The sequence below is a fragment of the Stegastes partitus genome, unplaced genomic scaffold (genome assembly GCF_000690725.1).
Source record: "Stegastes partitus isolate 25-593 unplaced genomic scaffold, Stegastes_partitus-1.0.2 Scaffold557, whole genome shotgun sequence".
In the NCBI taxonomy this organism is placed as follows: Eukaryota; Metazoa; Chordata; class Actinopteri; family Pomacentridae; genus Stegastes; species Stegastes partitus.
In genome coordinates this window covers 1660-73151 of record NW_007578288.1, presented here as the reverse complement: position 1 = coordinate 73151, position 71492 = coordinate 1660, and the positions used below count along the sequence as shown (strand labels likewise).

At 42.5% G+C, this 71492-nt stretch overlaps 2 protein-coding genes and 1 pseudogene across 2 annotated transcripts; 2 read left to right on the top strand and 1 right to left on the bottom strand.

Annotated features, from left to right (window-relative positions):
* Nucleotides 1–15852: 15852 nt before the first annotated feature.
* LOC103362122 (bromodomain adjacent to zinc finger domain protein 2B-like) lies at nucleotides 15853–39249 on the top strand. The gene is made up of 37 exons (XM_008288391.1): nucleotides 15853–16012; nucleotides 18600–18785; nucleotides 19194–19319; nucleotides 19612–19805; nucleotides 19915–20121; nucleotides 20421–21089; nucleotides 21817–21878; nucleotides 21981–22441; nucleotides 22637–22927; nucleotides 23794–23854; nucleotides 24748–24856; nucleotides 24998–25099; nucleotides 25350–25560; nucleotides 26354–26446; nucleotides 26529–26590; nucleotides 26903–26968; nucleotides 27751–27816; nucleotides 28182–28226; nucleotides 28388–28420; nucleotides 29078–29143; nucleotides 29916–30056; nucleotides 30662–30916; nucleotides 32454–32677; nucleotides 33205–33279; nucleotides 33392–33626; nucleotides 33739–33801; nucleotides 33891–34035; nucleotides 34166–34833; nucleotides 35031–35319; nucleotides 35437–35592; nucleotides 35754–35908; nucleotides 36094–36302; nucleotides 36494–36629; nucleotides 36905–37051; nucleotides 37203–37489; nucleotides 37751–37894; nucleotides 38019–39249. Exons 1-37 carry the CDS (start codon nucleotides 15853–15855, stop codon nucleotides 38164–38166), a joined length of 6747 nt encoding a protein of 2248 aa, XP_008286613.1. The 3' UTR covers nucleotides 38167–39249.
* Nucleotides 39250–40391: 1142 nt separating this feature from the next.
* LOC103362120 (WD repeat, SAM and U-box domain-containing protein 1-like) lies at nucleotides 40392–61343 on the top strand (annotated as a pseudogene).
* Nucleotides 61344–62514: 1171 nt separating this feature from the next.
* On the bottom strand, nucleotides 62515–71019 carry tanc1b (tetratricopeptide repeat, ankyrin repeat and coiled-coil containing 1b). The gene is made up of 8 exons (XM_008288389.1): nucleotides 70666–71019; nucleotides 68829–68952; nucleotides 68529–68704; nucleotides 68244–68376; nucleotides 67289–67380; nucleotides 66403–66549; nucleotides 65368–65468; nucleotides 62515–65290 (listed from the first exon to the last, which is right to left on the bottom strand). Exons 1-8 carry the CDS (start codon nucleotides 70831–70833, stop codon nucleotides 63697–63699), a joined length of 2535 nt encoding a protein of 844 aa, XP_008286611.1. The 5' UTR covers nucleotides 70834–71019; the 3' UTR covers nucleotides 62515–63696.
* Nucleotides 71020–71492: the final 473 nt, after the last annotated feature.

Sequence of the window (71492 nt, the reverse complement as noted above, 5' to 3'; positions counted from 1 at the left end):
AAGTGTCATTGCATTCGGTATTTATCAGATTTGATAAAACAGTAGTTCAGTATACGGACAAAAGTATTTGTGGTGGCTTTACAAAAGGTTGCGGTTCCAGTATTTTAGTATTTAGTTTGCCGTCTCCTTTATCCTACAGCTCATCAAATAAGAGTTTTGGTGAAGTTTCATGTAAAGGAGATTTGTTTCTAAACACCACATGTCAGAAAAGGAGAACCTGTGATTTTCTTTTTCTTTTTTTTTTATGTTCAGGATTTTTTGGGTAAGGAAAGACCAACACTTTGCACGAACTGTTTTCTGAACTTTCTAGCTTTTTGGAGCTAACTGGAGCACATAAGCATCAGTGGTTCTACCACTCAGTCGCTAGTCACTACACCTACTCCCACCTATAGTTTGCTAACTAGGTATGTGTTCATCCAGCAAACCTTCTGTAGAAGCCAAATTTTGTACAACAATTTGGCGTCTTTTGTTAAGTTTTATCAAAATTATAAGATGAAGAGGAGGTGGATTGAGTTTGTGAAATTGGTAGAGATGAGATGAGATGCCTCCTGTAGAGAACGTTTCACATCAAGTAGTTCTGCAAACTTTCATTAGAGACAACTGGGATTATAATGCGCTGCTAGTGAATGGGGTCGAACAGACCGTCTGCCTCCCCCAGACCTCCATCCTCCTGTCCTGTTGACATCTGGTGCCGTCATCAGCGGTACACGTCCACCAATTAGTGTAAGCTTAGCTGTCACGTGGGTTTGATTCATTACAATGGGAAACTTAGTCCACGGCCTCAGAAAACATTCTACACGTTTTTGATTTCACGTCTAACCGGTGTGGTTCGACTAAAATGAACGCAGGTTTATTTTATCCTGAGTCTGGTTGGAATTCTCTCCCTGCTTTCCTAGTTGTCTCGATCTGGTAATTGCCGTTGATTTCTGCTGATCCATGTTGCCGTTTCTTACTTGATTTTCTCCTTCAAACTCAGTTATGGAGTCCAATCTGCTTTTAAGAAAGAGAGATGAAGTTTCAAGGCTGACCAACAAGTGATCTTCTTTGTGCAAACAAACTATGCTTGAGCTGTTTTTGCAGTTGGTTTTAGCCAACCAGTTCCAAGGTCATTCATAGTTGATGTATAAAGTCAGTCACCGTGTCATTACTCAGGTGCTTCGGGCAGAGTAACCTCAGTAACACAACAACAACGTGTTCCTCTGCCAGTGAGAAGCTGTGTAGTTCAGTTTGTTGCTGTTTAGCGGGGTATACTTTTCTAAATGACATCCAGATTATTTGTGTTTAGTAGGAATTATTTATTTTGTGTTTCATGTAATCACCCCATGAACCTCATGAAAGTTTGCTGATGGTTTAAAACTTTTTTCCGGTGCCTGATTTCTGGGACGGCACTGTAACGGTCTACTAAGGAGCTTGCTGGGAAACTACAGGCCTGTCAGAACATCTCCAAAGTGTGCAGATGGGATTGTGGAAAATTGAATCTTCTTGTTGCCTGCTGTTTCCTCATTGTTGACATTAGGGCTTCATTAGAGCCCAGGGATTTCCAATCTTTTGTGATGCGCAATAAGAAAAAATGCAGCAGATCTATGCCATCCCTATTTTTTGATACGCTCGATTTGGCCGTTGACTTTACACATCAGTTATATTTCAGAGGGAAATTCTGAAACCCTGCAGAGACGGATCTCAAAACACTCAAATATTATCAGCGCTAATAAAATGCTCACCGTTCTTGAGCGGCATAAATGCCACTTAGCCGGATGAGAGTTTTGTTGGCACCCTCCGGGGCCTGCACAGAGAGGATGTGTGGTGTCAGCGCTCAGACAGGTTTAGAGGTGACGCCAAGGTGAATGCTGAGTTGTAGAATGGTAGGAAATCATTGATATTCTAACTCAGAGGCTGCAAATGGCTTGGTGGCAGATGGAGTCTTTGTCAGGGAAGAAAAATGGCAGCTAGGGAGCATCAACGCCATTTTCCTCTATCAGCTCTGCTGGCGGGCGGTGACCTTCTGCCGCTCACAGAGATCCCCGAGCACATGATCGGTTATCTCACTTCCATTGTTTACTAGGCTAGCGGAAAAAAGGATTTAAATGTCAATTTTTTAGAGAGAAATTGCACGTGTAATCGTGAAGCAGGTTTGTTGTTTGCGCATAATGAGGAAGCAAATTAGGTAGGGAGCAAGCAGTTGTACCCTTGAAGGAAAAATAAACCGGAATAGGTTTGAGTTATACGAAACCAAAAGAAACCAGTGTTGTCACAGAATTACTGCAATTGATTTGACTGAGACCCATCGGTTCATTAATCTTCTTCAATCTTGGCCACTGTTTTAATTTAGTGGTGCCTTACGATAAACAAATAAGATCAGATACAAGCAAATATCTGATTTATTTATTTATTTTTTAGCACAACCAGTAGTATTTGAAAATGTAGATATGTTGGATCTCTTCAAACTCTTAACCCAAGACCTCAGCAAACAAACAAACATATCAGCTGAGACCCTGGAGAGTTGAACAACGCTGCTAATGGAAGCGATTCCTCAGGAGTATGGATAGATTGCATGGCATCAATTTGGCAAGCGGGTTTCATTAACATTGTTTGACTCAAAATAAATAATTTGCTAAGATGGAAATGTTTATAATGATTATAATGTTTATGCAAATGATATTAATTTGTTAATGGCTCTTCTCATTACACAGCCGCACCGAGTAAAACTGTGATACGCGCTCATTGTTCTTGACTGTAAACAAATCAGAATAAAATATTGGGTGAACCTGGGGAGAGATGAGGAAAATGAACAAACGATGCAAAAAGCAAATGACATTGAGACACCAGTTTAATATGTATGTATTTCAGCTTGATGGTTGATTTCATTAGCAGATCTCATTGTTATGCATTGAGTGTCCTCCTGCAGTAAAATGAATATTGTATAGCCTGAATATTCAGGAGGAAATATTTGAATTTGAGTGGCATACTTAAGAAAAAAAGCATCGTCTCTCTACTGGAGATTCAGATTATTTACTAAAATGACATTTATACATCACATTGATCTTCATTCATTCCAAAGATTGTGTTTTTTTTCCGTAATAGTTTTTTTGTTGTTGTTGCTGTTTTTACATTTAACATGTTTAGCTGTTGTGTCTGTGATTTTCTGACTTTGCCAGCATTTGATCAGAAGGTCCCTGTACCAGAACCAGCTCGTACCTGTTATTAAAACGCAACCATTTTTTCAAAGGTTGCAGATTGCGGCTCGTTCAACGAAGAGGCTGCACTGGTACGACTGTGATTAGAATGGATGTAGCATTGTTGCGCTTCACTTCTGTTGCATCCAATTTAATGGAGTTGTGAAACAGTTTCAGTATCACAGACTCGGTGTTAAATGGGTGTTTTTACACTCTTTAATTTACAGTTTATGTAGTAAAAATATCAGCGTCAAATCTCACCCTGGCTTGATGTAGAAGGTAAAGAGACTTAATGTATTTGAAGATTCTTCAAGTTGTCTTATATCTGTAGAGCATGCATTGTTCACTTTAGCCTGTGAAGCTGTTAGCGACTGGATTTGGAGCCGTTTCTTCAGGTGTAAAAAATAACCGAGGACTCACAGAGTTAAACAACAGCCCGAACAACCCAAATGTATGCATTCAGTAGTGGATAAATTACACATTTTGTTGTTTTGTTTTTTTTTTGATAGTGTAAAGGAGTAAATGCAACAACTGCAGAAAAGGCACATTAAAAAGACGCCTGTTTCACAAGCTGTGTTTGGTTTGGATCACTGTCCTGTTGGAGAAACTAGTTGGGTGACTGCATCACATCTTCATCCAGAATTTGCTGATCTTTGGTAGAATCTATTCTTCCCTCAGTCTGTGTCCACTTTTCATCTGCTCATGTAGTTTGCTTTCAAAGCTATTTATCCAGCTGTTGTCTAGAGAACTTAGATGTTGACTCAGGTCACAACTAAAGTTTCCTTCTGATTTAGACCCTGTTTGTCAAACGGTGCACCACCACTCCTCTGTCAGCAAACCTTCTTGCATCTCCTTTGCAATCATATGTTTTTTTTTTTTGCTTTCTGCCCAGTGGATGTGCACTTTTATCACAATTTTTTTCTTCTAGATCTTCTCTTGTCTCCTGCAGTTCCTCCAAACTAACTTGCAAATTGCACACTAAAAGCACTTTGATATGTTTTTAAATCCTTAACCTGCTACATATCAATTAGCTTCATTTCAGATCTTTAGAACCACATGGATGTTCTCTACTTTGTAATTATCATCAGCTAAATTAACTAATGACATTTAGTAAACCAAGAGCCAATGCAGGTCTAATAATTTAATGAAGTGCCACGATTGTACTTAGCAATAGTAATAGATAGGAAGTAATTGTAGTTCGTTAACATGTGAAAAAATAAGAAGCTTATTATGTGTTGCTGCAGGGTTGTATTTACCTCTTCTCGCTTTGATAATAACTTTTGCATCAGAAATGAATGCAAGTCTGCTGTTTCTTCAGAAGCTCTATGAACCACATTTGGCATATTGATTACCATCAACACGGCTTCATTGACCAAATAGCCTCAGGGACCCTTTCTCCTTTTCATGTTTGCTTCTTTGTTGAAAACTATAAAGACCCCCAAAAATTTGATGGATAACGGCGTTATTTAGGCACAGAATTTTTTTTATATACAACAAAATGTATTATTGTGTAGCAGTGGTTGTATATTTTGGGACATGCAAAGGTGCAAATTGAGATTAAAAAACAGAACGGCAAGTCTCAGGTTAGCTCTGGTCTGAGTGTTGTTCTGCTTTCGTATGAATACACATCGATTTCATTTCTTTTCCTCTATTGTGCATTTCTCTCTTTTTTGTATATATTTCAAGAGTTTCGCAGAATCAAAGAAATCCCCATGCCATGTCCTAATAGTCAGAGTAGTGGCAGCCACTTTTGTTGTGTAAAATTTGTCATTTTACATTTGGCCTGTTGGTTTTAGAACTACATATTCTGTCACAGTTCCATGTTAGGGTGGGAACTGTTGAAATCAAAGTGAAACAAGACTTTGTGGTCAAAATGTAGGACCAGTTCCTTCCTCTTTTAAAGTCCAGTATCAATCAGGCATGTGGGTGTAAGTTTAGTCCACATGGTTAGAGTTTTGAAAGCGATGGATGCCCAACAAAAAGCTAAAGATGTAGTAAAGTAGTGTTGTGTTTCTGCAGGCGTTTGTCACCACATTTGACAAAGACACTGCTACCTGTATCTATGTATTGTGTGTGTATGTATTATGTGTGTGTGTGTTTGTGTGTGTGTGCGCGCTATTCCCCCCGCCCTCCTATTCTCGCAGCAGCTTTGGAGTTTTGTTTGGAGTGAAGTGCTTTTGCATGTTATCACTATTGACTCCAAGCCAACTCTCTCAACCACTTGTATGTCTGCTGCTCTGTGTCACACACGTGGCTGTTCTGAATACGACTGCTATGAAGTGAAGGTGACGGCACTCCGTAACCAAAAGTACCATCAGTATGTGTGCCAAACAACACGGACTGCCGGCACACTGACCTCAGGCATGATGATATTTTAAGGCTATGAAATGTTCAGCTATGGACACACTAGTGTTCACTCACTGTTAGCGCGATAAACATACGGGCTGGAGGAGTGCAAGCAGGTGATGGAAATATTCATTTAGCAGCACAGCAGAAGCTCTTTTTGTGAAGATGGCAGACAGGAAATTATTTTCCCTGCACATTCATCAAAATAAAAATAGTCTGAGCATCCCAAGTGACTCTCGCACATCTATTGAAGCCACAGCTGCATGTACTGTGCGCTTAGTATTAACTCTCCAATGAATTTCAGGTGTTTTTGAGCACTATTAAAATAAGCCCTCCTTTTTTTTTTTCTCTCTCTCTCTCTCTCTCTCTCTCTCCCTTCCTCATCTCGAAGCCATTGTCCTGTTTCATCCCACCAGAATTAGCATATTTAAAATAATGAAATGTCCTATTTAATTTTAAAACCTCTCCCTGTTACTTTTCTCTCAAATTACGCGGCGAAACAACCGTCGCATCCCGGTTGCCAAGAATAAAGAGCTCCGGATGGCAAAACAGTTACTCGGAAAGATATTTTCCTTCAACACACTTCAGTCTGTGATAACCTTTGATTTAATGGCTAACAGGAGCAGAATGTCAACAGGGACTGTCTGTATTCCAGAGTGCTCCGTCTGTGGCGCTGCAGCCTCCGCTCAGATAACGCTGTTTCATTTTGACAGCCACATAAAGAATTTCCCGAGCACTATGGAATGAAGTGCATGTGTGTTTATCTCTGAATTTGTCATGTGTGGCTTTAAATATGCAGCGAAATATCATTCAACCAATCAAATCGATCTCTGGGATCAACAAGTTAAATTGTGTTGCAGATTTCTGGATTGATGGGTTTCATGTCTGCTTTTAAGGACCTCCTGTAATAAAGAGAAGTTAACAGAAGTAGTTTAGGTTTTGTATGATAGTGTACTGTTTTGTTTTTAGTGTGTGCACTGATTTAAGTTTCACAGTTAGATATGAATTGTGCAGCAGTGTCGTTTGTCAAAATATCGTTTCAGAAAAGATGAAAATGACCTCATCATTCAGTGTTTTTGCACCAGATAGCAGTTTTTAATCAGGTTGTTCCACTCAGGCCTGTGTTATTTATGGGAACTCCACCCATGCAGAAATGATTAATCCTCTACCTCTCTATGTTCTTTTTTCAGTCAGTGCTGGTGAAGGGACTGTTCTGTTGTTTTGTTCTCCTAAATGTAAATGCTCGTCATGTTTGGGATTTTTCTTAAAACTTAATGTTTTACTTGTTCGGTTAGTGTGCCAAACATTACCCTCAATCCTAAAACAACTCCCCTGCTTGTATTTGACGCTCAGAAACCGATTTGCAAACAGTGAAGTAAACTTGAAAAAAACTTGAAAAAACATTATTTCTAGGATCTGCACAACGATCTCTCATTTGGCCAGCCGGAGTGAGTTCTTTTCGTATTAATTATCTTTTTGATTTTGCTGAATTTGCTTTCCAAACAAATTAAGTGTTGAAAAGAGAACTTTAATGAATTGTGCACCTTGTGGAGTTCATCTTTTTCCCAGCGAATCCCTTCCAAAGGAAACCCTATCAGCACGTGACTTATAAAGTACAAAAAACATTCAGTTCACTCTCCTCTGTTTTTGCAGGTTATGTTTTTGGACTTTTTGTGAAGCCAGACAACTGACTGTTCAGCATATGGAACTCTCCATTGACAGGAATACATGTTGTATTGTTTTATCTTGCTGCAGAGTGACGCATGTGTGAAAGCTGAAAAATCTCCTGCCTCGATTAGCGATCTGCTAATGTTGAGGGCCCCTTTTTGTTTCTTACCCTTTCAAGAGCGAGTTCTGGGAGTGTAATCAGAGTAACTGTAGAGATGTCCTCAGGCGTTTCCTTTAGCCGTTAGAGTGATGCACATGTTTTGCTGTTTAAAATGGTGTTTCCATTGTAACACTGTCAGAGGAGAATTCTTGGGTTAAAATTCCTGATCATCTCACTCTCTGTGTATTTGTGTGACCTTCATTTAGGATATTCAGTGTGTGCTCAGTGCACAGATGTTTGTTTGAATGTAACCAGCATCATCTGCTTCAATAAAGCAGCGGACATATGGACACGGTGTCACTAATGCCTTGAAAGGGACACTCCGGGTCTGTTTTATTGCTTCATTTGGCGCACTGCTGTCCTACTTCCCATTACGGTTGCCATGTGATTTATGTTGTGCTCTTTGGAGAGAGAAAGAAAGAGAGAGAGGGAGAGAGAGGTGGGGTGGGGGGAGCTGGAAATGAAGATGCTATGATAGCGATGCTCACCTTGATCCTGGCTGCCTTTTATTTCATATTGGACGTTGACGGCGGGGGAGTTATGGGTTAAAAGCACTGCCGAGCCCCATGTTCTCCCATACAAAAATGCTGTTTGTTTGATCATCTAAACAATGAGGTTATTGTAGTGTGAAGCCTTGAAGACTGACAGAACCTTGGACTTTTTTATCCTCACTGTCTTCGGCGTGATAGCTAGAATCACATTATGACACTGAACCGCACAACCCTCCACCTAGACAACAGATACTTGATTGATTGTGTCTCTTAACAGAACCATAGAACAGTTCTGTAGCATAATCCACCACATGCATTCCTCACAGTTGTCTGTCTAACAAGTAAATAAGCAATAATCCTAATGCCATGGGGTTGTCTTCTGTTTCAGTAGCATCTGAAATAATTGGTGTCCTTTTGCTCTGCTGTGCTTAATCTAGCGGTGCAGAATGATAAATAACCTTTGCACCTGCATTGTACTCTCATGTTTAATTTGTAGCTTTGTTTCCTGTCAGTTGATTGCACCTGATTTATATTCAAGGTGCTTTTTTTTTTTTTTCTTCTTCTTCCTGGGTTACATGCAGATGCATACATTTCCCAATCCTGAATTATTAACCTGAGGCATTCATCTGATGAATTTCTGTAGTATTTTAAATCAGTCCACTGGCATCTTGCTTTTTTTTTTTTGTTTGTTTAATGCATGTGAACGAGGAGAAAGTGTTTTAGTTCAAGTATAAGAATGAGTGGCAAACCGATGTTACCAGGACGTATTTATCTGTTTTCTGAAAAGTGCACAAAAGAATCATTGCCAAGTATCTTTTAATGTTTGAACAGTAGAAGCTCTTTTTGCCTTTTGGGGCACAACAATCTCACATCGTCACAAATTTTTGCCCCCAGTGAGCAAATTTATTTCCTCAATTCATCATAAACAAATACCCATTATAATTACGCTGTTAGCAAATCGTTGTGAAAATTGATTGAGTAAACAAGGAGGATGTAGCGGGGAATTTTTAATGGCAAAATCATGTGATTATTTGTAATCTTTAGGTGCTTTTTCTTCAACTCTTATTTTTACAGTTGTTTACCATTCAAAGAATATATATGTTGCTCTATCCAGGGGATGCCATCTCCCTCGTACCAGCTGCATTTCCTAAGCCAACAACAACAGATTAATAGCATCTGATTGGGGGGGGGGCTGCATGAAATTACTTGTCCTTTTCTCTCTCTTTCTGTCGACCCCCCTCTCCTCCTTCTTCTTCCCTGTATGTGTCTAATTAAAAACTGCAGGCACAGCTATACACTTTATTGCCAGTGCTTGCTGTTGATGGGGCAGCTGTAGGCAGGAACTGGGGAAACGTGTTGGTGATGGATGTCAGACTGCGTAGAACATGTGGGGCTCCTGTTTCCAGGCTCCACGTCCCACCCCCAGATCACTCCTCATGAAAATGATCCCCGTGCAGACTGCGCGCTGCTGTGAAGGACAAATGCATTTCTTGAAACATTTGTCATACTGAGGCCTCGCATCATTCATCAGAGTTAATTTGCCACCGTAATGTTTCCAATGTATTCACGGTAGCATTCTATACTTATTTAAAGCTGTCGATCTGAGCAGCGCCCTGAAGATTAATGATAACAGAATGCCTACGCTTTGTGTTTTGCAGGTATTCCTCAAGAGTAAAAATGGATTATTATCCTGTCTGTATTAGCACAGGTGGATCTTTTTGCGGCGAGACAGGAAAATTAGGAACTACATGGTGGTTGAAGGTGTTTAGTAACACTATAGGACAGCGCGTGGATCACATTTACTGTAACAGTGGCACAATGCGTGTCGCAGAGCATCCCAGAGTCTGTCCAGAGTAACCGACACTGTTCTGCCATCTGCTACCGGCGTCACCCAGGCAGGGTCGTCGATCAGTTGCTCCATAGGCTCCTTATTTACAAGCATGTGCTTCCACAACGTCTGGAGAGCACATGGTTTCTTTTGAGCGTGGTCATAAAAAAAACAGAAAAAAAAAGGGGCCCCGCTGAAAAGAGCAAACCTGAGATGAATGATAAAGCAGCTCCTAATGCAGAGTATTGATTGTGTACCAATGCCATGTTTTTCGTTTTAATCACTCTGCACCGCTCCTCTCATGACAGCACACTTAATATACTTCAGCACCGTCAACTGAAAGGACGACGCGTTCCCATGTGTAGAGATTCCAGAAAAGGATAAATTGCTTTGTTTAGGTTGTGCAGTTGCTGAGGAGAACAGCATCACACTTAGATGAGTTTGTCAGAATCATAGTCGGATTTTGATGATGTGTTGCTGAAGAAGAAGAAGCTTTATTGTGATTGTACAAAAAAATACAACGACATTTCATTTGGCATCATCTTTGTAGCGGCTAATATGGTCACAGACTAAGAAAAGAAAAAGTTAAAAGGGGATATAAATAATAAAATAGCAAGAAAATAAATATTAAAAGTGCAAAAGTTCATTTGTTAGAGTGAGTCCGTGAACTGAGAGTGTCATGGTTCCTGCAGCAAAGAAAGACTGCAAAGATGTCACACAAACAGATGTGTTGTTGTTGCTTTGCACTTATTTTTGTGTAGCCGAAATGTTCTTTGAGCCTCATTTCGTACATACACCGCTTAATCCTCACTAGGGTCGTGGGGGGCTGGAGTCTATCCCAGCTGACACCCTGGACAGGTCACCAGTCTATCACAGGGCTACACTTAGAGACAGACAACCAAGCACACTCACATTCACACCTACGGACAATCAATTAACCTCAAAATGTTTTTGGACTGTGTGGGAGGAAGCCGGAGAACCTGGAGAGAACCCACGCTGCATGGGAAGAACATGCAAACTCCATGCAGAAAGATCTCGGATGTCTTCACCAGGACGCGAACCGGCGGCCTTCTAGCTGTGAGGCAACAGTACCACGTTGCAGCCCATCATTTCGTACATGTAGATTAAAATCCTAAAATTGTTATACAGGTGCTGCCTCATGCAAAAGTGAACTATGTGTCACCTGATGAAGTCATCAGCGCTGATCTAATTGCATAAGTGTGTTAGTTTCCATTTTAAAAATACCTCCATGAAAGACAGGAAATGTTGTCAGACGGGACATAAAGTCCCCCCCCACTGTATCATCATCAAACCTAGTCGGCAATAGTTGGCCTTGAAAACATCCCTCTGCCTGACTGTATGAGTAATGTTATGCCACGCTGTAGTTTTTCCCCGACGCGGGTCAGTCTGAAGTTTCCTTCTGTGACTGGTCGTATCAGTCAGACACAACACTTCATCACTTTCCAGGTGGAGTGGGAGTCAAGGCCAGGAACCATAACTTGTCTTCAGAAGACACGGGCAGAATGAAGAACTGATTGAAACTAATAGGAGCAATGAATTTCAGCTGAACTGTGGGTGTACCACTGAACTTGTTATGTACCGAGCTCCTGCCGCCCCACACACTCCGCTTTCTGTCATCCTCTGACCGTAAAAGCTCGCCGAGATCTCATCCTGCACATCTTGTGTGTAGTCAGAAGTAGAGGGAGGGAGGGGGAAAGAAAAGCGACACATATAACTGACTTCATCTCAGCTGGGCTGTCGGGTAACCTCAAAGAGAGTGACAAGTGGGGGAGTGAATGACTTTTTAAATTTGCTTTGCTGCAGTCAACTGCCGGGAAGTCTCTCAGCTTTTTACACCCCTTATGTCCTCCCATCCAGAACATCACTGAGGTCAGAAAAAAATGAATGCCGTCGGTATTTTTCTGTGATAGCAGAAGGAATTAATTGTGCTAAGTGGGATGATGAGCGCCGGTAGGGCTCTGTGAGGTTTGGGATCCAGCAGACTGTCAGCACTGTCAGACAGTCAAGCAGCCATGTACAGAATCAATCAAGGAGCCGTTAATGTCTGAGGAGGTGGCTTTAACGTGGTGATGTAATGCTAATTAGCGGGGCACCAGCAATGCATGGCAATTATAGTCAGAGCTTGACACATTTTTTTAAATATATAATTATTCACATGCTCTTTATTTTCATCACTTCACTTTCATCACATTAGCGGTGCACACATAGAGGACCTTTGAGTAATTCAGCTCTTTATCTGTGAGTAAACAGTGTTAAGATACTTCCATGTACTGCCTCTTCCTTTATCTCGCGCGTACCTTCCAGTCGCTTCAGAGACTGTGTTTGCAGCTCGAATACCGCTGATCCATGCTAATGACTCTGTTGCTGGATTATCGCTGTTAGCATCAGCAGTCTGTTTTTGTGCTGAGAGACAACGTGAACAAGGAGGAACGCACAAAGTTGATGTCTTCTTATGATCCGAGGATGAAATATGCACAGCTCATCACACACAAAGAGAGGAGATATAGTAAATAGTTGTTGGCATTGTTTGTGCTGTTTTCTATTGTTTATTTCTGCTTTCAATTTGAAAGACTGAGTTTATGTTTTGGGAAATAGGCTGGCTTCTTGCCAAGACTTAGGTCAGTGGTTCTCAAACTGGGGGTCGGGACCCCCATGGGGGTCCCAAGATAATTTCAGGGGGTCGTCAGGTCATTGTAACAGAAATAAAAATAAAATAAAACCTACATTTATCAAATAAATTTGTATTAAGGCTGTCAAAATTAAAAGTGTAAACTTCTTCCCACTCCTTTTTCGGACTTGTTAATATTATGATTTGCCATATTATTATTATTCTTTTTTGCTCTTTTTAAAATGATTTTCTTTTGTTTTTGTGTATTTTTTCCCTTTCATGTGTTCGAAATAAATTCAATTCATTCATTCAGTCAAGAAAATTAACATGTTAATGTAAAGAGATGAATCTGTGGAACTAACACGTTAATTTTTAACGCATAAATGCATAAACAACAACGTTATTACTCATGAGATTTTAAAAATTCAAACTGGGGGGTCACGAACACAAGCTTATGTTATCTTGGGGGTCGTGGCTCAAAAAGTTTGAGAACCACTGACTTGGGTGACAGTTATGCCACTCATTGGTTTGATGAATACCGTGGGCCAGCTGCTAGTTAGCCTTACTTTAGACTGTGAATGGGGCGACTACGTTAGCATGAATGTAAGAAAATCCACTGACCATATGTACGTCTGCTCTATTCAATCTGTTTACAAGCGATACGTTACGGTTGCGTGTATGTGTGTGTGGGGGGTTTATGTACCAGACTGTTTCTCTGGCTGCCCACATTATGTGTAAAGACATGCAATTAGTTGATTAATCAACTGAACAATTAGCAGAAATTATAGTTGCCTTCATTTTAGCCCTTAGATACAGTCACTCACACAGAAAACAGAAAATCTGCAGATTGTGTGGAAAGAACAAAACAAACCCAGAAAGAAGACGTTGGCCTTTCTTTTTTTAGAGCCAAATACGAAGCAGATAACGGCACAAGTAGAAAATATAAATGCACAAAGAAAACTAAGTGCACACTTAATTTAAATTCAGACATTTGATAAGCTTACTGTAGCTTTGAAGCCAACTGTATGTTTCTTGTGTAAATGTTTTTGTATCCATGGCAACATGTCAGCTTAGTTGGTTAGCTTTGCCTCCTCGCAGCGGGGAGTTGCTGTGTTTGTTCCTGGGGCTTATTCTGTTTGGAGTTAGATTGGCCTCGCTGTAGCTGGAGACTCTAAGATAGTCTGTTGGTGTGAGTGTGCCCTGTGATGGACTGGCACTAGTGTAGCAGGATTTCCCTGCCATCTGTCCAGTGCATGCTGGGATAGGCTGTAGTAACTGTATTTTCCCATCCACTCACTGCAAACAGTTAGATTTTTTTATATTATTGACCACCTAGTGTCCATTGCCAATGCGTTGCGAGAACTTTTAGACCACCACAGAATTCTTATAATGACAGAAATGTGAGAATACTTTCAGGAGCACTAAGCTGTTGTTATGAGAACCGTTTAATGTAAGGGTTTACTGCATCGTGATGACACTTGTGGCGCGGTTAGATTGTCTATTTGTAGTAATGTACATTGCAGTGATTCATAGGCTTTTACTCTTTGTCTCATTAGAATCTCATTCTCTTGATAAGCTCATTGTTTTCCTGTTAACAGATATTTTTACTCGGAGACGACACGCTGCTCGTGGAGTCGTGTGTGAACACGGCGATAATTCAGTCCGAGAAATTTGCGCTGTACGTGCCTTCATATGACTGATGTCCCGCTGCGTAGATCAAGATTGTGTGCATAAATTCAGCTATAAGAAACTCACAATAATATGTTTCTGCTCCTGTGCGTTTTATTGTTTATGACCTATGAATTTTAAGCTTATTTGCTTGTTAAACACATTTTTATTTCTGGTAATGAAGTCAAGACGGCCTTTGTAAATACCGTGACACGGGCTTTATTTCTCGAGCAGTTTGGCTTGTTTGCTCATATTTTTTGTTTACGATACTAGATTTGGTAAATTAAGCAAATCAGTTTTTAAAAAAATTTCTATCAATTCACAGCCATGACATCGACACAAATGCTGGTTTAATTATTATCCCCAGTAAACATCATGTTTACAGCAAATACATTCACCTTTAATTCCTGTCCATCTTTACGGTATTACAAACCAGAGATTTAAATCGGATAAACAGATGCTTTTTCATCACCATGCTGGACATCTTCAAACAAAAAGGGAAAGTGTGATGAATCAAGGTCAAAACGATGCTCTTTTTTAATTCAATGATGCTTTCTAGTATGAATATGAAAGCATCCATGTTGTGCATAAACTCCCACTCGCGCTACTGCAGGGAGCAGGGTCCTTTGCAGTGAAGCATGGCTGCAGCTTTTGTGTCATTTGTGTCTCATCAGTGCTGTTGCTGATGAGGGATGATACTTGATATTCAGAGGGTAGCTTTGTCTCCTCAAATTAATCAGATGTGCCTGTTTTCTTGCGCAGGCGAGAATCACCGGGGAGATCTAGAAATGGTTGGTGTAATGTAAAAAAAAAGAAAAAAAAAACACACACACAACAAAGGCTGGGTGTAAAACACAATATGGAAGCATGCGTTAAAGAGGTTTTCAGGCAGAATCCAGGAAACGCTGATGAAAGAGAGCAGTAGTAGTAGTAGTAGTAGTAGTAGAATCCTTCTGAAGCGGTTTGGATGATGGGCAGAATAGCGGCGGTCGGAGAGTCATCAGAGACAACGCTGGAGAATATTACACCTCCCATTTATGCATCAGCGTGGACTTAATGTAAAGGTTGTGGAGAGGGAAATGAAAATGCATATCTAAGAGGCTGGAGATACCAGTTCCTCTTTAGGCTTACTTCCTCATTAAGTGATCACAGCTTGTGTGGCAGCAGCTTCACATTAAAGAGCCGCGAAGACCTTTTGATATGAATGAGTTGTCACCGGCACCGAGTGTCTTGATGTGTGCGCGGTGTCGTTCCAGCTTTGTTTTATGGCGCGCATGTGTCACTGTGTCTCTCTCTATAATGTACTGTATATTTGTAAATAATGATTCAACTGAATGCATGAATACATTAAATCGAATGGATGCAATAAAGCACGTTGCATTCGAATGTGTTTGGCAGACAGAAGTCCTCGAACACGTCTAACCTTGAAAGTCTTTAAGTAGTGAGTATTTTCTGAGGTGGTTTTAATAATAATGTACTCTGAATCAAACAATGTGGACCGCAATTGCTCTATAAAGCTTGAGGAAAAATGTCCATCACAGCAAATACAAACATTTAAGAAGCTAAAACCACCAAATATTTTGCTTTTTTCTTCATGATAAATGACTTTAACAGTAATTTCATTTATCAGCAGACTTGTAAAAAACATAAAATAGCACTGATTGTACCTTGACAGTCTGTAAACATTTCAGCGAATGAATTACCAGCCAGCGTTATTTCTATTAATAGTGGACAATGTGTTGCCTTCATAAAGGAAATCAGACTCTGTGCAGCGTTGTTCATGCCATTTGTTTGTTCAGAAGGAGTCTTGAGGGCCACCAGCAGCTTTTCCTCCAATCTTTCTCTTTTCTTGCATCCTGTAGGTGTCGACTGGGTTGCGTTTGACAGACATGGAGTCCGGAGAGCGGCTGGCCTCGCCGTCACCGCCAACGTCCTCCCTTCACATGGCCTCGTCCTCAACCAGCTCCTCCCCTGCTCCGCCCCAGACGCTCCCCGCCAAGTACAGTCCAGCCCCGAGTCCTGAGGGCAGCTCCCCTCTCACCACCTGCGGTACGTATGCACAGAGAAAACTTCAGACTCGCTTAAATGTGAGCAAAGTCGCGGCACCAGATCAAATGTGACTCGAGGCTAAGTCGTTTGATTGTTCTGCACATATGTTGGACAAGGTTGAAAAATGATTTGAGAGGGCTGCGGCTAAAGCTCAGCTGGTTGAGTTGGCGACTCATGTACAGGGGCTATAGTCCCCAACGCAATGGCCATGGGTTCGAATCCCGTTCACGGCCCTCTGCTGCAATTCCTTCCCCCCATTCTTCTCCCCTACTTTGCTGTCTATCTGTCCTATACAATAAAGGCAAATAGGCCAAGAAAAAACTTTTTAAAAAAATGATGTGAGGCAGGTTAAAGCTCATCAACAGTCATTCCAAATCCACAAAACAACCTTCACTTCAGTAGCTGCTAATATATGTAAATTTATCCTTAATTCTGACTGACTTTTAAAAATTACTCTGCAGTTCTACATAAACCTCTAAAGAGGCAAATGTGTTTAGAGGAACTATCCACCTACATTCTGTGGAAACACCAAATTAAAATTTTACACTACAATAAGGCACCTCCTTCCAGTCTTAATATGTTGCAGACAATTTTGATAGGAATGAAAAGGCTGTTGAATTAATGAGTGCCAACAATTAAGAAGCTGTGTATGCCCTTGTGGATTTCTTTTGACAACCTCTTGCTCCAGTTTATCTTCTGTGATTTGACATGTCTGTCAGCCTCACACTGAGCATGCAGCCACCAACATCTCTTGTTTTCTCTGAATACCAATTGTGGCCAAAGCCATTATCCACCGAGCAGAGGTGATGCATAAGCTGTCAGATTACCCCTGACCACAAAATAATGTGCAAATTTACATACCATGGTTTGTAATTATTTTCTTTTCCTTCATGATAAGATGCACCAAAAAGTAGTGTTTTCTTTTTTTTTTTCTTTTTTTCTCTCTCGCTATCACAATGAAGAGCAGAGAGACATTCTTATAAATTATTCATTTTTCACATCCCCATACTAAACGTGCACAGAAATTTCCCAGATAATTTATTTGGGGCTGAACACTAAATGCTGAAAGCACGCTGGCACCTCTCTAGTCACATCGCTTTTATGAGTATCAAGTAAATTGAGTTTTTTTTCAAAGATTTCTTATCGTCTGCTTGAATCAGAAAAGATATCACACGCCCATTGAAGGCAGCACTTCTTTGAACAGAATTCCACTCAAGCTTTCATACTTTTATAGGCCTTCTAACTGCTCCCACTGTGTGAGCTTATTTTGAAATGTTTTTAAGCAGCAACTCCTATTATTTTTACAAAAAAAAGAGCAAGTGTCTGATTCCATATTTACGTTTAAGAAAAGTCGTTATTTTAAAAAAATTCTGTGAAACATTTTTCATGTCATCTTTGCTTCTAGAGGAGGTACAGTGGATTTGTTTATAAATGTGTCTGCTGCATTGTCAACCAGGCCTCATGTAAATCCACTTATGAACTCTTTACGCTGGTTTCCTATCAAATTCAGTTGAAGATTTTTGCCGTCGCTTGTAAGAGCCCTGCGTGGTGTCAGCATTAGAGATGCATTCCAACCTTAGGTCACCAATAGTCTATGACGTCTTTACATCAGGATTTCTCAATTCTGGCTCAGAAATAAAGCTATGAAGTGGTTTAGCCTGTGGGTAGCTTTTAAAAACGTAACTTAAACCAACCTTTTTAGATTTTTGGATTTTTTAAAAAGGTAAAAAACATATTACATACATAGATATTGCTGCATGTGATGCAAATGTATATCAAATATGCATTACACAGTGTGGTAATAAGGATAAACAAACAGGATGGATGGATGGATGGATGGATGGATGGATAGATGGATAGATGGATAGATAGATAGATGATAAGATAATAAAAAGAAAAGAAGACAAATTCACATTGTGTCAGGGTCCATTTCTGGGTCCATTTCCATTACTTGCATAACAGCCTCAACAACCTAAATAGTTCACATTAATAGGTATTTTCCGACCGTGCTCCACCTCCAATCAAAAAGGTCCATTTTCAGCTGTGATGATGCGGTTTCATTCTTTCCATGAGATATATCTGTCTCAGCCTCTGCTTCCATTCAGCCACAGTTGGTGATTTAACATTCTTCCAGTTTGCTGCTACATTTTTCTTGGCAACCAATAATAAAATATGCAGAATATATCTTTGGTCAGCAGTGAAAAGGTCGACCGGTATAACACCAAGCAAAGGAATTTATTTTTTTAAATATCCATTTTAATTTTATTTTTGTTATACGAAGAGTTAATTTGCAACGACAGATAACTCCATCTTTAGAAGCGTTCAGAAAACCCACTTTTCCATCGTCCACCTGAGACCATATCAATCAAACTTAAGTTATCTCTATTGTTGTCATGTGTGTCATAATTAGTAATTCATAAATGAGTTAGCAATCAGTTACTAATCCCTGAAACGTTAAATAGATTGTTGTTACTGTACTGTCCTTCTGTATCAACAGGTAGACGAGTAACCTCTTTAGATAGCAGGATTTAAAGAGTGATGATTTATTGTTTGCAGCGTTCTTAAAACCGTACGTTTTGTTCTTCAGGTCAGTCACTGCGGATGACGGGGGATGAACGTTTAAACATGTCTGGCAGCTCCAACGGACTCAACTTAGTCAGCCGTCCTGCTTTTGGCCTCTACACATCAAACTCAGGCCGCTCTGAGTTTGGAGGCCTCGGAAGTCTGGGTTTGTCTGCCTTGGCTGCTCACTCTCAGTTTGGTGCTTTTCCAGGTAAAGAAGCTCAAAGTGCATTTCTTTGTTATTTTGTTAATGGAAGTAAAACCTTTATTTTGATGGGTAGATAAAAGAGCACAGACCTGGGTCCCTTCTTTTCCAATTTTCTCTCAAAAATGTTTTGGTCCTAATGTTATAAATTTAATCTAACAAATGATTGTGTGCATTTTGAATAACACACCGTTTAAATCAAAGTTTTAGACTGAAGGTGCTGTTTTCGGAGGATATTTACAGAAACTCTGCCACGATTTAGTTTAATTGCAAAAATATATGTTGAATTAAGTGAATAATGCTTTTAAGTTCCATGTTTTGAGTTAGATAATGTGCTGCTCCTACTTTGCTGAAAGATTCGATTGTTGGGAGCTATTTATACCAAACTGTACGGCGTCTTGTTCCTCCTCTCAGACTGGTGGCGACCATCTGAGGCACATACCAGAGGAGCGACAGCCTTCTTTCCTCCTCTTCTAGGTCTGCATCCTGTATTTGTATCAAGCTTCAAAAGCCACGATCCTGTTGATTCACGTTCCACAGGTAAACGAGAACTCGCTCGCTGAACAATGATGCCATAACCGTAATTTGTGCCCTATGAGACGATAATAAAGGCATCTAAATGAAGAATAAACTAACAAGCAGCATGAGTCCTCGCAGTGTACGGACACCAATATATCTTTGAAACACTGCCGTTACCATTAGACAACTCATCTTGTTAAGTGCAATTGTTATTGTTGTTCTCGGTTACTATCTTTTTTTTATAGCCGTCCTAATGCGTTTGACTCGTTGCTTGTTCTCATGAGTATCTGTCTAAAGAAATGTCCAATGCCAGTTCCTGTAGGTGTGAATGGAGCAGCGAATGGTACCAGTGCTTCCTCCCCTACTGGGAACTCTGCTGTGAACACCGCTTCATTTCCAGCAAAGGGAAATAAGGAGAAAGCTCAAGCCAACAGTAGTCGAAGTCAAAAACGCAGCCACGAGCCGGACCAGCTCCATCAGAAGACCGTCCAGAAAACAAAGGAAAAGGTTAGAAACAGTTTCTTAACAATCTGCTTCATGGAAACTCGCTTCGCTGTTGTCTGCTCCGTTCTGCGTCTGCTCTACTGTATTAACTAACCGTTTCATTTTTGTTAAGAAGCCCAACAAAAGACCGCCAGAGACATCCAGCATGAGCGGCAGCCAATCAGGGTCCTTATCAGAAACCTCCAGCGATGGTGAAGAAAGCAGCAGTGATCCTGATGACATGGAGGAGGACGACGACGACGAAGATGAGGATGAACAGAGCAGTGACAGCGAGGACTCTGATTCTGAGAAGGAGAGTCCGGTTAAGAAGAAAGTCAAAGTATGTGCATCTATCTTGAATTACTGATGTTTAAATGTTCAGATAATTTTAGTTTCTTTTCAGAAAAATGCACAAAGGCATTTTGAAAGGATTAAGACAAAAACTTGTGGTGGAAAAAAATGTGTGACGAGTTCAGAACTGCCCTATTAAGTAAATGTTAGTTGGTTTGTCAAACGCTCGGTGGTGGGTGGCAAACTGGATGTATGTGCGAGCTGACAGAGCTGCCACTGCGAGGTTCTCTCAGTAGGAGCTGACATGACATTCTGTCTTCTCCCCGTTTCCCTCATCCTCCTACTCAGCGGCTGACACAGAACACTTCCGAGAGTAAAAAGAAGAGACCTCGCGCCGATGATGGAAATACGACTCGAGACAGTCATTGTGGCGGCGTTCCTTTGACTTCCTCCTATCAGCTGCAGTACTCTCATCCTGCTGGCCTGCCGCAGTCCACAGCAAAGTTTCTCCAGAGCCCCCGCACGTCGGAGGAGGAACGCCAGAAGCACATCAGTGTCATACAGGCCACGGGACTGACAGTCAGCAACAATCTCTTAGTGAAGTCCCACAGGGAGGCTTGTCCTCTGCCCTCCAGGCCTTCACCCAACCCCACCTCCTTCTCCAACTCATCCAAACACCTGCCCACCGTAACTTCACCAAAGCGCTTCAGTCCGTTGTCCTCGCCGACTCGTAGCTCCGCCTGCTCCTCTCCTAAACCTCTTGCTCTCTGTTCCCCTAAGAAGCCCCTCTCTCTGTGCTCCTCACCCAAACCCTCACCTCTGTGTTCACTCAAACCTCTCTCCCTCGCTTCTCCGCCCAAACCGCTGACACTGTTGGCCTCGAAAAAGCCCTCGAATAAACCCAGATTTCTGATGCCCTGTAGCAAGCGTCCACAGCCCGTAGACTGCACGAAGGAAGGCAGTGGACACCTTCCCGATGAAAGCTCATTACACTTGAGCACTTTTACGCTGAAGCAGGTGAGTCTTTGTCTTATTCGCTCTGCTGCACTGGAGTGGGTTTTGAAAAACTAAATTACTGCAATGAAGCTTAAGAGTATGTTTTATCTTCTTAAACAGGAGCAGCCCTGTTTTGTTTAATGGCCATCATTGTTTCTGTCATGAAATAAATACAAATCATTGTGTTCCTTCACAATAGAAAATTAATGCTTATACGCTATTATCAGGGCTTTTATTATGCTTCTTGAGCGTCTGACCAGTACATGATGTGTGAAGTGACAGTGTGTTTAGCTCTACTGGGAATACTTCACAAAACTGACAAGCAATTAGCTCTGTTATGCTTTGGGATGTTTGTTATCAAGAGAGAGAAACTGGCCTCTTTAACAGGACTCAGTTATTGTCACTATTCTGAGAGGAGGGAAAATGCAGCAATCTGTAACAAGAGGGTTTTAATTCGTATGATGGTTGTACCTTAAATGCAGGCTTTTGATTGCCAGAGTATGACAATAGCAACAAATACAAGATGACAGCTAACGTCTCATAATGGCACTAAAATATTTTTCCATAGCTGCCTGTTTTTCTTCATTGTTGTTGACAGGCTTGAGCCTGCTCTTCATTGTCTCTGTCACTTATTACACCTTAAATTCCTTCATTTACGGCCCACAGTAATGTTATGTGACTGACAGTTTGTGTAATTACTTCCTTTTTGTCTTTGTTTTCCTTTCTTTTTTCATTTTTATCTATGAAGCCCCTCAATTCCAAGGATTCTGTGAAGCAGACTTTCTCTCTGCGACCTACGAGCCAAAGCTGGTATGAAAGTCACAACTAAGCTTCCTGTTCATTGTTGCTGACACCACCTAGCTGTTTGTCAGATACACTCAGCAGTCGTTTGTTGTCTCTCCCAATCCACAGTGACACCAACCTGTTCCTGAACCTCCAGCCTAACGGAGCCATCCACAGCGCGGTTCAGGATGCCCCTTTGGCCCTCATCACTAAGCCCCGCAGCCAGAGCAGCACCCCCAACAGCAAGCCTCTCCTGGCAGCTACCAGCCCTCCCTACCCAATGCCCATCAACTTGAGCACTGGCACCAAGGAGAAGTCGGGCAGCTCTGCTTCCCCACCTAAACCATCTGCCTCATCGGGACCTGCTCCCAAACCAAGAAAGACTACCAAGATACTGCATGCAGGAAAGAATTCTACCAAAAGCAGCTCATCCTGTCCACCCGTGGACATGGCCAGAGGCAGTGAGTCTGACATCCACAGCAGCAAAGACTCAGACGACTCCTTAGGAGACGATTACGATGATGACGACGATGACGACGACAACTATGAAGACGATATTGAGGATGAAGATTCTGGCAGTAGCCTTTCAGGTTAGCTTAACTAGACCTTCCTTTAATTTAATAAAGATGCAACTGATAGCAAGTTATTGCTCATACAAGGTGTGAAAGCTGAGGTTTCATTTGGAAATTTGCAGGGCTCTGTATGGTTTGGATGTGTGAGGAATATTAATTAGGATATAATTCAGGTCTTTCTGTCTCTCTGTGGCACACTGGAATCCCCCGCAGAGTCGGAGAGCAATCTGGAGAGCGACTCCGATGGCTCGGAGGATGATATCAAGGAGTGCATTGAGACAGAAGCAGATAGCGACGCAGAGAGGAGTCCTCTGAAACCACCTAAAGCATCGTTGTCTGCTCACAAGCCCTCTCCGGCCCTCTCAGCCAACTGCTCCCTACTTAACCTGCAGATTACCAAGCCTCCGAGTCAACCCAGTGGCTTACTCACCCCCACCACTAGCACCATGGCGCCGAGTAAACACAGCACCCCGTCCCCATGCTTCTCATTTGCAACAATGCCAGGTAGGAAATCTCTGTTTTCTGAGACACTAAACACACCCGTAGCCCAGCTGCAATAACAGTTAATACTTGGATCTGTGGTTCAGGTTTCAGGAAAGTGTCTTCACTCAGATAGTAAAGCAGGATCATTCCCAAAGCCGGAATCGTGTTTCTTTTTCCCCCCACTCGTCTCCGTATAGAGGTTGTTTATTTTTCCAGACTGAAAGCTTGGATGTATCACTCATTTCTCAATAGTTTTTAGTTAACACAAGCTCACTGCAGGAAATTGGTTGCATCATTGTTTTGATGACACCCTGCAGCTTTCGCTTCAGCAGCCCAGGCAGATGCTTTATATATCTGATACCCGATGACTCATAGTGTATTGTATTACTAATAGGGGTGGATACCGACGTGTCATAATGGTAAAACAGTCGTGTCTTGTTCCATTAAGTCGTCCTATGGAATAATAAAAGAATCACGCCCTGGCTGTGTGTCATAAATTACTGCCGGCGGTCTTGAAGAAACATTTAACAGCTACAAATTTTTATACAGTCGGAAAATAAATCGTGTTTTATATTACTAATACTACAACCACTAAACTGTTGCAGGAGCTGCAGACCTGTCTCTGTTTTTTTGTGTGTATATTTTGTACAATTCTTCAGAACACCAGAATAATGTTTGTCTAATATTTATATACGTGTTGCATATAGTAAACAATTTTCCTGACAAGGGCCAAGCATGTGTGCTTTTGCAGGATGTTGCACAAGGAGAAAATGGATGCCTCCCTCGCTTTGTCTAGCGGATACTTCTGTAAACATGGCAGGTTTGTGGATTTGTGCAGGTCCCACTAGAGAGGAGAAAAGCGCTGAGTCATTTCTCCTGTTTTCTAGGATCAGGGAAGAGGAGGAGGGTCACGGATGAGAGAGTCCTGCGATTGCCTCTCGAGTTTGGGTGAGATATTGTGCTCGTACTTTATATTAAAAGAAACAGATAAAGGTTTGATAGTCTGACCATGTCCCATTTGTTCTCTCTGTCATATTTGCTCCGTTGTTGGGTGTTTATGCAGTCGGTGTTAAAGTAAAATGTCAGCTCACTGATGGCTGAAAAGTGACCTTTCCTAAAACGTCACCTGCAGCTTTGTGGAGCAGCCTGAGAGTCACAGTATATATGGTCACGTGTGTGTTGTTTGCTACATACAACAGACAGTTTGCTTAAAGTTCAGGTTCTATCAAGTACCTGAAAGAAAAGGGAAAAAAATAAATAAGAAACCGTCATTCTAGTTTCTTTTCAGCTGTCATGTTTTTCTCCAGTTTCTGCTGCTGCTGCTGTTTGAATACGAAACTTGACACCAAAGTGGCAATCATGCTTAGACAATTTAGAGTTCCTGATTTGAGTGCAATGACATCTCTGTCACTGACTGATTAGAATTAGACTACACAAAAAAATCATCTTCCTTTTGGGGGACTCCTTGAGTAGGAGGTTACAGCGGGCAGGAAATTAAATGAGGCCCGGCAGTTCAGCACAAGGGGTTAATTGCATCCAGTCTCAACACAGACATGCAACATTAGCAGCTCCCTGCCCACAAATTCTGCAGCCTTAAATGAGGACAGCCTTTCATCTTTTAGGGATGTTTTTCATCACCAGGTTCACAGGAAGTAGAGGCCACGGGACTATATTTCAGCCCTTGTTCTGTCTGGAACAACCTGCGGGTCTTTAGTATAAGCCACAGGGGGAACCGAGTGGTTGCCCCATTTGACCTGTGACCATTTGGGAGTGCGGTTTCACTGATTGCAGTCGGTTTCATAATACGCATGTTGTACTTCGTTTTCAATTTCTTTGTTCAGGTGGCAGAGAGAGACCCGTATCAGGACTGTGGCGGGCCGTCTACAAGGGGAGGTGGCTTACTTTGCCCCGTGTGGGAAAAAGCTGCGTCAGTACCCTGATGTGATGAAGGTAAGTCAGCCATTTGTAGATGTAAGGAATTTAATGATTTTAATTGCACAACTGAAGCATTATGTAATTGCCTTTTGGTAGTTGATCACTGAATATGGCTTCTGGTTCCCATCTATGCTTTAATTATTCTTTTATCTGCAGTACCTTGTCAGGAATGGGATAACTGAAATCACTCGGGACAACTTCAGCTTTAGTACAAAAATTAAAGTTGGCGACTTCTATGAAGCCAGAGAAGGACCAAAGGTAAATGTTGCGACATATTTATTTGTGTTTTTAAGAGGCAGGATCTCCCACGACCTCCAAAACACAACTGTTGTCATATGAACCTTTAAATAAAATAGTACAAACAAGAGATATGTGGTTGTTTTTAAGACTGTTTACTTAGAGAAATGAAGCTGTTACACCTACGCTCTAATGGAGCCCAAAGCTAAACTAGTAATTTGTATTTATTTGCTTATTTTAACCCCTCTTCCGTGTACTTTAAATTACCCAGGGGTTACAGTGGTTCTCGCTGGCTGAGGATGAGATCGCCCCCACTATCATAGCGATGGACGGGAGGCGAAGCCGCCGCACAAAGTCCGAGCACCAGCTGACCGGTGACGGCGCCGTATCCAGACAGTGGAAGTCTTACCCTCTAAATGTTGGTGAAAATAACTTCCAGGACGTCAGCGATGCCAAGTTGCAGCGTAAACTGGAGGCTCAAGGTCAGTTTATAGCTCAGAATCAGCGGCACCTGTTTAAAGTCCAACTTAAAACGCCGGCAGCTTTTGGCTTCATATTGTACCTGTCATTTGCACATTGTGGTTTGTTGCATTTATTTTTTTAAATGAGGGTAATTGGCCACCTGGATATATGTGATATCACACACAACGTATTTTCAGCTCAGCTACAGCAGAGTTTAATTGTAAAAAAAACACGCTCAGCTATCTTTAATATCAGACCTGCTGTCTTGTGCAGCTGCCAAATGTCCGACAAACCCCTGACTCTCAGTCTGTGCCCTTGCTTGTCTGCTGTGTAATTTCTTTGCTCTGCTGTACTTCTCGTCAGAAGAGATTGTCTTTACCTCGGTTAATCTTTGTTATCACCTCCTAGTGTTCTGTATGTTTCCATAAAATGTGGATCTTTTCATTTTTACATTAGCCTAACCAGGGAAAGCCAGGAACTCCAGCATGATATTGTTAAGACAAATGAGAAATCTAAAATATTAGTGGTGAATATTTTGTGTCAGCACCTCCAAATCAACCTGTGAGGATTATTTCTGCAACCGTGAGGCCCGAGAGGCGCTTTTCTCAACTTGATTTTTCGCTCTTAGGGGCTGCAATAGCATTTTGCACTCTTCACATAGATATTAAAACATTAACTTGTCACAACAAATCCAGGCAGCTTCTCTGGAGGGATTTGGAGGGATTTGGGGAGTATCTGTTGGTCAGTTTTTTAATAAAGTTTCTAACTCAGTAGGGTCTGTGATTTCACGTTTTCTATCTCATCATGTTGCAGAAATAGCTCGACAGGCAGCTCAGATCAAAATGATGAGAAAGCTGGAGAAGCAGGCCATGGCACAAGCAGCCAAGGAGGCGAGGAAGCAACAAGGTAAACAGCCGCTCTCTAGACGGACTCCTCTCTCACACTACACGATGTGCTGTGTGCGAGCCTAATTTGTTTGTGTTTCCAGCAATAATGGCTGCCGAGGAGCGGCGGAAAAAGAGGGAGCAGATGAAGTTTCTTAAACAGCAAGTACGGATTTTCCATTCCACGCATTGTTTAGTTTTCCGCGCAGAGCTTTTTTTTTAACCGTCTGCAGCTGCTCGGTTCACGCCGAGGGTTTTAAGGTGAAAAGGTTTTAAGCACAGTTGAATTGCTTTGAAAACTTTACAAGAAAGTTGCTGTTCCTCAAAATGCTGCACCTTCCTCATCTGCATAGACCCGCTTTACTTCTTCACCCCACATCCTGCTCCCTCCCACGCCCCCCTCCACCTCCACCACCACTCTATAACATGCATGACTTAACAGTTAATTCATTTGATCTTGCCCTCATCCTTTTACCAGGAGAAGATCAAGCGCATTCAGCAAATTCGTATGGAGAAAGAACTCCGTGCACAGCAAATTCTCGAGGTTCGTCCTGAAAGTTATTGCAGAAACATTTTAAAACACTTCCTTTCTGCTGTTGATAGGATTTAAAAAAACAACCAAAGGCTATTCCTAAATTATGTGGCCCCACTTTTAGTCAGTACATGTGACTAATGCCTAATTGGTTTTTTGCAGAAGTGCCATTGAATATGAAAATCTCCTCAGACCGTGTTGGAGCTTAATACAAAATACAGTATTTCATTATGTAAGAGGTGGCCCAGAGTTTACCACGGCTAGGTGAAATACCTATTTTGCATTCCCTCACTAATATAAGCTGTGAAGTATTTTAGCCTTTATAAATCAAATTTCAGCTGACACGCTTGGCAAGTGGCTCTTAACAGGATTTCGTTGGGGCTATAATTACTGATAGAAATTTTGCTTAATTTATTCTCACTGCCTGCTGGTGTTTCATAATAACTGCAGCCATTTTGTCTTTTGGTGTTAATGGGAGGAAATAATTATATCATTGCTCAAGATTTCAGAATGTTAGATTCAAAATAGTGAGAGAGCCACAGATTTAAAAATAGCCGTCCAGCAAACATACACTGAATACGTATTTATTTTATTACAGCTCAAATGTATGTATATTTTATACTTTTAATATTTTTTTCCAACAATATATTATTGTCACGTAATGTTTTTTTTAATTATAAAAAAAGAATCTGTCAATATCGTATGTTTATATATAGTATTAGTAAAAAAGTCCTTCACCAATTCTCTGAGAGCTTCACTGCGGCGTGACCTCAAGACCTGTTTTTCACACACAGGCAAAAAGAAAGAAAAAAGAAGCAGCAGCCAATGCCAAAATACTGGAGGCTGAGAAACGAAACAAGGTGAGTGTCATGAGATTTATGCGCAGATGTTTTGTATTGTTTTGGCCACTGTTGCTTCCATTCTCGGTCTCTATCGGTTGTTCAGGATGTCCCACATCTTTGTAGAGCAGCGTTTCCGCTCTATTGTAAAGCTTGTCAGCGTTAAAGAGATTTATCTCGGGTTAGTTGGTCCCTGTAATTAAAAAAATGCAGGATCACCCATGAGGATGTTTACATTTTCACTTCAGGTTGACTAATAAAGCTCATAGGGCTTGAAGTTTAGCATGATGTGGTTTGATAAGATAAGAAAGCCTGCCTTTGCCAATTCTAAATATTGTAAATGTGCATATGTTTTTGTTTCTAACTCAATAATTGTCTTTGTGAAGGAGAAGGAGATGCGACGACTGCAAGCTGTCATACTAAAGCACCAAGTAGGTATCTCGCCCACGACCGCGATCTGAATTCTTTAAGATGGTCTCTAAATAATCGTCATTAGCACAATTTATCCTTTCAAGTTCCAATGTTTCTTGCATTGAATTTTTATATGTGATTTTTTTCTATTTCTTAATACTTTGCCAACTCTTTTTACCAGGAGTTGGAGAGGCATAGACTAGATATGGTACGAGTATGTTTGTTTCTGTACGTTTAACAGCATATTGTGACTGTGTTGTGCTGAGTGGTTGCCGCCATCATAGCGATGAGTGAAAACGTAGACACCGGCTACAGTCATTCAACGCCCCTCTGCATGTCTTCTTCAGAACAGCGCACTGCATATGTCTGCATCCATTATCTGCTCAATAGGTTAAAAACATACCTTGATTCCAGAGAACTCCTTTTGTGCATTTGTGTGTAAATACATTAAAAGTGTTTTATATTAGTACATAATCTCCAGGATGTTTTATGTCCTATGATGTTCAGTATTTTACTTGTCGCTGTAACACAATATCTGCTGCTTATCGTAGTAAACCTCTCAGCCAATACTAGCTTTCAGTCTGCCTCTTGCCAGCACGTTCAGATTAATACTGTAATGGCCGTCTCTAACTTTGAGCTTATGCTTCGTGTATGCATCACTACCCTCATTTGCTTCTTGTTCATCATCGTGTTGTTGTTTTTTTTTTTTTTGTTGTTGAACACCGTCAACATACTGACTGTGACGAGCAGTGACCTACACTTATTCTTGCACTGTGCATGTCATGTGGTTCACATTGTAAGTTGCATTTAATTTTTCTTAAAAGAAAAAATAGTGTGAATAGAATTAAACTTTGTGTCTGTGCTCTGCCAGGAGAGAGAAAGACGCAGGCAGCACATGATACTCATGAAGGCCGTGGAGGCCCGCAAGAAGGCAGAGGTGGGTCATTAAAGCTCATCCTGTCCTCTCTTATTCTGTTTTACTGCTCATGTTCTCAGCAAAGTCATGTAAAAGTGCAGCTGTGAGAAGACAAAGCACAATGTGTACAGTATATGACATTGAAGTATTAGATTTATCACAAGAGAGTGGATTACTGTTCAGTTTAGAATGATTACATGTGAATATATATGAGAGATCCCCCTGTGCACAGATGAGATGTGGTTTATTTCCGCTAAATGTTGAAGCTGGAAGACACACAGGTGTGACTGAAGATGAGAGAATGTGTGAATGCTGTGAGCCAAATGAAGCAGAGATTGAAATAAAGTGAAATTTGCATTTTTAAAAGTTCAAGTTGACGTCATCTGGGGAATAAAGCATTAATTAAATACATTTTTGATACAGTTTCGAAGTATATTTTTAAAGAGTTAGGAGGGGTAAAATATCAGATATGACGTAAAGTCCTCTTAATTTAAAATGCAGACAAGCTGTCTATGAAATGGATGTGCAATGTTTGATAATATTAGATGCACATCTTGATTTTGTTTTATTGGGCTGCTGTTTATTGGACAGTATACTATGAAACAGTACAGCAACCTTTTTAAATTGGTTTGTAGATGCAGCTTTTGATTATGCAACACAACTGAGGTTTGATTGTGTTTTTTTTTTTGTGCCAATCCTCCGTAAAAATAATGTATTATACCTGACTGGGACCGTTCTGATGACCGTCCACAGCAGTGTCATTATTAATGTATGCTGTTAAACTTTTCTGTAGGAGAGAGAGCGCCTGAAGAAAGAAAAGAAGGATGAGAAACGGTTGAACAAGGAGAGGAAACTGGAGCTCAGAAGACTGGAGCTGGAAAAAGCAAAGGAGCTGAAGAAACCAAATGAAGACATGTGCTTAGCAGATCACAAGGTATTCACACCCTCTAGCTGTTGGAAATGAGACTTCATGTTTGTCACCATGGATAGCGTCCATCTGTGGAGTAAATGTAAGTGGAAAGATTGGATTTACCACCAGTCTGGGTGTTTAAAAAAAAAAAAAAGAAAGAAAACACACAAATCAACCAGCATAATCACTGTAAAAGCTGCATACGTGATGATTAGAATGGCTTTTGGTAAATTCGTGGTTTCATTGTTTCACTATCGATACCAAAATAGATGCTTAATACCACTGAAAGCATCTGGAACTGATTAAAAAGGATGCAGGTGTAGGTCAAAACACTGCCACCAAGTGGATATTAATGACATGGCACCAAGCAGAGATCAGATACTGGTAAAAAGAAGGGGTTTGTATTCCTACAATTTCATTATCAGTACTATCTAATCTGGAAAAATAACTCCTGCGCTGTAGAAAATGCGGGCCTGTGTACGTTATACTTTATTAAAAGCTATAATAAAGTGTAGTAATGTTGTAAGAAGGGCTCATATCATCAGTGCAACATCTGTTTCTTAGGGATTTGGAGGGCACTAGTTATAAAAAAGATTACAAAAATATAACACATTTGTATTTCTCTCCAGCCACTTCCAGATTTGTCCCGTATTCCTGGTCTGGTCTTGTCAGGAAACACCTTCTCTGACTGCCTGATGGTGTTGCAGTTCCTGCACAGCTTTGGAAAGGTCCTGGGATTGGAGTTCAATTCCAACATGCTCACGGTAGGCGACCTTCAGGAGGGGCTGCTCAACACCGGGCGCAGTGTGGGCAAAGTGCAGGACCTGCTGGTGAGCATGCTGTCTGCAGCTGTGTGTGATCCTGGTATACCTGCAGGGCACAAGGTGAGAGACTGTCAATGTGTGTGTTGTATTTGTACAGTTGTTGGGTTGTAAATGCTTTCTCTACTGGAAATTACACACACAGGTCCTGGTTACATGATGCTGGTGTCATTCCAATAACCCAAAACATTGATAATTTCGAAAGAAATTACACAAAACTGCATGACAAGTCCCCTCCAAACCAAGGTTTATACCTACAAAGTAAGGTTAGAAAATGAAAAATATATATATAGTTATATTTGGAGAATAATGTTGTACCTCTGGAACTCTCATCTACTGGTTAAGCCATGTAGCAACATATTTGTTTTTGTAGTACAACTTGTCACACCGGCTCAATAAGTTCAGTCAAAATAACCTTCATCAAAGTATTCAATGAGTTTTGTCGTCTAATTTTGTGACATGCAACTACGTATGGTTCAGAAAACATCACTGGCTTATGTCTGCTTTACAACTTTTCTGTTAAAGTCTGCTCGTCTTCTCATGATGACTTAAATTTTTTAAAAATATTTTAACTCACCCATAATCTGATTTTATTTCATCTACTTGTTCTACATATTGCAGATTCTGAATCAACAACATGATGAGAAATAACTGAAATTTTTTATCTTCAATAGTTGCTGAGATATTTTCATCCAAACACAGCTTTCATTTTCAATATGTGAAAAAATGTGCTGTAAGGTGGGCAACAGGCAGTTGAAAAAACACAAACATCTTAAAACATACTTGATATATCGGTCTAAAATTTCACAGACATCATTTTATATATCTATAGTTTATGATAAAGTTTTAAGCAAATCAGAGATGTTCAGGCAGAAGACCTCTGATGATTTGAGATGGAACAAATACACTGACTGACACACAAATGCTGCTCTGTGCCCATAAAACATATTAAATACTTTCCACTGCTTTAGTCACTGTATTACCAGTTGCAAAAAACAAAAGTGTAATTCAAGATTTTTAAGGAAGAACTGACAGCAGAGATATAGGGTAGTGCTTTATGTATATATAAGGAGATGTGTAGGCACCGTCCTCCAGTGAGACACAGATGATAGTTGGCTCAGTTCTGCAGCTCTGGGGATCTAAACGAAGATTCTGTTTACAAGGATATCCTTGTTAAGAGCTCTTAGACATCTTAAACCATAATTTTAATTCATCCCCCAAGGTCATACCTCATCGGTGTGCTGCAGGGTGTAATCATGCTTTTATGTGATTTTACATAATTTTCCTTGTAAGAGGTTGTCTCAGACTGTTGTGTACACAGCGAGAGAGAGATATACATACAATAGCCCAGCTAAACATCGAGCATCTCTCATAATCCGCACATCCTAGATGTGACACATCCTGGGGGACATTCGAGCACTTAGCGTCATGAAGAGATAATTGCTCCAAAGGACAGTTCTCTGCCAGCCATCAATTGTGACTAATTGCTTAAGGTTACAGTACATAAATACGAATTCTTGTTTGAGCGTCGCAGTTTGATAAACACTGTGACTGAAATACATTTTTGACACGCACGTTTTTTTGTTTTGTTTTTTTTTAGAGCAAAACCAGCTTGGGGGACCACTTGACTAACGTGGAGATCAACCGAGACAACGCGTCCGAGATCCTGCAAATCTACATGGAGGGACACTCTGAGCAGACGGAGGTGGCTGCTCTGGCCGCCAGCCTCAGGACTAAAGCTTTTCAGGCCCACACTCCGTCACAGAAGGCCTCCATTCTGGCATTCCTGGTTAATGAGCTCTGCTGTAGTAAGGCTGTGATCAGGTGAGAACTCCTTCTGACACTCATATCATCTATTCACCCCCATGTGACAATCAAAGTCGGCCCGGTTTTCAAAAATAGTCACATTAATTGGCTTTTGATAGCAAATAGCCTACCACTACAATAAATCATTTTCAGGCTTTGATAGGTTTGTTTTTTTCAAATGATATGATATATTGTCGGCTTGTGAAAGGCGTTTTCAGCGCACAATATAGATGAGTGTTCCTCGTGTGCCTGAAGTGAACAAATTAATCTCTGCGCCTGAATGTGGAACATACGGGCTTGTTTTATTCATGCATCCTTCAGTTGTAATAGAGTAACTGAAGTATGAAAAGGAATATGACAAATCATGATCTGATAGACAGTTTCACAAGGTTGCATCAAACTACGCATCATCAATTTTTCATCGGCGCTACACTTTGAAACGCGTCTGCCGCACGCTGCAATGCGCTGAAACCACCTCTTGCTCTTCTCGTTGTACAAAAAGGTCACAGAAATGCCGGTTTCAATAACGTCCGATGTTTTTTCAGCGAGATCGACAAAAACATAGATTATATGACCAACCTGAGGAAGGATAAGTGGGTTGTCGAGGGAAAGCTTCGCAAGTGAGTATACAAGCTGTTATTGAAAAATTCTGTGCGTTGATATTTTGTGTTCGCAAATGAGTCAAAAGCACAAAAATGCTTCCATACATTTCTTTTTCTTTTGTTTGCAAAGACTGAGGAGCATCCATTCCAAGAAGACAGGCAAGAGAGACAGCAGTGTGGCAGGCGAGGACAACCACACCTTTATCATCCCCACCATCAGAAACAAATGCAAGAGGAAAGAAGGGGACAGTGAGGAGGAAGAGGACGACGACGACGACAGCGAGGACCAAGGAGACGACGACGAAGACGAGGAGGAAGAACCGGGGGGAAAGAAAGGGAAGAAAGCAGAGATATGTGAAGAAGAGGTCAGTAGCAGCAGCGTAATGCTTTCACAGGAGCCACTGGCGAAATCAGTGTTTGTTATAGTAAATGTCAGCCGGTCCGCTGGCCTCACAGTAATGAGATCTGTTCCTCTAGGATGACAGTGTACACTCAGCCAGCATCGAGGAGCTGGAGAAACAGATTGAGAGAACATACAAGGTAAATTAAACCCCGCGAGACCGTTTTCTCTCATGATTTCCTCATAAATGGATTCATAGTTCAATTTTATGTACTTTCTGTCACTGCAGCAACAGAGTCAAATCAGACAGAAGCTGTTTGACTCGTCGCACTCGCTGCGCTCCGTGATGATTGGTCAAGACCGATACAGGAGGCGTTACTGGGTCCTTCCACAGTGTGGCGGCATCTTTGTCGAAGGCATGGAGAGTGGTGAAGGTGCAAAGCAAAACCCATGACACAATTTGTCTCCAGTTTTGTCCTTTTATTAAACGTGTACAAGATCAGAAATGTGCACGTTTTTTTTGGTCCACTGTGCCACAGCTGACTTTACTTTCATGTGACTCAGGATGTGACGAGGTGGAGAAGGAGAGGAAAAGACAGTGGGCTGCTCAGGTGATCAGGGTGAAAGAGGAGCAGCTTGAAGAGACCATGAAGCCGGCGGTCTCCAGCTCAGCACCGAACACAGACGGCGGTATAAACACGCCAGAGAGCCATCAGGGCAAAGACAATCTCTTCCTCCAAAAGCCCGGCTCTTTATCTAAACTCAGCAAACTCCTTGAAGTGGCCAAAATGGCTCAAGATTCAGACTTAAATACTCAAAACAGCAATTCTGCTGAAGTTTCTACCGCTGCAACTTATCCCTCATATCCTACCTCAAAGACAGTCACTACTCAGCAGGGACTGACAGATAAAGCAGATTCTTCGGTACCGTCTCTGCTCAGCGCTTCCCAGCTCAAAAACAGCTTCTGGATGACCTGCAGTCCTCAATCCAGCCTTCATTACGACCAGCTGTCCAAGATACTGACTGAAAAAAGCAACCAGTGGTTCAGCCTGCTGCCTCGCTCTCCTTGCGATGAGTCCTCGGTGACCTCTGGCTCCAGTCCCCCGGCTTCCTCCTCTTCTCCACAACCCATCAGGGCCAAATCCCCCTCCTTCTGCTCCCCTAATCCCCTAGATACAGCAAGCTACAACACGACTGCTGGGATCAATAACATGCAATCACCTATCCTTCAGGTTGGTGGATAACAATAATGCTATCTCCATCTCGGTTACAAAGATGAAGTTGTGCTTTCTGGAGCACTGACATGAATTAGAATTAGTCCATATGGCACAACCGTTTTCCTGTGTCGGACAAACTCTTTCTTTCAGCTGCCTTAAACATTGTACACATGGTATCTGATCATAATTAAGAAATGTATGTTTTCTCTCAGCAAGGAAAGCCTGGCACTCATCAAAGCAGACCAACACTGTGTGACGTGTTCGGCTCGGCAGCAACTCCCAGCCAGCCCTTCTCTGGCACTCCTCTAACCCCCTTGCTGGATCTAGCCACCCAGCTCGCAGAGGGTAAAGCAAACAAGGTCCTCTTTCTGGCAAATAACAACGCTGTCAACAAGAGTGAGACCCCAGAGCCACAGAGTGACAAGTTAACTGGTGTCTCATTCCCTGCTGTGGAGCTGGCCAAGACCCAGGACTACCCTTGTCCTCAGCCCATCCCAGAGGGTAAGAATAGTATTCTGCCGCTATGCAACAATTGGATTAGAAGCAACTTCCCTATTTTGCTAAAATTAAAAATATAGTGACAATAGTACCTAAATATGTGCATGCATGTGTTGGCAGAGATGCTCCATGGCTGGTGGAGAGTGTCAGACTTGGAGAACCTGCACAGTTTGGTTAAGACCCTCAATAGCCGAGGGATCAGAGAGAAGGTCTTGCAGAAACAGATCCAAAAGCATATGGAGCATATGACCCAGCTATGTGCCAACACTAAGGATGGTTCGTTCACATTTCCTCTGTTCTCTTTAACTTGCAATTATAAACAAACAACAGTATTGTTCTTTGAGTTGTTGACTGATTTGCCACATCTGAATATATAAATGAACTGCTTTCGGTGGTCAGTTGTCTGCTGTAATGTTTTAATGTGTCTGTTGTGGCAGCAATCGATGTAAGAGAGCTGGAGAAGCAGGAGGTAAGCGAGGACACGGTGGAGAGCTGGTGTGTTGAGGAGCAGGCCATGGAGGTGGACATTAGCCTGCTGCAGCAGGTTGAAGCTCTGGAGAGGAAAGTCATCTCTGCCAGCCTGCAGGTCAAGGTAGCGGCAAATAAACATCCTGTACTCTCATCTGTTTACAGCGCACATAGAGAAACCACAGGTGTTTCCAGATGGAATTGAATTCTTTAGTATGTGCTTTAATAGCTTTAAGGTTGTCTCTAAGTTGATGAGTGCGTCATTAAATATTGTGTTGTGATGGACATATTTCTCTGATTCTCCCTCAGGGTTGGATGCACCCTGAGCCCCAGTCAGACAGCAAAGATCTGGTCTATCATGAGCACAAGCTCTTCTCTTCCCCAGCTCTGGAAAACAAGGGTCATAGAGAAACTAGTCACGAGGACCTCCCTGGCTCCGTGGTGCAGCGGCGGCTCAACAACCCTCTTGACATCGCAGTGACCAGGCTGGCACAGCTGGAGAGGAACATTGAGCGAAGGTACCTCAAGAGATTCCTAAATCCAAGCTTTCAGATCAGACTGGATAACATCACTGCACCTGTGTTTTTATTAGCAGTAGTGTGTAACTGTGCACGGTGCATCACACGGGAGAAAATATGAACACCTTCTGTGTCAAACCGACTTGTTGTCATGCACTTTAAATGCACTCTGACTTTCTGTGACCTTGAAGCAGCGAGGAGGAGGTTGCTCCTGGGATGAGGCTGTTCCGTAAAGCGCTAAGTCAGGTCCGCAGCTCAGCTCAGCTGTCGCTCTGCATTGAGCAGCTGCAGAAGTCCATCGCCTGGGAACGAGCCATCATGAAAGTGGTTGGTGTCATCTGATTCTTTTTTTGATCACAGATTTGTTAATATATGTTAATCATACATTTATAACTCACACTAAGGATGAAGCTCCTTTAGACAAACAGTATTTTAGCCTCTGTGGCTTCTCATTCGCTTCCATGAAACTAATTTATTCATGATTTGTTTGCACACAGTTGCATGTCACTACATTTTATGGTGGGGGACAGTAGCTCAGGTTGAATTTGGAACTACACATAGAGCCGGATGCTCATTGCCTCTCCCGTTTTGTTGTGTTTCAGCACTGCCAGCTCTGTCAAAAGGGAGATAATGAGGACCTGCTTCTACTTTGTGACAGCTGTGACAAAGGCTGCCACACTTACTGCCATAAACCGAAGATTACGACAGTACCTGATGGAGACTGGTTCTGTCCTACCTGTGTAGCAAAGGTACATCAACTGACCACAGAGCAGATATTCTTTTCTCTTTATACTTCTCTATTACTCTGTATCGGTCCATCTTTCAGAGCAACACATAGAGAGTCGGATAAATGGCGTGTTTTGTGTGTGTCTACTGTCATATGTGCGTTCTGTCATTCAGGAAAGTGGTCAATCCCCTCGGAGTAGGAATCAACAGAGCCGAACAGCTGGAGGAGGAAAGAAAAGCACTGAGGTAAAACGAAATAGTAAGCCATCTGTGGTAGGAGAGCTCATCAGTGAGGAGCATGCCAGCAGCAACAGCATGCCAAAGAAAGGTACCAAGGAGTTCAAAAAGAGGAAAGGAGACGACAGCCCACCCAGCTGCCAGGCCAAGTATGACAGCCCTGTCCCCTGTGCAAAGAAAGCCAAAACAGCCAAGGACGACAAAAACGGCTTGGCAACGTGCCGGTATGTACGAGTGCATACTAAACACATGCAAGCAGCATTGAATTGACCTCTTTTCATTATTTAAAAAAAAAAAAAAAAAACTAAACATTTTTTTTAAGCTCTGGTGGTACATTTTCCAACTATTTTTATGCTTCACATCAGATCTAAAATCAGAATCTGATCATGTTTTGTTCTCAAACAGGTGAAACTGTATTTAAATTAAATCATGTTATATTTCCAGTGCAAGAGGCTGAGCTTTGTTTGCCGTTTGTTTCCTCCCAGAGTGCTTTTGGCCGAGCTGGAGTCCCATAGAGATGCTTGGCCCTTCCTCACACCGGTCAACCACAAAGTCGTCCCCGGATACAGAAAAGTTATAAAGAAACCCATGGACTTCTCCACCATCAAGGAAAAGCTCAGCAACAACCAGTAAGTGTCACTGTCACAGTGCTGGTTTTCAAGAACATGTTTTGATGTATTTATGTGTTTGTGTTATTTCTAATTTTTGATTTGGCTTCTGCTCAGTAATTAAAACTATTTCTAATGCTTGCAGGTACTTAAACTTGGAGACCTTCATCATTGACGTGAACCTGGTTTTTGACAACTGTGAAAGATTTAATGAAGATGACTCTGAAATCGGACGAGCCGGCCACAGCATGAGGAGATTCTTTGACAAACGATGGACGGAGCTGCTGCAGTAAACGTTCCCAGCGTGGACGCTGCTCTCTACATATCAGACTTCTGTGTTGTCGGAGGCCTTCCCTTAACCTTTGACACCGAATCAATACAGAGTTAAAATACCACTGATGTGCGGCGTTTAGGGACGAGCTCCTGGTCGGCGTGGTGGTGAAGAAAAAAAATAAAAAAGAACACTTTGTGGATTTGTATCTTCAAGTGCAATACTATTCTTTATCAAAATGCACTGACTCCTGACTCAATATTGTATTTGGGAATCAGAGATTTCCGTTGTAGATACATCATTTACTTTTTTTATTTTTATCGTTATTACTATGGTATAGCTTTGTGTGTGTGTGTGCGTATGTGTGTGTATTTATTTTCTCAACTATTTATGTTTCAATCTTTTCTAAGAAAAGGCAGAAAACAGCACAAAGCTTTAAAAAAAAACAAAAACAAAAGATTGTTTTATGAACTATTAAATAATTCAGAAAAGAATTGTTTACAGCTTTGCAACTCGAGGTTACCTGCAGGACTAATATTCATCTGCTTTTATGGGTTCATTGTGTAAAATACAAAGTGGGATCACTGACAGGTTACGTGCTTGTTCTGTCGCGCGTTTTATTTATCACGTGTACAGTGTGTACTCACGGCACAGTCCTGATGAAGATCGTCGTCATAAAGATGATTGTAGCACCTACTATGTGTGAATATCCGCTGGAAACACTCCTCAGTATTGTAGTGCCTGACCTCTGACTGTACGTGTGTCCTGCACAGTAACTGTAGGAAAGCTGTTAAAGTCTTAAGAGCCTTTCCTCTGATTTGACGTGGTGCATATATTGTGTTTCATCTCCAAGCATTTCCTTCAACCGGAGCCTTGTCAGACATCCTGTGGACAGACGTGAAACCTGCACTGGGCTTAAATCCAGCTGGGAGTCAGACAGTGTCACGGTCCGCTGGAGGCGTCTCAAGACAGCTGAAGTCAGAAGACTTGAAGTAACTGTATTTTATTATGAATATTGTGAAATGAGTAGTGGCTTTTGTAGGAATATTATTTTTAAATAGTGGGTTTGTGGATGGTTAAAATAAACCTGTTTTGCAAAACATCAGCATTACGCCGCACTACTTTCCATTTTTATTATACTTATTATCACCATTAGATTATTATCATTTCACCACTTTTCAATCAGATTTATTTGACGTTTTTTCACTGGGTTGATATTTAACTAAAGTTAAATTCCCTTGGTGACGTGTTATAAGTATATTCATTCAATTTCTGTAGTTAGTTACAATTTTGGGGCACTCACTAGTACTTTACTGAAGTATTTCTGTGCGCAGTAGTAACTCTAATTGTTAACTTCAACTTAAAATCAGCTTTAACCCCTGTGGCCATCTGATAGTTCACTCACTTAAGTTGCAGTGTCCAGGTGTCAGTGAATGCAACTATAGTGTGCAAGTGCAAGTAAAAGCAGCATCAACAACAGTAATATGTATAGCAGCAGCCAGTTTGCTGTTCATAAACATCACAGAAAGCGGTTTGCAGTTTGCACCTTTTGTTGGCGGAGATGCACACGCAGTACTCAAAACTTTAACAGGAGCTAAAGTTTGTTGTCTCCAGCTGTTTGTAGGAGTCTTTCCTCTGAATTTATTAAACACCTGCAGCATCAGGATCCACATGAAGGTCTCCAAAGAGAGAGAGTGGTGCACATTTACCCGCAACACAACACAGCAGTAACTTCATTAATTACCTCTAAATTATCCCCAACATGCAGATCTGAAGTCAGTAACACAGGACTTTCCTTCACCTGCGTCCTGAGCTCCATCACAGCTGGATTATATTTTACTACAAAAGTCTGAACTATTTTAAAATCAAAACATTTTGCTGTCGTATCAGGTTTTTGCTATTAGGAAGATCAAACAGTTTCTCAGCAGTGACATTATGCTGCATGTGGATGATTTAGAGAACATGACCTACCTGATTATTAAACCAGAACATCAGGTAGTCAAGTGGCAACGAAAACACACTTTACTGTCGCATAAGCTGCCGTAGCTGGATAAACGATCACACATGGATGGAATTATCAATATTTAAAACACAAGTAAACTTTTATCCCTTAAATAGCTATTTTAAACAGTGGTCACCTGAATAACCAGAATGTCTTCTGTACCTGTATCCATCAGGGCACATCAGATGATTTCACTGTAGAATAAGGAACAAAAGTACATCAGCATGTATTATTTTTAATGCTACAACAGAATATCCAGATTTTCCATTGTGTCACCTGTATGTTAAATATCTGGAGGCTCCACTCTCATCCAGTTTTAGGGGAGGAAACCGCTTTTTACGCACGAATGCGTCAATAATCAGTAAACATGTTTATTTACAGAAAAGAAAACTGAAGGTTATTAACTGTTAGATTGTTTAAGAATGAAAAAAACTCGCCTCTGAACCTTGTAACGCAACACCTCACATGACTGATAACAGATGAGAGACTTTACAGCCGCTCCGGACCAGGAAGTGGACAAACACAAGCAGCAGCAACACTTGGCACATTGGCTTCCAGTGAGAACGCCAGACACAATCAGGCTCCTCGGTGGATTATTTGAGCACTTTGCGCCACCTTGTGATCAATCCGCCGCCTCTGCCGAGCACATCTGTCACAAAATGGTGTCTTTAATTCACACTCTTCGACATCACACGGACGAGGTCAGCTGCTGCGCCTTTTCTCCGTCCCTGCTGGCGACCTGCTCCGGCGACAAAACCCTGCGCGTCTACGACACGGCGGACTTCTCGGAGCTGCCCTGCTCTCCTCTCACAGGTCACGGCTACAGGGTCCACTGCTGCCGCTTCAGCTCCTGCGGCCGCCACCTGCTCAGCTGCTCCACGGACGGACGCGTCGTGGTGTGGAGCCCGCAGACAGGTGAGGCGACCGCGGAGCTGCAGCACCCGGGCCGCAGTCCGCTCCGAGTGTGCGCACTGGCGCCGGACTCCTCCCTCCTGCTGGCCGGGGCCTGCGATGGCACCGTGGCCCTCTGGGAGTTCCCCTCCAAGACACTGCTCAGGTACAGTGTGACCCACGGCAGCAAATCAAGGCCCAGTTTCCTGCCTAGTTCCAGCCTTAAATGGACATTTTAAAGCGTTTTCCCATAAATATTTAAGCAAACCGTGAAGTGACTCCTTAGTTAATATTTATAAAGAGAGAAAGTCTGTAAATCATCCACTTTGGGGTTCGTTTTTCCTTCGGTGCATCTAAGGTGAGGAGAATAGTGATAAATGTCAGAGGTCACATCTTCAAATGTCTTGTTTTATCCCATCAGATTGCTGTGACGTGCCAACAAAGGCTGGAATCAGTTCATGTTCAGTGTGTTTCATCCTCAGATTTCTTCCTTAAAGAAAAGGCAAAATTCACAATAACTAGAATAACTAAATAACTAGAAACTGAAAAAAGTAATAATAAATAAAAATTTGCAAAATTATACTTTAGTGAAATAAGTAATTGTTTTTAAATTGTGGTTGAAAAGAATAATAATAAAAAAACAACAACACAAACTGACAAATTAGAGCACTTTGCTGATGAGGAATGAAATCCAAACACCTGTCAACAGGTGCAGAAGTCTGATTGAGAGTTACAGAAAACACTTGATGGCAGTGATTGGCTCAAAGGGTTCTTCAACAAAATGTTAGTTTACGGGTCCCATCATGCTTGTTTTTTGTTAAATATTTCTGTTGAACCACAATTCAAAAGCAATGTCATGATTTTCATACATTTTTTTCCTTCTTTAATGGGAGGATATGAATACATTTGAGGACAACTGTATCCAGCGTGAAGTACAATCTGATCAAACTTTACTTGAACAAAAAAGTTGAGACTAAAAGGTTAAATCTTGAAACTGCAGTTTAATTTTGAGCAACATCTCAGCCTTCATCAGCAGGTGGAGTCGGCGCACAACTGTCCTGGTAGTCTTTTCTCATCGATACATGATTTTTCTGTCAAAGTCACACTTTCAAACCAGTAAAAAACATTTTTAGGACCTTTTTAATGTTGCTAATTCATTGTTCTTCCCAGACACGGTTTAGAATCGTCCTAAATTCAGCATCGTCTCAGACTCGCTGATCTAATTGCCTAAATAAAGATTGGAGTGACCTCAGGACAGCTTTAATTCAGGTTTGCCTTCAGGTTACTGCTCTGTCAATAGAGACAAATGGGGCTAATGAAGGCCGGAGCAAGACAAACACAGGAGTAACCAACCTAATAGGACTGATTGAATAACAGCAAAGACAAATAACTTAAAAAGAAAACAGTTTATGAAGATTATTTTCAATTTTTATCTATTATTCCCCTGATTTCACTGAACTTGTGATATTTGTGCAGCCAGGCCTGCTGAGTGTCTCTGATTAAGACTCTGGCAGGTGGTTTAAATGAATCTCATTACACTCAGCGCAGGACTCCACAGTAGGCTGAAACAAACTGGTTCCACGGAGCTAAAGCGGGATTAATGTGTTCTAGATCACGTCCTGCTTCTTGCCTCTTTGCACACCTCCTGATAAACCTCACTGTTAACACCAAGTGCAAACCCTCGCAGATGCAACGCGGTGAGCGAGGCCAGCGTCGTGGCTTGCTGCTTCTCTCCGTGCGGCCAGATGTTCGTGACCGGCTGCACCCAAGGAGACCTCAAAATCTGGGACGTGAACGTCAGCCTGCTGCACCGCGAGAAGGACGCCCACGACCTGGGAGTCACCTGCTGCAGCTTCGCACCCCAGTTCAAAGTTGGTAAGCTGCGTTTTAAGAGTCGTCTCACTCAAACCGCAGCCTGTTTTCTCTGCAAAGGCTTCAACATATTTGTCTTTTGAGATTTTCTGCTGCAACTCCAACGCAATGGAGAGGAGTGGAAGTTTGTTTGTGGTACGAGAACTCAAATATGACTGAAATAAATTGGCTTTTGAAAATTGTTTCTCTTTGTTTATGCCATTTTAAATTGAATAGGTTTTGGTCTGTTGACTAGCAATATGTAGAAGTAATTTAACTTTTTTTTTTACTGTAATAATCTGTAGACTTATAGATTGATTTGCGAAGTTAAAGTTAAACAAATCCAACATCCTGGTTACTTAACCTGTTACAGTTTCCTTTGGCATTATTTCATCGGTATCAGTGGTTCTATTTTTGCAATTAAAGAGCCCACGTTATGCCTTTTTTCTCCGCCTTTCTTTAGTATGTAGCTGGTGTTTTTTTGCATGTAAAAGGTTTGCAAACTTAAAAAGCCTAAAGTCCACTTTAAAAGAAGTTAAAACACTTCTCCTAACCAGCCTGAAACGCCTTGTTTGAAGTCCAGGCTTTTCTTCTGTTACTTATCGACATCACTATGTCACACTTTAGCATAATGCTGAGCTAGCAGCTAGGTCTGCAGGACCTTAAAGAAAGATTCAGCATGTAGAAGCCAATAACGTAATAACGGGCCAATAACATAATAAAAGTCCTGAATCGATGTAATAACTTTTGGCCAATAACATAATAACTTACTACGTTATTGGTTCAGGACTTTAGTTACGTGATTGGCCAGTTATTACGTTATTGGCCTATTACATTTTAAAAAGTGCAAATTTATTACGTTATCTGCTGTTATTACATTTTTGGCTTCTACACAGCGGCTTCCACACCATTGTTCCCTTTCTATAGCCATGTCTCTCTCTGCTTGTACTGATAGCCCCAATTTCCACTTTAAAACCTAACGGCCAATTAATGCTTACGACGTGCGTGTGCTCAGGCTGATGAGCGGACATGCGGCTCTGTTCATGCCACACTTGGACCGAGCTGGTCTGCGCAGATGGTGAACACAGACATTTACAGAATGAACCATCTATTTAACCCGGTGTCGCTGAATGTTCCTGAGGTGTGTCGAGCACAGTGGGCGGACAGCGCAGGACTTGTGGAGGTTTTAGAACTTCCCACTGTGCTCTGTCAATGGATGGCATGTTCAAATCAAAGCACCTGCAGCCAGTGCTTCAATTACAGCTCTGGTAATGATGAGTAATGAAGGTGTGGATGGTCGAGAATCTCCTTGTACAGTCTGTCCTCATTCTATACGCTTGTTTTAAGCGCCACTTGTTTTCCTGGCACATCAGCATGCTTGTAGTGCAGACAGTTGCGGATTTGAATATATGACGAAATGTACGTCGCATGCAGATGTGGAAACCTTTAGCACTAAACCCTCACTGACATCTCCTAGTAAGTGATTGAGTGCAAAGGCTGCAAGAGCTCCAAATGATAAGAACTGAGATGGGACGGCACTTTGCAACGTCCCTATTACATTTCCTTGACGACAGCAAAAGATATGTGTCGCATTTTGTGGTTTTGGGACTTATTTCTAAACTTTCTTCACACCCAAGGCTCTTGAGGGAACGCATATTTGACATTTATCATCATGTCTTCACAGGACAAACAACTAGAGACAGTTGTGGCTATGAATCACCTCTGAGCTATGTGTTTAGACATGCGTGTAAACTACTTATTCCTTGTAAAATGTTGATTGCGCCTTTAAGTGCTTACATTTTTTTTGCTGCTGTTTGTTTGTTTTAACACTTCCGGGCTTCTCCTGGTTACCCTTGTGTTTAATGTCACCACACTGTGAGCTGGGGGTAGTTTCATCAGGCAAAGTCTGCAGAAATGTGGACTTCAAGGGAGTGTAAAGACTCGACCCATGCACCAGGCTCAAGTCCTCTCATGCTTAGTGGGAACATGTCACCGGGCCTGAGAGTTGCAGATATGTAAATAACGTTACCTTGCTTTCATTGGGAACAAACCGGACAAACCAGAGTGGACTGGACTTTTCAGTAATGAGGCCTTAAAGAGACAGGAGCTAAATGGAGTTGTTCAGACAGAAGATGAGAGGAGGTGTTGCAGCAATGTGAAAAATCATTAGTGTTTTCTTATTTAAAGCATTCTAAAAGACTCCACAATTAAACTTACAAACCTTCAAATGTGCATAATACGGGCTCTTTAGCTGCTTTTTGTGATTTAGTTGAAATGACTAATTTTCCAAAATTAACACTTTTTGATCTCCTTCCTTCTTTTTCCATCATCAAACTAAATGCTTCGTCTATCACAGTTGAATAAAAGTGATAAACATTAGCCTAGAATCAAACGTTTGGCTCCAATCAAAACACCATTCACACCAGCATAAAAGACGCTGGCACGCTTCGCAAACAGGCCGTCGGATGATATTTGTCTTCCCCCCCGTCTATTAGACTCAGTCGAGCATGAACGTTGAGAAAGACGAGATGCGGCTTCTCTCTTTTTTGTTCTGCAGATGGCTGCTGTGTGGAGTTTCGACTGGCCTCCTGCGGACAGGACAGCCAGCTGAAAATATGGATTGTTTCCCAGCGTGAAGGAGCAGGTAGGCCGACCCCTTTGCCCGCTTCCTCAACCGAGTGCTCCCTCACCCCGTTGCCCACGAGGGAGGGAGGGGAGAGAGAGAGAGAGAGAGAGAGAGAGAGAGAGAGAGAGGGGGGAGTCTGCTGCCGGCTTCAACCTTGAAATCTCTCTGCAGAATAGAAGAATTTTATTAGAGTGGAGTAAATCAGCTGCAGACTGACTCATTAATAATGGATCACTTTAAGACATTCTGCTGAAATGCAGCAGAGGACAGTGTGTGTGTGTGTGTGTGTGTGTGTGTGTGTGTGTGTGTGTGTGTGTGTGTGTGAGAGTGTGTGTGTGAGAGTGTGTGTGAGTGAGGAGAGGAGTTGGAAGGAAATCAGGTGCATACATCCACTGTGACATTTATCTCTTGTACAACCGACGGCAGAACAAGAACATCTCGTGTACGTCCATAGGTTGTGTAACCGGGCTCCAGACTGTATTTTATCGTTTGTGTGCCATGTTGTTAGGTCCTAAAGATGTGTTGCCGTGGTAACAGCTGTTTCTGGGGAGGAATTGATGTGTCCCACATGGTGACCCGAGTCCATGGAGACCTTCTTTTTTTTTTTTCTTTTCTTTTTCAAATCTCTGAGCAGCCTGCAGAAGGACGCGGAACAATGTCTGTCCTCGTTTGGTTTCTTTAGAATGCGGCTGTTCAGATGTGAAGGAGCTCCAGTTTGTGAAAAATGTGCATTTATCTTGTCTTGGCCAGAGAGGAATGCATGCTTGAACCTCTCTGCTACTATTTTATGAAAAGGAGACTCGAGTGTAGGTGATTCAGGGAGGCGAGGGGCCAGTTTGAAAGCCTGAATTGCCATCTATGGAATATTTTCTAGCCTCTGTTTACTTTAAGTCCTATATCTTCACGGCTCAGTATTACAGCAGATGCTCATACTCTTCATCTCGATGGTCGCTCTGTGGGTTAAGCCTTTTAATATTGTCAGTTTTGAAGTGTGTCCCGACGCGACACCTCCCATCCGCACATCACAATTACTGTTTTTTTTCCTTCCCCTTGCATGCTGCACTGATACTCGGCACATCAATCATGAATATGTATGGGAATAACAAATTAGCCTCCCACTCAAAACAGCGTTTTAGCTCCTAATGGAGAAGAGGGGAGGTTTCATTTAAATGCAGCCGATAATACAAACGCCGTTACGGACCAATTAGTCGGCACCTAAAGTGAACGCACGGGGGTACGTGTTAAGTTTTAGTGGCACAAATAAAATCTTGCTTCCGAGCAGCTGTCAGCAGGTGGCACAGCAGCAAGAGAAAAGAGAATCACTGTTTAATGGAAAACCTGAGAAGGTGATATTGTAGTATTTTTGCTCAGCCGCAGGGGTCCACAGCAGGTCTAATACAGCCACAACTTTTTACTTTGCCATAACCTTACCTGTGTTTGTGTGTTCGCTGACCCTCAGCCTGCGTCATGACGCTGCTTCACTCCCTCACCGGCCAGTCGGCTCCGGTTCTGTCCTGCGCCTTCTCCTCTGACGGAGACTCGGTCGTCTCGGGGTAAGACACTCAAACGTTCCTCACATCTGTAAGCAGAACTAATAAACATCTCCCCCGCTTCAGCAATATTGATTTTTTTTGTGCCTGTCAGGTCATGTTTTATAATGTCATTTGTTTTTATTATTTGCGGCGGAATGATTTGCTCATTTGGGACGAATTAAGTTTAAATTAATCTCTCCTACATGTTTAAAGGCTCGTTTTTTTTTTTTTTCTCTCTGAGCTGTAAACAGCAGATGCCACTGCTGAGCACTGATCCTGCTGTTCTCTCAGTCGGCCACAGGAGGAGTGCATTTTGTTATTTTATAGCTTCTGTTGGGTCCTTCTGCTGCTCCTGGCTTAAATTCAAACATTCTGAAGGTTAATCTGTGCGTTTTTTTTATGCTACGGTTTGTTTTTTTTGACCAGAATCAGTTTTTTTTTAACCATTCCATCATGGAAATGCATGCATATGGATTCTGCAAAAGTTGACTTTATTTACTCTAATTATTCAACAGCTCAGTGGATAAAAGTGTTGCAATATATGATGCGGTAAGTGAAACACAAACACTCTCACGAAATGGATTTTTTTTTTTCTTTCTGTGTGCTGCTTCAGTTAACTGCAGCCGAGTGGATTTCTAAACAGTAATTCACAGCCTCTGTAAACACAGATGCCAAACATTCCCGTTTTGTCACTGTTTGTTTGTGCTTTGTTTACAGAACCTGGGAACCCTGCTCCACACTTTGAAACAACATGACAGGTAAATGACCTGACCTCCCGCCGCCATGCAATCTCTGCAGCCATCAGGCCAACAGCAGAGCGGGAGTCCCCAGTGTTTCAGATCAAATCGTGTGATTTTTGCTTGATTAGCTTTTCCCAGAAGCGCTGGGTGCAGTGATGCAACAGTATATTCTCCAGCGCTGCTTTCTGCACAGTCATTGATGTGGCACCACGGGTAAGAACCAGCAGAGCGCTTTGAAGTGCTTGAAAGGATTTAAGATGCTGTGCCATCTAAGACTGGAACCTGACTTTTAAGGCCGATCTCTTCCTGTGCTGGTTTCGGTCTGTCGTACGCCCCCCTTCACACTCCTCCTTCCTCGCAGGTATGTGACTGCCGTCGCCGTGTCTCCCACCTTTCCTTGGATCGCCACCGGCTCCATGGACCGGTCGGTAAACGTGTGGAGAATTGGAGATGGAGACGGGATAACGGGTAAATACCCAGCAGAGAATTGTTTAGCTTGGCGCCAATAAAAGCACAATCACTCAACTTTTTTTAAAAAAACAGACAGTTAGCAGTGCTATGAAGCCCAGAAGCCATTTGCAGCGCCAAAGCCTCCCTAAAGTGTGTTTTGGGAGATATCCAGCCCGGAGAAGCTCCTATTACATGTGTATTGCTGTCTGGCTGAGGAATTGTGATAGATGTTTATTAGTGCAGCAGGGCAAACTACCACTGAGCCTCTGAGAGCCGTTGTTATGAAGGTGAATGCTCCTTAAAACAAAAACCAAAAAAGAAAAAAAACTGTTCCAAGCCAACATGAAAGAAAACATTTGGAATACTAAATGAAAAGGTGCAATCGTCGACATCTGGAGGCCTTGAAGCTTCACGAGCACGGCTCCCATCAGGTTGATGTTGACAAAGCAAATTCCATCTGCATGAAGATCGGCCTTTATTATGCCTCCACCTCATTCTCTCTCTCTCTGGCTCCCCTTTAATCTTGTTTCTTTCTCTCTTTTCACACATTAAACCTATTCTCTTTTATGTTTTTCTGCAGCAGCCGAATCAAAGCAGACAGCGTGCCAAGGTAAATAAATGCATCTCTCTGTTTTGCCCTCAGAAATCTTCAGTTACTCACAGTTACTCTTTGAGCTTAAACCAAGGCTGTTTTGTTTTACTGCTTCATGCCAATGATTCACATATCAGTGTCTCGTACGGGCGTTTAGATGATTTACTGTGCGGATCGACCGAAAACAGCTTCTCTATTGTTGTTTTGCGCTGTTTTCTCTTTTTGTTTGTGATGGAAGGCTTTTCTTCAGATTGTGTTTGTCAGGCGTGCGTGCCGCGTCTTGCATTGTGTAACCTAAATCAGGTGTAGCGAATGAGGATCCAAAACAATGAATTAAAATGAAATGACGACTGTCTGGCATGAAAGGATAAGGCTGGCATTATTCAGTATTTCTCTTAATGACAGCAAATCCCATGAAAAGACCAAGAATGTGTTGGTCCGTCTTTTCAGATCTTTCTTAAGCCTGTTCAATTCTCCTGAGTTCTAAAAAATATATAGTCAACAGTTTTGCAGGAGGCTCACTAATTTCCTTAAACAAATAGGCTCTGTGGTGTTTAGTCATGCTATGCACAAACATCTCCCGCCATGAAATTTGGTGCAGATACAACTCTTCTCGAGATTTAGAGCAAAAACACTGCAAATATCTGCAAAACTAATGACAGTCCCATCAGCCTCCCACTGTGGAGTTGGTGCTAATTTGCAAATGTTATGGATGCTGATGTTCTCAGATGGTGAACAGTGTAAACAGTAGATGTGCTAAACATTATGTTAGTTGTAGCTTCCCAAAACATTTTTATTTGTACAGGTATAGCAGGTGTGATTATCCATCCATCCATTATCTATACACCACTTAATCCTCACTGGGGTCACAGGGGGGCTGGAGTCTATCCCAGCTGACTCAGGGTGAAGGCAGGGGACACCCTGGACAGGTCACCAGTCTATCACAGGGCTACACTTAGAGACAGACAACCAAGCACACTCACATTCACACCTACGGACAATTTAGAATCACCAATTAACCTCAACATGTTTTTGGACTGTGGGAGGAAGCCGGAGAACCCAGAGAGAACCCACGCTGCATGGGGAGAACATACAAACTCCACGGGCGTCCTAACCAGGACACGAACCGGGGATATTCTAGCTGCGAGGCGACAGTGCTAACCACCGAGCCACCGTGCAGCCCAGGTTTGATAAATAAGTTAAACTTGATTTATGAGGGACGCAAAAAGGCACAATATTATTAATACACAGGACTTAAAAAATAAAAAGATAAAATTTTCTGCCTCCATGTCTGAAAAATGAAGTGACTTAAACGTGCATTCTTTCTACCGACCAGCAGGGGGCGACTCATCTGAGCTAGATTGTATAGAAGTATAAGAAAATGACAATTTCTCACTTGATTTGCTACCTCACCAAACACTTTCCTAATTAGTTTATGGTCTCTATTGCTAGTTTCTTCAATGAAGTGAAGTGTTCATTTTGTAAATTAAGGTTCCATTTAGAGGAAAATGCACAGTAAAGCAGGGTTTGTTTTACGACGGGGCTGCCTTGTGATTGACAGGTTGCTGCTTTATCACTATGGATACTGTCATTGATTTGTCAGTCAGATCTACCCCACGCTCACCACATTTATTTTATGTATTACATTGTGGGAGAACAGTATCGTCCATATGCAGAGTGCATTCTACTGGTTTCAAGTAAACTTGCTGCTTCTTGATTTGCGTCACACGTGCATGACTGATAACTCCTTCCCTCTGCTGTTAGGGCCGGACATGTCAGCCTGCTACCACTGTCATTGCGGTTTAAATTCTACCCAGCAACAGCCTCACTGAGGTCTGATCAACTAGAGTGATCCCTCCATTCTGTAATAAGTGTCAGTAGACATCTTTGATTTTTGGCCAGAGTTGGCGCCAACTTTTTTTGTTTTCTACTTGAGCGCTGCTTCTCCATGTTTAGTTTAGACTGTGAGGACAGTAAGCAAATCTGGTCTGAAGGATCAGGATGGGTCAGACTGTAGCAACAGATCAGAAATGTAGTTTAATCCTGAAACATGCAGTGCTTTACAAGCCCAGAGTAATAGTTTAAAATTTAACTATAACAGGAGTAATTAGTGGGTCTGTCTGCGTTTGGATATTTTCAGCTACAAATTAATTCGCCTTAAACATGCTGGTGAGCGTTTACAGCAGCAGGATGATGTATGTGGAGCTGAAAATAATTTTGTGCTAATGTTTATGGAAATGAGGGACCATGTCATCCAGTGCAAACAGTTGTGTTTTTATAGTTTTTGGCCAATCGTGAGGCTCATGGCACAGAGAAATGTGTCATCGGGTTTTAGCTGCACAGGCAAAACTTATTAGTGGGATCAGTTCATTGTTGGTTTTGGTCTTTTCATGGAATTTGTTGACAATAAGAAAAATAGACTACCACCAGCCTTATCCTTTAAGCTATAAAGCATTGAGATGTTAAGAAGGGCTTCATATGTGCATCTGTCCAAGTAATTAAACACTGCAGTCTGAGCTGTCCCAGACTGCCGTGAAGCGCTGAGGTTTTCATGCTTTTGGCACAGTGTTTCCATGACTCAGCCTCCTAGACTGAGAGACTCCAGACGCTATCAGCCAGGGCTGCAGAAAGGAGGTGGTGTTACCCTGCTCACTGTTGTGCCGACCAATAAGTGAATATTTCCACTGAGTCTGAAGTTGCCTGGGGCAGCAAGTTTTACTCATGCAAAAAAAAAGACAGATTATATCTCATAAGTCCTTTTTCATTTTGACTCGTCACAGTTGGGGAATCTCAGGTATATTAATGATGGCTGCATTCCACGTACAGGTGGTCCTGCTTTTGGCGTACACTTACAGCTACTCGGGTACTGTGCAACAGTCAGAACCACTGGATGTCGCCAAAGCACCGGCATCTCAGACCAAAACTAATTGGCCACATTTCCCCCTGTCCCTTCAGTTACATTTACACCAAGAAAGGTTGCATACACAGTCAATAAAAAAATAATAATCCAGCCACAACCAATGGCCAATGCTAGCATCGCTAAATACACTGAATCCATTTCAGAGCAGACCCACATGTGGAAACAGACACACAAAGACCGGAGCACAAGAGACACGAGAATAGAAGGAGTAGCAGCCGTTAAACACTAGTAGAGACTTGCACTGAGTTAAAATGAAAACCAGTCCAGATAAGTACAATATATTGTATTGACTAGTTAAAAGCTAGACTGTAGTTTTGCTTTTCCAGTGCATGTAGGAATTGAATCGTGGTTTGTTTATAAAGGCGAGGAGGGTCAATGCTTTGAAAGGAAAGGATTACATGCACTAGCCGTTTTGTTTTTTTTTTGTTTGTTTGTTTGTTTGTTTAAAAAGGCTTGTTTAAAATCTTGACTAGAGTTCACCAGGTTCTTTGGTCTGATGGAACCAAAGTTGAGTTTTTGTCCGTCACACTAGACACCAAAGACCGCCCACACCCCCCTGTGAAGCATGGTGGTGGCAGCATCATGACGTGGGAATGCTCCTCGACAGCAGGTCCTGTAAGGCCTGTAAAAGTAAAGAGTAAAATGAATGCAGCAAAGCATAATGAAATCCTGGAGGAAACCTGATGCAGTCTGCAGGAGAACTGTGACCTGGGAGAAGATTTGTTTTCCAGCAAGACTGAAACAGAAAAGATTTAAAGATAACAAGATGAACATTCTGGAGTGGTGGAGTCAGAGCCCAGAACTCAATCCAATTTACAGTTTGTGGCTGGACTCGAACAGGGCTGTTTACTCACTATCCTCTTGCAACCTGATGGAGCTTGAGCAGTTTTGTAGAGAAGAATGGGGTAAAATTGCAGAGTCAAGATGTGCAAGGCTGATTGAGATCTATTCACACAGGCTCAATGCTGGAGTTGTGACCAAAGGTGCATCTTTGTCACTTATTTTATGCTTGATGCTTTTAATTCATTGGCATCACTGTGGAGAAAGTGTTGACCCGAAACAGTCTTTTTGTAAATTCAGAATATTATATTGAGCATGACTCAGTGTTGAAAAGCAATGAGAGGAGAAAACTTTTTATAGCCACTCTTTATTGTTACACAGAGCAGCAAACAACTTCCTGCTATTTATGTTGAGAATCTTGTGAATGATGGCGGCTCACTTCCAATAAAAGCGCGTTTAATGCAACTGAGCCGTCATTACTCTCCACCTGTGCTTTTCCTGGTGCGACGAGTCACAATATCCGCTTTGAACAAGGTCCATGGAAGCATTCACTCTCCAAGACCGAGTCGTGACAGTCAACAATCCCACACAAAGAACAGCGACTCATAATCAGAGACGCCAGCTTCTTTAGAAACCGAAGCCTCACTGGATGAACATCAAACGTGTTTTCAGGGAGCAGAATGTTAGGAAAATGTGAGCCGACGGTTATTTCTTTCAGGCTGGCCGAGGTAGCAAGGGGTGAGGGGCAAACCTAATGGGTAGTTAGTGTGGTAATGAACTGCACCTCCCGGCCCTCGGGGTCATCCTTCACAAGGCTAATGATCAGCGATGGGAACCAGGAGGCTGCTGTGAGGTATCAGCGGCCGACACACAACACAACGGGCCGCCTCGCGTGATAAATGACGGCCGCCGTCTTGCGCAGAGCGTCGTGAAGGTTGATGAGCTGCATGCTGGCAGTCAGAAATAACACAAGCCCTGGTTTGATTTTCTCCTCATTCGGTGGATCACGTGTTGAGGTCAGGTGTGTAGTTGGATTACTCATGTTGTGGGGACGTAAATCTGTTTGTACAGTCGCGTTGTGGGGACCGGCCTCTCTTATGGGGACAATAAACAAGGCCTCATAAATTACTAAATTATAGCATGAAGTCTTGGTTTAAGGTTAGCGTAATGTCAATGTGCTCTGAAGTCATGGAAACACAACTCTGTGTGTGTGTGTGTGTGTGTGGGCACACATGAAAGTAATTATCACTCCCATATTACCGCAGAGGGAGTGTGTCCTTTTCTGCGGAGTGTGAGGGAAAACTGTTTGCAACTGATAGGTTTTGTAGCAGGAGACGGAGGCGCGCAGTCATAACCGAGCACTTCCTCCCTTCCTGTTTTGTGTGTTTTCGCAGGAAACAAGTTGCCGGGTCACTCCAGGCTGCTGCCCGCCGATTGGTCCGAGGAGGATGTGCAGACTTGGTTGAGCGAGGAAGGACTGGAGGAGCTCGTCAATATCTTTAAAGCCAACAACATCGACGGACCAGAGCTTATCCAGCTGAACAAGGAAACAGCAGCCGAGATGGGAATCGGTGAGGACGGAATATAAAACAGTCACGTACATCGGTGCACAATACACACACACACACACACACACACACACACACACACACACACACACTCTCTCTCTCTCTCTCTCTCTCTCACGGGCACATTGGGATTCAGTGTTTTTGTGGGGATTTACGCTCTGATCCTAAAACATGACAAGACTGAATTGGAAAGCATGATATAAGCTGCTTTCATCGATGCTCTGATTTATTTTTGTATTTTTTTTTCCCCCCTTCCGCAACTCCTGCCAAACAGCGATCTGATTTAGGGACGTGAATTTCTGTCTGCTTATACAATCACAAATCACGCCGCGAGGACAGCACCCCGCAGGATGGCCTTTACCTCTCGAACGGTGATAATCCCTCTCACAATAAGATTAGTCCACTCACGGACGTCCAAGGTCACAGTGTGGAAAGTGTGGAGCCGGGAAAACCTGTAGTAGAAGCAACAACGGCACAGTACAGGAGCGAATGTTTGTCCAAGTGTCATTATCCCCCCACTAAAGCCGTCCTAAAGTGAGTTTAACGTTTGTGGCTAATTCATGCGGACACTGATGCCGCTCTGTCTGCGAAGGCCGACTTCACCGCAACGAGTCATTTCTACATCTGGGCCTTTGTGCGAATTAAACAAATAAGATTTAATGTGTTAATTAGTGAGCTTTAGAGGAGCTTGTTAGTGGGTTTTATTACATCCGGATAGATCACCGTTGTGGCTGCTCCTGATGAGGTTTTCTGTTCAGAGTTTGGGCACCATGTCTCTCCTCACCGTACTCTCTGTAGATTCTCAGCTGAAGGGACTCGTTCTATCTGCAAACCTGTTGAACCGTGCGTCCGTGATTCCACCGAACGGAGCCGAGCAGTTAGAGAAGCATGAACTGCATGTGTCACATCGCCACGAGAGCTTTAATTCATTCAGCTGGTGATGCAGAAAATGCACAAATATGTTTTTAAGCTTGGTCCTGATTTGCTGCTGTCGTAGCAACAGAAGACAGATTAGAAAGCTGATCGGTACCTTGGCGTTTATCACAGAGGATGTTCAATCAATAACATCAGTTTTATTCTGAATTAAACCAAAGTGATTTCCACATATCACGCGTGTTTGAACATGTTCGAATACCTGAAATTAAAGGTTTGAGCGCTCTAATGGGCGGCTGTCATGTTAGAAACAAGCATTCTTCTTCTTACTTGCAGGATTTTTTTCCTTCAAAATGGAGCGCCATAAAGAATAAAACACTATATATAACAACCTGTTCCTCCTCAGCGAAGTAGGCGGCACGCAATCAGTCCATTGTGAGAGGATAAAGAGTCAGATAATGCGCCAAGTGCCCTCTTTAACAGAAGAGAGCCCGATGGAGGAAATAATAACCATGATACCCGTCATCTCTGACTGAGGTTTTAGGTTTTGCCCGGCAGGCTTACACAAAGAACTACGAGGCAGGTTGAGCGCACCCTGGATGTGTTTTCGGTATCTGGCTTCACTAAGCCTAATAACCACATTAAGTGGTCACATGAGGCTGGTTATCGAGTCAATAAGCCTGCCATGTGAAAGAAGCCACGTCGGTCCCAAAAGACAAATCAAACGTGGACAGAGCTGCATGTTTTCCCCAAAAGAACAATAAACTGTACTCCTGAACCACTATGAAGAGTTTTCACACATAATGTTGCTGCTGCAGTCAAGAAACCAACGTAATGCGTAATTAATAAATGACCGTCCCGTTATGTGTACGCTGCTCAGATCTGAGTTTCTTACTCAAGATTCAATATTCAGTTTAATTATCATCACACACCACATCGTTGTACAATGAAATTACAGATGTATTCCCTTTATGCTGCTCACCACAAACATTATTTGAAGAATAAATAACGAAGCAATAAAAATAGAACCCTTTCACAGTGAAGCGGAGTTCAGCAATCTCACATTCAGTCTCATTCCTTCAGACAGTTTTTATTCTTTCAGTGTTTTGGGAGCAAATAAAGTTCTAATATAAAAACATCATTCAAACCGATAAGTAGACTTACCGCAGATCTTAAGGTCAACAAGCAGACTCTAAGGCTTTAGTCGGTTTCTGTTTTTAGGATTATATCACTCTACAAAGACGGATGAAACAATGAGATGTCTTTGAAAAAAACTTATAAAACTCTTCCCCGCTCTCTGCACTGAGCCCCACGGGATCCTCTGGGGATGGTGATGCTATTTTTCAACAAAAGTGAATGTTTAGTAGGTGCTGTTCATGTATTTTGAACTGTTTTCTTGAGCATATAATTCTCCAGAGCAGGTTAGAAGCAGACCCTGGAGTTACACCTGAAGTTACCTCGTTACACCTACAGTCACACGTATTCATAGTTACTGAAATCAGCTGAAATTGACAAAAGTTAGAATAAATAAAAAATTTTATGAAAATCATGGCATTGCTTTTGAATTGTGCTTCAACAGAAATATTAAAAACAAAAAAACAAGCATGATGGGACTCGTAAACTAATATTTTGTTGAACAAATGCTCTAATTTGTCTGGGACAGTTTTTTTTGTTTGTTTTTTTTTTAATTATTCTTTTCAACCACAATTCAAAATCAATGTCTTATTTCACTCAGTTATAATTTAGCAAATTTTTATTTATTATTACTTTGTTCAGTTTCTAGTTATTCGAGGGACTATTGTGAATTTTGCCTTTTCTTTAATGGAAGAATAAATCTGAGGACGACTGTGGCCTCTGGTTGGTCACATCTTACTGCACATTAAAACCTCTGTAGAGCTTTCCAGCCAGTATTTGAGCAAAGCACATCTTGGATTCTTCTTGAAAACGCACAGTTTTGAGAGGACTTTAGACGACAGTTTGCATGCAGCGTGAATGCCCAGAAGAGCTGTCTGTAGCCTAATTACGAGTACTTTGTGTGCCGACTGTAATCACTTAACTGGCTGCATCACAATCCCACCCTTAATCACGGTAACAACGCCCTTTTGGCTGTTGTTGTGTTTGCTTTAATTGGACAGCAGTAGACACAGTTTAAAAAAAAAAAAAAAGGAGCAGTAACAGTAAAGCCAACTTTCCCTCCTGCATGCTGCTCAGCAATGCAAAGCATGTCTCATGTCTTTTCCATGTGTTTAGTATGGAGGACAGCTCTCGTCATTACCACAGAATGAGGGCCGAGGAAACACCAGATTGCCACATTTCCTGTCCCTTTTTGCGTTGTGCACCCGACAACTCTCCTCCTCCATGCATGCTGTTTGTGTAAATGCGCGCACATACATAGACACGCGCTCGCCGACACATACCGGAGACACACACACCGAGCAAATTAGATTCCAGCGCATTTTACTTGATGAAATATTCATGAATCTTTGAGTAAGGGGCAGGAAGGGAGAAAAAAAAGTTCCTCTCCGATATAATTCGGCGTATCTCTGCGGAGACGGCCTCATTCTGCACTTTTATTGGAGCGTTGCATCAAATTATCAATCTAAATGTAAAGTGGACAGTATAGTACTAATAGCTTGTGTCACCATGAAAAAAGATGTGGGAACTTATGGAAATCATAAAGGCAGCATTAGCCTGTTAAGTGCAGCTTTTCCACCCTGGAGGCGTTTATTGGATGAATCAGAGGACTTGATGGGTTCAGCGGGGTTTCATCCAGAGACGGCATCTTGATCGAAAGGTGTCATTTCTCCACCACGATCTACTTCCTCTGTCGGCAGAGCGTCGCCGCCGCCGCTGCGTGGGACTGTTTTATTTTTACATTTGAATGCAGCATTTTCAAGGCTCCAGGTTTTATGGTAGCAGGGAGCCGCGGTCTCAGCGATGTGCATTTGAATGCTGTCCTCGCTCCACCTCTACTTCTTGCTCTCTAAATGAGGACAAAATTAGGACAGTCTCACAGTTTTTTTTTTTTTTTCCTTTGCTGCAGTGTGCACAAGTATCCGGCCCCCTGTGGACAGGAGCTGATTGTTAAGATCTCCTGTTTGTCGGAGGCTGATTGTGTCCCATAAACAGATGAAAAAAAAAAATCCTCAGAACATGACCCCAATAAATCACGACATTTAGGAGGAAGTGTAGTTTCATCACATGCTTCAAATATCTTCCTTTTTGCTCCGCTTTCTCCACATCCAGAGTCGGTATTAAGCATCTTTGGCACATATGAATCAATAATGAACCTCGGTGCAGCTCAGAAACTCTCTTTTTTATCCACTTATCCAGGGTTGAAGCTACCTTTGAGGACACTAAGGTCATGGTATTTCTTCTGAGAAGAAGTCAGAATAGGTGAATATTTTATAGGCTTCTTTTTTTTCTCCAGATCTTTTAAACTTGCTGTATTTTGACCAGTCTCGGGTCAGCATATAAATGAAGGAAGGATCATTTGCCCAGCAGATGTTCATACCTGGCTGTGTGCCGAATTGATTGGTGCTGAAAACCATCTGCAAATCGGGTATTTGGGAATTGTGGGATAAACGATTAGATTTTAATTTTTAGGTTGAGGAACTTTAATGATTTTTTTTTAGACGTAGGAGTCCTTAACATCCTCTTTGTGGCTCTTCCTGTTCCTTCAGTGTGTTCTATAGCTGCTCATTAGTGCATTTAAAGACCAAATAGTTATTCTGTCCCACAGAAAACGTTTGAAGTCCGAGCGTTTCTGCCTTTACTTAATTGCGTCACCATGCGGTACATTTGCATTTTGCCTGCCTAGCAGCTCGTTCGGCACGCCCTCAGACGATGACTGAGCAGCTTCTGTTCAGTCCGTCATTATTTCATCACTTGAGCCACTTCTGCAAGGTCTCTTTGGTCCCCCTCGGCTTTTTTTATGTTTCCATTGAAGTGTAGGATTGGAGTGCTCCAGAATGATGAAAAATAGAGAACGTAGCTGCACTCAGAGCGATGCACGTTTTTGTTAGACTAAAAGGTTAATTCTAAGATGGCGACATTAGTGATAAAGACGACTGCTGCTTGACAAGAAAAATGGCGCTTGGTGGCGTCTCTGAGTTCAACCGTTCAGCCACGCAAGTTGTTCAGGGGAACCTACACAGGAGTACATGCAGTTCTGAAGGTTCTACGGGGCGGTTCTTGTTGTCAGAATGCACAGAACCTTTTAGGCAGCACTAAAATGCCTTTTTAAAAACTATTTAAAGCAGACTGGGATTTTCAGGAAGGAGTCCTGAAAGAGGCAGCAGCTAAAACGGAGCGTTTCAGAGAGACTGTTAGAAGAGGTGTTACAGCAGTGAACAGTATGAGGGGAAAATTAGGTGTTTTTTGAACATTAAAACATATAAACGTCTTCACGTAAACCCCCAAAATACAATCACAAAACTGAAAATATGCACAATATGCACTCTTTAACATATTGCTTTAAAAACCACTGGTTCATATTAAAATGCAAATAGATAAAGACAGACCTCTGTTTTGGGAATTAGAAATGAACAGACACTATAGATGAATATAACTGAAGAAATACATCCATCCATGATCTACACACCACTTAATCCTCACTAGGGTCATGGGGGGCTGGAGTCTATCCCAGCTGACTCAGGGTGAAGGCAGGGGACACCCTGGACAGGTCACCAGTCTATCACAGGGCTACACTTAGAGACAGACAACTAAGCACACTCACATTCACACCTACGGATAATTTAGAATTAACCTTAACGTGTTTTTGGACTGTGTGGGAGGAAGCCGGAGAACCCGGAGAGAACCCATGCTGCATGGGGAGAATATGCAAACTCCACGCAGAAAGATCGTGAACCGGCGACCTTCTCGCTGCGAGGCAACGGTGCTAACCACTGCTCCATCCTGCAGCTCTTGAACATATTGCTTTAAAACCCATTGGTTCATATTAAAATGCAAATAGATAAAGACAGACCTCTGTTTTGGGAATTAGAAATGAACGGACACTCCAGATGAATATAACAGAAGAAACACAATGTTTAGAAAACATCAAATATTTTACACAGGTCAGATTATATTCTGAAACCGTCTACAGCCCATCCTACCAATCACTGAGCTCTACCTTCTGTCTGCAGTGTGAACCCAGTCGACTGTTTGCCCCTTTGTGGTGTTTGGATCGTAGAAATAGAGGTGAAATAGATGGAAATTGTGTGATAAGGAGGGATTATCTTGTTTTTTTTTGTTTGTTTTCACTGCACCTAACAAAATCCCCTGGACATGAAAATGCAAGACAGAAAAAAAAAACGTCACCACAGCTGCTGTGGCTGTCTGAACCAAACCTGCACGTCCATAACGCTGCCATTATCCACAGACACACCACTAATCATGCATAGGTCGTCCCTCCATTTGAGCTGCTGCTGAAATTTGCAGCTGATGACAAAGTGAAACGGTGCTGTCAGTGGGCAGAGACGTGCAGCTGTGTGCAGAGCGATCCTCCTCTTTTGGACCCGCTGGAGTTTTAATCTCCAGCAGAATAATGAGATGTTAAGTTGGCTGAGTTGCGAGGCCATCATCACACAGCAAGGTGTCTCTCTCTTTGTGTCCCGGCGCCGATTAATCGGAAGCAGGGTCCAGATTTATTCACGCTTTTGTTTTATCTGCGAGACCAGAGAGGACGAAGTCAGATTGCGCAGCGCCCCCCCTGCTTCACTGATTCAGTTTCACCGAAAATAGAGTTGAATACCGTTCACATGAGGCAGATCTGAGTTGGTCTGCAGCGATGAAGCAACGACGCTGTAACTAAAAATGGTGATTAATGAGATGTTGCATTGCATTTGATGTGATTCACCAGGCAGGCTGAACAGAACCCTGACAAGCGTGCTGATTTTTCAGAGTCCGTGGGCCTCCGTGGTCGTCTCCTGAGGAAAATCGAGGCCCTGATGGCGGAGCAGAGCGGCTCAGAGGCCCCCGATGAATTTCTGTGTCCAATCACCAGAGAGCTGATGAAGGATCCGGTCATCGCTGCAGGTTAGTCGGAGAGCAAATGTTGAAGAACGCTGACGTCTCAAACTGAGTCAGAGGCGGTTTGTTTCCACGTCCTCTGCATCGTCTCAGTGTATACACCAACACGGTGCATCTGCTCCACAGATGGGTATTCCTATGAGCGAGAATGCATCGAGAGCTGGATCCGAGGCAAAAACAAAACCAGCCCGATGACCAACCTGCCCCTCCAGACGACACTCCTCACCCCCAACAGATCTCTGAAGACGGCGATAACACGATGGAAGTCGAGCCAGTAGAGAGCAGCTCGTCTGTCAGAACTGAACATTTATTTTATGATTAAACAGTAACCTGATAAGTTATTACCGTTTTATTCTGGGCGCCGCTCGCTCACATAGTTCTGTTCGGCCGAACGTTTGCACACCAGCCGAACACGAGGTGATGCCTTATTTGTAAAGAGGACACTTCATTAGGAGAATCCCGCATTAGACTGAGGTTCTGCTGCTGCAGTGTTACTCGGTGTGACGTGACGAGCAGCTTATGGTGGTTAATCCGTTTTCCAGGAAGCTGCAGCATAAATTGAAAAACACACTTCAGATAAAGCAGAAATCCTACAGTTATAACGAGCTTATTACTGCCCCCGAGGCTGGATGGCAGAAAACACACACTGGTGCTTGAACTGTCGAAGTTGCAGTGGGTGTCCAACACGTGGCAACAGTGAGCCCCCTAAACTCAGAAAACTAACCAGTGACACAAAGAGATTTTCAGCTCTGATCTCTTCATTAAAGGGTAGAAGCTCGTCTTCTACTGGACACGTGATGGTCTTCCAGGCAGAAGTGACACCATCCTGAGTGCTCGGCTAATTCTAGCTCATTTTAGAAAGACATGACTGTGTAACCGAGTTATTTCAGCGGTATTATTGAGAAGTAAACGCTCTGGAAGAAATGAGTGGAAATCGTGTAATTACCCTTAAATTACCGTTTGTGGCCACAGCGGCAAAACTTAAGTCTCATATTATTGATCCGTTGCATCAGTTTTAAGCGTAAACAGCTGCGTGTTACACGTTTACACTCCTGTCGCGTGTTTGATGACGGTCGTTCTCCTAAAAATCTGCAGAGCGGAACTTTTCTCTCCCGTCTGGCAATGAGAGTAATTACACAAACGCTGTCGTTGCGCGCCTATGACACATCCCTCGCTGTCAACTCCTTTTTTTAGACGATTCTTTCCTCTGAATGTGATGTTTTTTAAAAAAAAATTGAGCATTTTCTTGGATGCTTCCTACCTTTTTCCCACCACAGGCTCCACCATACTGCTAGTTGCTCTGGAAAACCAGTCATGACTAGTCAACATAAAACCCATCGCTACGGGACACCAGATTCAAAACTTTGCTGTGAAATAAACAGATTCACGTGGCTCTGCTGGCTTCACCAGTACTGTGTGAACTCGTTTGGTAAAGACTGGAATTTAACAGACGTATATGCAGAAGTCCCCAGCTTTAATCAGCTTTGTGTTTTAAAAGAAAAGTCACCAGTGTTTCCTCAGTGGGTCTTTTATTTCTCTCCCATGGTGGCTATGGCAGTAATGTTCTATTACAGTATGTGATCACAGCTAATAAAGCTCACAATACTGAAAACATGGCAACAATTGCATTTAACGTACATAATAAAATAGAGCTGATGGCACTGTGCCCCAAAACCGTTTTCTGTTTTTTTTAATAGATTTTTTTGCTTTACTCTGTCATATAAACTGCAATTGTAGCATGCACTTAAATCTCAACATTATTGAGAATCATAAAATGTCTTAGTAGCTGTGCAAAAATAACTATATAAAATATATTGCTTTTACAATTAACCAAGCCATTGGCGCTGTAAATAAATTAAACTAGACAGCAACAACAAGCAGATACAGAAAGGGATTCAGTGTTAATGGTGATTTATATAATGTACAAATATATTTAACAAATGTTTTTTGTTTTGTTGTTTTAGAACCTTTAACACCATTTGAACAACATTGTGCCTAAAACTCAAAATACACAAGTTTGAACTTGTCAATACACTTAACATAGACCTTCACTGAAAAGAAGGAAGTACATATTTATAGAATATATACACAACATGAGGATCTATAACATCCTTCGTAAAACACAGGAATGCCCGTCCCTTAGACTTCTCTGACTGAGGACTTCCTCTTCCTTATTTCTCCACTCAGCACCATGGACGTGATGAACACAGTTCAAAGCCCATTTCCAGTCGCCCATTCAGAACTGTTCCACAATAACATTATGCTGTAATTGAATATGTTGTTTAAGCACTTGCAGGGCCTAACTGTGTGTAAAGTGCTCGCTGTCGCCATTTCGTTGATGGGGATTGTACAGTACATGTCCAAATACTTCCTTCAGTGCAATGTCTCCAGCTTGGCTGAACGACGGCGGACATGTTGTCGCGTAACAGAAGCTGACAGCCCTAAGCGGCAGATTGGGGACGAGTAAAACTTGGAGCATTCGGTACGCTGCTTGGTGTCTGTATTCACAGGAAAACAAACAGCTTGCAAACTGTACTTCTTACAAGGCTTAATAGTGAGACTGTACTGTGTGGGACCAGTTCAAAACAAATTAAAACAAGTCCCTCTTGCTTTAGAGTTTTGCTAGTGTAGTGTGTGTTTGTGTGTGTGTTTGTGTGTGCGTTGAGGACTGTAAGAGAGATAAAACAAACACTTTTATACATTTGACTCTATAAATGATCGCTTTGGTTTCATTGAAGCTACGTGAATGGCAGGATTATCTCGGGATAGGCCAGGCTGCTTGGGCTTACTGTCCACGAAAGTGTGCGGCATAGCCAGTGCTGGCTTGGACTCTTTGTAACAGTTGGCAGCTTGGCAGAACTTTTCTGCAAATTCCTTGGCATGCATGCCGTTTTGTAAGCTACTCATCGCCATGCCACCCTGAGGTGGTGGAGGTTTGTGCTGCTCCTGGTAAGTGCTCACTGTTTTGCCGTAAGAGAGCTCGCAGTCGACAGGCTGCAGGTTCATTGCTGACATATTGTGACACACGAGGCCGTCAGAGGAGTGGTTCAACCAGCTGCGACCGGCAGACTGCAGGCTCGGGTGACTCTGCAAGCCGTGGTGCTGCTGCTGCTGCTGTTGGATTTGCTGCTGCTGTTGCTGAAAGCGTGCCGTCTTGTCAGTTATGCCCATGAAGGGTCTGGGTTTGTACTCTGCTGTAGAGCTGGCCTGCTGGCTGTGCTTTGCTTTGTCAGAGATCTTGGTGCGGACATCGGGTCCTAGCTTGCCGCTGTCCGACAGGCTGCTGCTGGACGCCAGGCTGCTGGTGGAACTGGACACACGCATGCTGCTGCTGCTTCCTCCCTGAGATCCAACTGCACCACACATCCCTTCCTTTCCTGGGTCAGCATGGCTCCCCTGGAGGCCAGGACCAGAGCAGGCCAACCCATCCAGAGAGGAGGCAGAGTGCGCAGACAGCCGGTCTTGCCCCAGACCTTTGGAGCTGCTACAGGATGAGTAGGAGGCCTGGGAGCAGTGGAGGCTCTCACTTTCACAGCTGTGACCTGTGGAGGTGGAGGCGGCTGCCAGCAACATGCGGTTCCCATATACAGGCTCGTCAGGTGCAGGCAGAGGACTGATGTCGATGCCTGGGCCCGGCTTCAGCATGCTGGACATGTGTCTGCTGGGTAAGGGGCTGGAAGGTGCGTAAGATTTGGACCCTGCAGAGCGGCCCCCCACAGCGCCTCCTCCAGCCTGCATGGAATTCATGTGCTGATTGGTCTTGACAATCTGGGCCTGCTTGGTGGGCTGCAGGACCAGACCTTGCTGGGCCAGCGCCTCACGGTGCTCTCTCGGGTAGCGGTGGGGAGGAAGCCTGTTGGGGCCCGGAGGAGAGCTGGGGGTCAGACTCTGATGCCCCAAACTGTTACTGATGGTTGCCGACTCGGAGGGTAGCACTCTGTTGAAGGGGTAACTGTTCTGGGACCAGCAGGCTTCAGCCGTCCTGTCGTGCTGCAGGTCCTCCTCCTCCTCTTCCTCCTCTTCAAGAATGTCTCTTTGTCCGTCCACGCTCCTCGCAAGGCTGTGCTCCGAGGGGTCCTCCTGACCTTCGTCCTGCTCCTGGTCAGACTCGTGGCCTCCTGAAGCCTGGCTGGAGGCGGCTGCAGCCCCGGCCAGGCCTCCTTTGGTCTGAGTTCGCTGCATCTGTTTGCACTCCTCCTCAACTCGAGCCAGCAAGCGACGGATTTCCCGGTTGTTGGGGCACAGCTTGGCCGCTTCGTGCAGGTCAGCCATGGCCGCCGTAAACTGTCTGCGGACGGAGGGAGGCATTGTTACAAGATGCACGACAACTATGTAAAGCTGCTGTGGAGCTGCTCAATAGCTTACCTGCTGCTTCTTTTAGCTCTGGCGCGGGCATAGTAGGCCTCATAGGATTTGGGTTTCAGCTCCAGTGCTTTTGTCGCAAACTCCTCAGCCATCCCGAAATCCTACAGAAAGAGCAGGATCAGTGCATTACAGCGAGCCGGTTCGTGCTACGGTGAATGTTAATGAGAGACTTTAATTCAACCGTTATATTCGGCTACACGCAGCTTTGAAGGGCAGGTATCATCTGCTTTATATCACAGACAATATTTTGAAACATTAGGTGATGGTCTAATTTGATGGATGAAATATTTCTCTGGCGTTTTATGCTCCCTGTTTGAAGTGATGAAAGAGCTGGCAGGCACCCCAGGTGGAGTTACTGTAGAAACAGACAACCCAGTGCTGCCTGTTTTGCTCATACTTTCTGCTGGCCTGCAGCATATTATTGCATAAACAGCTGGCTGGCTACAAAAGTCTTCCTGCTTGACTTGGACTTATGCAAACAAATTCTTTCTGCAGAAACAATCATTCAGGAAATAAAAATATACAAACGCCAAAAAGCTTTAAAAAATTTAAATTCTCTTTATGTTTACTCTGAGGTCATTTAAAAAAAAAATCAGTCGAGCTATAATCATGACACTTATTTTGTAAGACATGAGCGAGCTGGCAGGTTGGCACAAGCAGGTACCAGAAGTGTTTCACAAGAAGATTTGAGGAGATTGAGTCCACTGCCCAGGATATTTGCTCCAGCCGTCTCCCGTCCATGTTACCATCTGAACACTAACAAGCTTCCCCTGCCTGCCCAGGCTCAAATTATTTCACATGCTGGAATCACAGAACACAGCTTTTCCATAACGTATCAAACAATTGGGGATACCATGCCAGAGAAATGCCTTTTCCAAATATCCATTTAGCAGTGAAAATATTAGTACACACTAACTAAAATCTGGTGAGTGGATTGCCTCATCTGAAGTCACTGAAGGGATCATGCTAAAAATACAGCGCTGGCTGAGGAACAAAGACAATAAAGAAAGTGGAGGGGTCTCCAGAGAGGCTTACATTGGTTTTTCTGCGACAGCGGGAGAGATTGAGGTACAGAGAGACCCTCAGGTCTTTAAATGCCTTCAGGTCATCACCAAAGCCTTCTCGAGGAAACTTCCTCAGGGCGTACTGGTACCTCTGGGCTGCCTCTTTCATCTTCCCTTTCTGGAGGACAAACGGAGGGCAAACATACAGTGAGGAAGGAACCAGAAGGAAAAGTGGGAAACGTGGGGGGAGAGAAGCAGGGCAAGGTATTCACCAGATACTCCCACAATATCTGTTCTCTGGCTCAAGCCCTCCTTTCTCATTAATCACACGTACTAGCTCAAACAACACACACACACACGCATTTGTAGAGCTACGTTTGTGAGGACACTCACTGACACAATGCCTTATTCTAACAAGTCTTAATCCCTCAAACAGCCTTTTGAAGGTGTTTTTTTTTTTTTAAAAACGGGGAAAAAAAAGTGAGGACTCTGCTCACTCTGATAGTTTAAAACCCAAAATGGTTCTCACAAAGATAGCTGAACAGTTCCACACACACACACACACATATGCTAACGCGGCACACGTTTGTCCTTTCTGCTACTAAACTCAATCTGTTAAATGTCAGACATCGATCATGTCACCTTTGGTAAGTGGTGTGGAACATGCACATCTATTCATTTTCTACATTTAACTAACTAAGAGAAATCATTACTTTGTGTTTAACTGAATTGTATTGATCAATTCTTTCCATATATACTTAAAAAAAAAAAAAGATATAATTTTATAGCTCAGATAATGACTGTGTTTGTCTTTTAAGTCCAGCGAGACGTCTCACGCATATAAAACATTTCATTATTATCGGAAAAGTGCCCTTTACATTTGACAAGAGGTGATTTCTACGCCAGTTGCACATTACCTTGTAAAGCAGGTTTCCTTCCTCCATCAGCTTCTGAAGAAGAATGATGAGGATATCAGGCTTGGAAGTAGCCATGGCCCAGGCAGCGTTCCCTGTGGACGCAGAAGGCATGTTATGTTGCTGTTTCTGGTGGGAACAGATGGTCACCGTATTCTCTTGAAATTGGTACAAGGTAAAGTTACCTAAAGATTGTACCTGATCGATCATAAGGAGACGTTCTGTAGCCTTAGTTTATTGAGAGCAGTTAAGAAAAAAAGCAAGGAGGGAGAGAGTGAAGAGAAGAGACGTCATGCGGCAGCAAGAGTTGTCATTGTAGTGAAAGGAAAATGAGCTACAAAGTGCTCTGTGACGATATACAATTATGTGTCACTCAGCTTTAAATGGCCTCGTATTTGCAGCAGTAAATGCATGCAGTCTGTGCTCAGGGAAAATTTAAAGGTTCAGCCCATCGCTAATTTTTTATTTTTTTTCTGAGACAGCAGAGTGCACTGCAGATAAGCCGCAGACCCAGATAGCTTTATGAATGTCATTTGGGTGATAAGTCACATTCTTAAATTAGTCAAGCAGCACATGAGGGAGAAATGGAACTGACGTACCACTAAAAGTGAGGGTGTGCACACACACAGGCTGGAGAGTGAGCGACAAGCAGGAATTTTTCCACAACATTCCACAAAATTTGCCTCAGCTTATTCTTAGAAACATGAGATACTGAGCAAGACGCAAACAAGCTCGACGGAGACAAAACAGTTAGTGTTTACTGAGATGTGAGAGAGCTCGGTGCCCTATAGACAGCATCGTGGGGACCACAGACCTAACGGTTACCAAATGGTGTTTCACAAACTGACAGCAGAGTATCTGCACACAAAGCTACACGTTGGAAATAAATAAATACACAACATGCTTTACATTTACAGAAGCTTTTACACATTTAGTAATAAAAAATACGTGTTCTTACCTAGCTTGGCCCCCTTCTTCAACAAAGTCACCACCACCGACGTGTTTCTACAACCTATGGCCCGATCCAGAGGCCTCATCCCACTATGGTCCACATGCTCTATCACTGCTCCTCTTTCCACCAAATACTGGACCTACAGGAGACCGCAGACGGTGAGAAACACACCAACAATGCAGCCACAGTCGGGCGCTAACACGCAGCAGTATGTGTTCAATAACGGCACTGGAATGTGTCTGAGTGAACACTTAGGGATGTTTTCAATAAGTCTAAATCAATTTCACTCACAATCTCCGCATCTCCGTAGAAGGCAGCGAGGTCCAGGGGAGTTCGTCCATTCTTGTCTGTGTGGTCGATGACCGCACCTTTCTCCACCAAAAACTGCACCACATTCTTATGTCCTTTTAAACATGCCCAGCTCAGGGGCATCAGTCCCTCCTTGTCCATCGAAGTCAAAGATGCACCTTTGAGACAGACAATAGTCATTAAGCACTTCATAATAACACACTGTTCATTAAAATGCATTCAGCTAATGGACATTCGCTGCCTCAGACTAATTAGTGGAGACCCTGTTGTGTCATAGCTCACCTTTAGAAAGCAGAAACTCAACAGTACTCAGGTGACCCTCACAGGCAGCCACCATCAGTAGGGTCCGGCCCTGTTTGTCACTGATGTTTATGTCAGCACCGTGCTGCAGCAGCAGCTCTGCAATCTAAGAACCAGGAAGAAGAGAACAGAAATTTACTGTATAAAATGAACAGCGCTCACAAAGAGCCTTTGGTAATTTATGAGGAACGATGTATTTGTGTGCAGAAACAACTGGACTAGACTTAACTCTAAAGTCATACAATAAAACAGAGTACACAACAGAAGTGAGTACAATCTGTGCAACATCATGTCAACGTCAAATGATTGAAATCTGTATCACCTCTGCTCTAAAATTAAAAATTAACAGTTTAGATTTACTGTATCACTAACACAGGCCTCACATTAAGAATTCAATGCAACGGAAGTCAGTATAACTTTAATAACTGAAATGCAAATCTATAATTTTTTCAATCCATCATATACTCAGCGATATTAATGGTGACAGACTCAATCAACTTCAGCATGGACGGTATCACATTTCTAGAGAGATACACCATTTCAGAGGTTTTTTTTTTCCCAGCTGCTCTTTGCAGGAGCTGCTCTTCTTTTCTCTCTCTGAAGGTGTTTTATTGGATTCAAGTCAGGCAACTTGCTTGGCCATGTCATAGTTTTTTTTTTCTTCTTTTGAAACACTTGTGTGATTTTGGCATGGCGTTGTGGATCACTATCCAATGGAATAACCCTCGTCAGCCAAGCTTCTGCAGACTGGGAGCCATCTAGTCAGCCAGTGTTTTGATATAAATCCACATGCCTTCATTTTTGCCGTCTATAAATGTCATCTTCCCAACAGTATCATCCAACTCCCACCTCCATGCTCCAATGACCAGGTTCACACCAAACATGCTGGACTCCATCTGAGCGCAACAAATTTATCTTGGTCTCGTCGGACCAAAGAACGTTCTTCCAATATTTGTCGGGCTTCTTTTCATGTATTGTAGCAAAGTTAGATCTCGAAGTTCAGTGCTGAAGAGCAAGCTAGATTGTTTTTCGTGGGTGCTCTGTATGGAGTTTCATGTTATACAATGTCCTTCACACTGTCTGCGCTGTCACAGAAACTCACATTTCTATTGAAAGACAGGGTGCTAAGTGTGAAGCACTTACCCGACTGTTTGTCAGAGCTTGATTGTGAACGTAGCACCCTGTATGTGGTGTCACTTTAGGAGGACTGCCACTGTAGCTCTGATTAGTGGCACTATGGCTTTTTCTATACCTCCTGATTGCTGGTAAAACTGTTACCACTGATTTTATTTGGTCTCTGTTCTTTCGGTGTCCTTTATGCATTTGTGTATTGTTTGTGAATTCTCACGATAAGATTTTTAAATTCCTCCTTTAAAACTGATAGAGTTGTGGTGTTCACAAGTCATTTTGTCAACATGTTGATGCAATTTGTGTAATTGAAAATCACAGCTGTACTCAAACGTCACAAGTTCTCTAACCTGTGTGTGAGTGATCACAGGTGTATTCACATATGTTTCATTCAATTTCTACTTTGGGGTCTGTATTTTCAATTTAGTCTTTAGGAAGTGTCCATGAAAGATGAAACTCTTTACTTGTCAACTAAGAAACAATGCATTTTTTTTTTTAGGTGATGCAATTTGAAGTCATTTGACATTTAAGGGATTTTGCACAGGGGTGAACTTACTTCAGTTGTATACTGCATCAGAGACTGTTGGACCGAGATACGGAAGAAGAAAAATACTGAGGTGTAATTGTAGTGTAGTGTGGGTTACTGTGCACACAGACGGACTCAACAAAAGCTTCACACAGCAACTCTCACCTGCCAGTGTCCCTGTCTGACGGCACAGAATAGAGGAGATACCCCCCGCCGGTTGACCTGCTGCACCACCGCCCCCTGCTCCAACAAGAAGCTGCAGACCTCCATCTTCCCCCGGCCAGCTGCAGCCGTCAAGGCTACAGTGGAAGAGAGGAGGACAAACACACACATTTGTTTAGACGTGATGTAGGCATGGATTCTTTCTTAGATTTGTGCAGAGGAACCAGTTGAGGTGAGGATACAATGCAGTGCTAAGGTAAGAGTGGAACTTAAAACCAGCCATCTCAGCAGCACTCAGCTACAGAGGACCCTGTATGGCAGGAACATTAGTGAACATAACATGTACTGCACACGGTTTTCTGCAGGAAATTCACAGCATCCGCTGCCTTTATTAACCCTGGAGTGCGTGGAAAACAGAGAACTTGGACATAAATAGAGACTCCAATCCCAGAATCTCTTCTATCCTTTTCAAAAGAAAAATTCTGAGCAGAGAAATGCAAGCTAATGTTCATTGCTAATTGAGTTTAAAACCAGATAATTATGTTTATGCTTATTAAACTCATTAAAGTCATGCCTCAAGTTCCCTAAGCCGAGTACAGAGAGATGAGAATTCAGTCATTTTATGCATCAGCAGACAAACATTAGACAACAAAGTCAAACAGTTCAGTTAAACACCCATTCTTGTTTATACTTTGTATCTTTCTCAAACCAAGATTAACTGGAATTAAACGTCTAATTAGCATTAAACAAAGCAAAAAAAATAAAACGCTATTAAATGGTTCTTGTAAAGAGAAGACGGATTCTTGAAATGCTGGATGCTTACAGTTAGT

Bases quoted from the DNA above. Each gene is read 5' to 3' on its own strand.
- tanc1b (XM_008288389.1), bottom strand. From the start codon at position 70,833: ATGTGTGTGTTTGTCCTCCTCTCTTCCACTGTAGCCTTGACGGCTGCA. The intron at 67,381-68,243 runs GTAAGAACACGT...CTGCGTCCACAG, and splicing joins GAAGAAGGGGGCCAAGCTAG to GGAACGCTGCCTGGGCCATG. The intron at 65,291-65,367 runs GTAAGCTATTGA...CTCCGTCCGCAG, and splicing joins AGAGCTAAAAGAAGCAGCAG to ACAGTTTACGGCGGCCATGG.
- LOC103362122 (XM_008288391.1), top strand. From the start codon at position 15,853: ATGGAGTCCGGAGAGCGGCTGGCCTCGCCGTCACCGCCAACGTCCTCC. The intron at 20,122-20,420 runs GTATGTGCATCT...CCTCCTACTCAG, and splicing joins CGGTTAAGAAGAAAGTCAAA to CGGCTGACACAGAACACTTC. The intron at 35,320-35,436 runs GTAAGAATAGTA...ATGTGTTGGCAG, and splicing joins TCCTCAGCCCATCCCAGAGG to AGATGCTCCATGGCTGGTGG.